This window comes from Protopterus annectens, chromosome 1.part0 (genome assembly GCF_019279795.1).
Source record: "Protopterus annectens isolate FY-2018-M chromosome 1.part0, PAN1.0, whole genome shotgun sequence".
Classification (NCBI taxonomy): domain Eukaryota; kingdom Metazoa; phylum Chordata; order Ceratodontiformes; family Protopteridae; genus Protopterus; species Protopterus annectens.
In genome coordinates, this window is record NC_056725.1 from 1659379873 (window position 1) to 1659451961 (window position 72089).

The 72089-nt window shown below is 38.8% G+C and overlaps 8 non-coding genes across 8 annotated transcripts; all 8 read left to right on the forward strand.

Moving 5' to 3' along the window:
• Positions 1-2673: 2673 nt before the first annotated feature.
• On the forward strand, positions 2674-2746 carry TRNAI-UAU. Its single transcript has one exon. It is a non-coding gene; the product is annotated as a tRNA-Ile (tRNA).
• An 18789-nt stretch (positions 2747-21535) lies between these two features.
• TRNAT-UGU lies at positions 21536-21608 on the forward strand. The gene has a single exon. It is a non-coding gene; the product is annotated as a tRNA-Thr (tRNA).
• Positions 21609-25132: 3524 nt separating this feature from the next.
• TRNAT-CGU lies at positions 25133-25205 on the forward strand. The gene has a single exon. It is a non-coding gene; the product is annotated as a tRNA-Thr (tRNA).
• Positions 25206-36829: 11624 nt separating this feature from the next.
• On the forward strand, positions 36830-36902 carry TRNAV-CAC. Its single transcript has one exon. It is a non-coding gene; the product is annotated as a tRNA-Val (tRNA).
• A 1733-nt stretch (positions 36903-38635) lies between these two features.
• On the forward strand, positions 38636-38708 carry TRNAT-CGU. Its single transcript has one exon. It is a non-coding gene; the product is annotated as a tRNA-Thr (tRNA).
• Positions 38709-53022: 14314 nt separating this feature from the next.
• Positions 53023-53095, forward strand: TRNAT-UGU. Its single transcript has one exon. It is a non-coding gene; the product is annotated as a tRNA-Thr (tRNA).
• A 1731-nt stretch (positions 53096-54826) lies between these two features.
• Positions 54827-54899, forward strand: TRNAI-UAU. Its single transcript has one exon. It is a non-coding gene; the product is annotated as a tRNA-Ile (tRNA).
• A 14276-nt stretch (positions 54900-69175) lies between these two features.
• Positions 69176-69248, forward strand: TRNAT-CGU. The gene has a single exon. It is a non-coding gene; the product is annotated as a tRNA-Thr (tRNA).
• The last annotated feature ends 2841 nt before the right edge of the window (positions 69249-72089 follow it).

The following is a 72089-nucleotide window of genomic DNA, read 5'->3' on the forward strand; positions in this document are numbered from 1 at the left end:
ATTTGTTCCACTACTTCAAAAGGGCCTTGCCAATTGCTAGCCCATGGTCCTTCCATTTGGAATGTTTTTACCAATACTTTGGTTCCACAGGGAAGGTTTTCTTCAGCTGGTATTATTGGCACCTTTTTCCATAGATGGAACGCTTGCTCCCTTGCATTATAGTCACATATACTAGTAAGTTGTTTTAGCCATTCCTGATGTTTGCTAATTTCTAGCATGGGCCTACCATTAGGTAAATCTGGATCAAATGGTAATTGTATGGGCATTTTGTGGCCTGTCATTATTTCATATGGGGAAATACCTGTTTTGCTGTTTTGTGTTGCTCGAATACCCATTAAAATACCAAGCAGATGATGTACCCATGTATTGCCCTTTTCCAAGCATGCCTTTTTTAGATGTTCTTTTAACGTCCGATTCATACGTTCTACAATGCCATTAGATTGTGGATGGTATGGTACATGAAACCTTTGCTGTATGCCTAACAAATTACACATTTGTTTAATGAGATCACTAACAAACTGTGGGCCATTGTCTGACTCTATGACCCGTGGCCATCCCCAATGACAGAAAATATTTTTCCATAAGGCTGCTGCTGTTGCCTTTGCTGTCATGGTTTTGGTAGGAATTGCTTCTACCCATTTTGAAAAGACGTCCACTACTACTAGTAGATATCTGTAACCTCCCTTTGTTGTTAGTAATGGACCTGCATAATCTATTTGAACTGCATACCATGGCCCATCCGCTGGCTGTACTCAATGTAACTGAGGCCTTTTGCTTTTAGCATTTATCTGAAGACAGATTAAACATTCTTCTATAATCAGTTTGCAGACCTTTTTTAAATTTGGGTTCCAATACTTTTCTTTTACAACTGCCCATAACTTATCAGTTCCTATATGGCCCAGTATTTGGTGATTAAACTTGACCAACTGGCGTGCCAACTGAAACGGTACATATGAAAACTGTAACCCTTTGGAGGTCGTGTATGACTGCGGATCAGAAGATTCTAGGTTCGACTCCTGGCTGGCTTGCCATTGAAAAAATTACATGGAGCTGCTTACTGCTTGGTGTGATGGATTTGAAGTGTTCTTAAGACACTCAGTCTTGCTGGCTGGATTCTGCTAAAATTCAAAGTCTGGTTATATTTGCATTCACATTCTGTTGCATACAGAAACTTGCAGAATATACACTGATGAGAGAATATACTTTGCAGCATCAACTTTAGAGAGCAGTAACAAATAACTTTTTATAATAAACCAAACGGAACCACGTTGCAGCTTAAAAGTACTGTTCCAACTTTACTTCTCATATAGTGCAGATGATGTGAGAGATATAACATTTACCTTAGGACAAATGAGTCCCTACCATACCTCTAACATAACTGGATTTATACAGCTCTTTATATACAGTTTTAGTCCTCTTGGTATTCTATTTTGGAGAATTGCTTATCCTGTAGAAACAATACTAAGCTTCCTTGTTTAACAATGTCTTGTAAGAGACCAGCTTTTCTGACAGTGTGAATATCCTGTAACAGTGTCCTGTTGTTCATGCAAAAAAACATATTTTTGAGGAAACACATTGTTCTGTATTCTGTTTGGATATGTGTATAAGAACATCTGTTCTTGTGCCAATACTGATAAGCATATCCTGTTTTCCATGCAGAAAAACATATTTTTGAGGAAACACATTGCCACAGTGTCATTGTCCAGTCTTTAAAAACAGATGTTGCATTTTCTGCTCTTGCATACATCCTGTTTTTAAGTCTGTAAGGGAAAAATGTCCATTCTTTAAAAGCAGATTTTGTATTTTTGCTCTTGCATACATCCTGTTTTTAAGTCTGTAAGGGAAAAATGTCCATTCAGCAGATTCCTTTTCCAAGCCATGGTAATTTAGTATGGATGCTGATTACATATTACTAAACTCTATTTCTACATTTAAGCAAGCTTTATCTTATACCTTATTTATGTTGCATAATTGCAGCAAAATTACTTTCAACCTTAGTGTATTGTTGAGCACACTCTAACACCTGCACTCTCAAGGAAATGTTCAATCCTTTTTCTAGTATAAAGACATACAGCTTGTTTTCCTGCTTAGACTCTTGCAGTCACTTGTCATCAGTGTGTAGGGACAGTGCAGCAACTTGGTCAGTATTGGATGCATCCCTGGCCAGACTTGGTCCAGTCTGGATGCTGACTTACTATTATAGCTGCAAGCAGGTTATAGTGATCAGAAAGCTACTTCTTCAAATCTATTTTCAATACTGCATGCAAAGGACTATGCACACGCATGCAGTTTGGCAAATGACATGACATACTCCTTTTAACCAGGAGAGGGCCTATTTAAAGTTTCCTTACTTCACCACTCCCATAGATGTTACTTGGGTGACTAGAATTCGAAAGATAAACCAAATGAAGATAATTTATTGAGGCAGCCAAATTTTGCAGATGCTACCGTGCAATCAGTTTTCAGTTCCCTTAGCACGTCACTGGATTGTCTGTTTGTCCGGCCGAATACTGGGCAATATGGCACAATTCGGCATAGCTACCCCTGCCCTTATGGAATGGCTTGGGTGTGATGTATGATCCAAAGATGCAAATTCCATCACCCTGTTGAAAGGCAGAGAACACCAATGAACAAAATTGTTTAAAAAAAGTGCATCAAAAGATTTACCTGAGTGGCTCTGGAGCTCAGGAGTTAGAGCACTGGTCTTATAAACCAGGGGTCATGAGTTCAAATCTCATCAGAGCCTGTGTTTCCCTTCTTCTTTTTTTTTTTTTTGTGGAAGGGCAGATATTTGTAGAAACTCTTTTCAGGATGCAGCATTCAGAAGGTAGTGTGTGCCTGCTCATTTCTACCTACCAATGAACTACAGTATTTTTTCTGCTCAGGCTCTTGTAGTTGCTTGCAATCAGCTCCACAGACGCTTTAGCATCTTGGTAGACTTCTCAACAACTCTGTTTCAGACTGGACACTTATCTGCATTCCAGTCCAGATTCTTGAACACTGCCAAAGCTTGGAGAAACTTTCTAGGAAATCCAAAAGCATCACCTTCCTGGCCAAAAGAAACAGAGCATCATGAAGGAATTTAAGTCACAGGTTCATAGAACTGAAAGTAATTTGGATCTGCATTCTCAGTGGAGAGTTGAGTAGTCAAACGTTTGACAGATAGCATCCGTCATCTGTCGAGGAGTATTGATACAGTAGCACTTCTTGAGCTGAGGCATAGCACCCTTTACATATAATTGCTCACACCATCATTGACATCAGTTCGCATGGTGATGGAGGTTGGATGGTAGTCTTACAGACCTCACATGTTAGCTAAGTTGGCTAAAGAGTGGTGCTAATAATGACAAGATTGTGGGTTTCATCCCTGTACGGGCCAGCTACCTTGTTTGTGGGTAATGTTCAAGCAATTAGTGCTACTTCCTGTGTCTCGCATTCAGTAAACAGGCTAAAAGGAAAGACAAATGAAGAAATTCTTTCTTGAAGAAAGCTTTGCTTGACATTTTCATCGTCAGCCTTCCTAGCACAGTGGTTAAGGTCCTGATTTGATAAATGAAAGATCATGAGTTTGAGTCTTTTGAGCTCTTGCCTAAGAAAGATGTGTAGTTAGCAAGCAAAAAGGAAAGCTAGAAAAAGAAGTTCTTTCTAGAAGAAAGTTGTGCTGAATGCTCCTCTCTTGAGGATTGCTGGTACAGTGGTTAAAGTGTTCGTGTTGTACACAAGAGGTTATGAGTTTGAATCTTCTGAGCTCTTGTTTGAGAAGAATGTACTTCAGCTGTCATAAACACCCACAGTCAGATGAGTTTTAGGCACTAGATTTTAGTCCTGCACTCTCAACGAAATGTTCAATCCTTTTTCTAGTATAAAGACATACAGCTTGTTTTCCTGCTTAGACTCTTGCAGTCACTTGTCATCAGTGTGTAAGGACAGTGCAGCAACTTGGTCAGTATTGGATGCATCCCTGGCCAGACTTGGTCCATTCTGGATGCTGACTTACTATTATAGCTGCAAGCAGGTTCTAGTGATCAGACAGTGACTTCTTCAAATCTATTTTCAATACTGCATGCAAAGGACTATGCAGATGCATGAAGTTTTGCAAATGACATGACATACTCCTTTTAACCAGGAGAGGGCCTATTTAAAGTTTCCTTACTTCACCGCTCCCATAGATGTTACTTGGGTGACTAGAATTCGAAAGATAAACCAAATGAAGATAATTTATTGAGGCAGCCAAATTTTGCAGATGCTACCATGCAATCAGTTTTCAGTTCCCTTAGCACGTCACTGGATTGTCTGTTTGTCCGGCCAAATACTGGGCAATATGGCACAATTCGGCATAGCTACCCATGCCCTTATGGAATGGCTTGGGTGTGATGAAAGATCCAAAGATGCAAATTCTATCACCCTGTTGAAAGGCAGAGAACACCAATGAACAAATATGTTTAAAAAAAGTTCATCAAAAAGATTGACTGAGTGGCTCTCTAGCTCAGCGGTTAGAGCCCTGGTCTTGTAAACCAGCGGTCATAAGTTCAAATCTCATCAGAACCTGTGTTTCCCTTCTTTTTTTTTTTTTTTGTGGAAGGGCAGGAATTTTTAGAAACTCTTTTCAGGATGCAGCATTCAGAAGGTAGTGTGTGCCTCCTCATTTCTACCTCCCAATGAACTACGACATTTTTTCTGCTCAGGCTCTTGTAGTTGCTTGCCAATCAGCTCCGCAGACACTTTAGCATCTTGGTAGACTTCTCACCAACTCTGTTTCAGACTGGACACTTATCTGCATTCCAGTCCAGATTCTTGAACACTGCCAAAGCTTGGAGAAACATTCTAGGAAATCCAAAAGCATCCCCTTCCTGGCCAAAAGAAACAGAGCATCATGAAGGAATTTAAGTCACAGTTTCATAGAACTGAAAGTAATTTGGGTCAGCATTCTCAGTGGAGAGTTGAGTAGTCAAACGTTTGACAGATAGCATCCGTCATCTGTCGAGGAGTATTGATACAGTAGCACCTCTTGAGCTGAGGCATAGCACCCTTTACATATAATTGCTCACACCATCATTGACATCAGTTCGCATGCTGATGGAGGTTGGATGGTAGTCTTAAAGACCTCACATGTTAGCTAAGTTGGCTAAAGAGTGGTGCTAATAATGACAAGATTGTGGGTTTCATCCCTGTACGGGCCAGCTACCTTGTTTGTGGGTAATGTTCAAGCAATTACTGCTACTTCCTGTGTCTCACACTCAGTAAACAGGCTAAAAGGAAAGACAAATGAAGAAATTCTTTCTTGAACAAAGCTTTGCTTGATATTTCCATCTTCAGCCTTGCTAGCGCAGTGGTCAATGTGCTGGTTTGATAAACAACAGATCAGGAGTTTGAGTCTTTTGAGCTCTTGCCTAAGAAAGATGTGTAGTTAGCAAGGAAGGAAAGCTAGAAAAAGAAGTTCATTCTAGGAGAAAGTTGTGCTGAACGCTGCTATCTTGAGGATTGCTGGTACAGTGGTTACAGTGCTCGTCTTGTACACAAGAGGTTATGAGTTTGAATCATCTGAGCTCTTGCTTGAGAAGAATGTGCTTCAGCTGTCATAAACACCCACAATCAGATGAGTTTTAGCACTAGATTTTAGTCCTGCACTCTCAACGAAATGTTCAATCCTTTTTCTAGTATAATGACATACAGCTTGTTTTCCTGCTTAGACTCTTGCAGTCACTTGTCATCAGTGTGTAGGGACAGTGCAGCAACTTGGCAGTATTGGATGCATCCCTGGTCAGACTTGGTCCAGTCTGGATGCTGACTTACTATTATAGCTGCAAGCAGGTTCTAGTGATCAGAAAGTGACTTCTTCAAATCTATTTTCAATACTGCATGCAAAGGACTATGTAGACGCATGCAGTTTTGCAAATGACATGACATACTCCTTTTAACCAGGAGAGGGCCTATTTAAAGTTTCCTTACTTCACCGCTCCCATAGATGTTACTTGGGTGACTAGAATTCGAAAGATAAACCAAATGAAGATAATTTATTGAGGCAGCCAAATTTTGCAGATGCTACCGTGCAATCAGTTTTCAGTTCCCTTAGCACGTCACCGGATTGTCTGTTTGTCCGGCCAAATACTGGGCAATATGGCACAATTGAGCATAGCTACCCATGCCCTTATGGAATGGCTTGGGTGTGATGAAAGATCCAAAGATGTAAATTCTATCACCCTGTTGAAAGGCAGAGAACACCAATGAACAAACATGTTTAAAAAAAGTGCATCAAAAGGCTTGAATGAGTGGCTCTGTAGCTCAGGGGTTTGAGCACCAATCTCGTACACCAGTGGTCATGAGTTCAAATCTCATCAGATCCTGTGTTTCCCGTCTTCTTTTTTTTTTTTTGAGGAAGGGCAGGTATTTTTAGAAACTCTTTTCAGGATGCAGCATTCAGAAGGTAGTGTGTGCCTGCTCATTTCTACCTACCAATGAACTACGGCATTTTTTCTGCTCAGGCTCTTGTAGTTGCTTGCCAATCAGCTCCACAGACACTTTAGCATCTTCGTAGACTTCTCACCAACTCTGTTTCAGACTGGACACTTATCTGCATTCCAGTCCAGATTCTTGAACACTGCCAAAGCTTGGAGAAAGTTTCTAGGAAATCCAAAAGCATCACCTTCCTGGCCAAAAGAAACAGAGCATCATGAAGGAATTTAAGTCACAGGTTCATAGAACTGAAAGTAATTTGGATAAGCATTCTCAGTGGAGAGTTGAGTAGTCAAACATTTGACAGATAGCATCCGTCATCTGTCGAGGAGTATTGATACAGTAGCACTTCTTAAGCTGAGGCATAGCACCCTTTACATATAATTGCTCACACCATCATTGACATCAGTTCGCATGCTGATGGAGGTTGGATGGTAGTCTTAAAGACCTCACATGTTAGCTAAGTTGGCTAAAGAGTGGTGCTAATAATGACATGATTGTGGGTTTCATCCCTGTACGGGCCAGCTACATTGTTTGTGGGTAATGTTCGAGCAATTAGTGCTACTTCCTGTGTCTCACACTCAGTAAACAGGCTAAAAGGAAAGACAAATGAAGAAATTCTTTCTTGAAGAAAGCTTTGCTTGACATTTCCATTTTCAGCCTTGCTAGCACAGTGGTTAAGGTGCTGGTTTGATAAATGACAGATCATGAGTTTGAGTCTTTTGAGCTCTTGCCTAAGAAAGATGTGTAGTTAGCAAGCAAAAAGGAAAGCTAGAAAAAGAAGTTCATTCTAGAAGAAAGTTGTGCTGAATGCTGCCATCTTGAGGATTGCTGGGACAGTGGTCAAAGTGCTTGTCTTGTACACAAGAGGCTATGAGTTTGAATCCGCTGAGCTCTTGCTTGAGAAAAATGTGCTTCAGCTGTCATAAACACCCACATTCAGATGAGTTTTAGGCACTAGATTTTAGTCCTGCACTCTCAACGAAATGTTCAATCACTTTTTCTAGTATAAAGACATACAGCTTGTTTTCCTGCTTAGACTCTTGCAGTCACTTGTCATCAGTGTGTAGGGACAGTGCAGCAACTTCGTCAGTATTGGATGCATCCCTGGCCAGACTTGGTCCAGTCTGGATGCTGACTTACTGTTATAGCTGCAAACTGGTTCTAGTGATCAGAAAGTGACTTCTTCAAATCTATTTTCAATACTGCATGCAAAGGACTATGCAGACGCATGCAGTTTTGCAAATGACATGACATACTCCTTTTAACCAGGAGAGGGCCTATTTAAAGTTTCCTCACTTCACTGCTCACATAGTTGTTACTTGGGTGACTAGAATTCGAAAGATAAACCAAATGAAGATAATTTATTGAGGCAGCCAAATTTTGCAGATGCTACCGTGCAATCAGTTTTCAGTTCCCTTAGCACGTCACTGGATTGTCTGTTTGTCCGGCCAAATACTGGGCAATATGGCCCAATTCTGCATAGCTACCCATGCCCTTATGGAATGGCTTGGGTGTGATGAAAGATCCAAAGATGCAAATTCTATCACCCTGTTGAAAGGCAGAGAACGCCAATGAACAAACATGTTTAAAAAAAGTGCATCAAAAGGCTAACAAGAGTGGCTCTGTAGCCAGGGGCTAGAGCACTGGTCTCGTAAACCACGGGTCATGAGTTCAAATCTCATGAAAGCCTGTGTTTCCCTTCTTCTTCTTTTTTTTTTTTTTTTGGAAGGGCAGGTATTTTTAGAAACTCTTTTCAGGATGCAGCATTCAGAAGGTAGTGTGTGCCTGCTCATTTCTACCTCCCAATGAACTACGGCATTTTTCCTGCTCAGGCTCTTGTAGTTGCTTGCCAATCAGCTCCACAGACACTTTAGCATCTTGGTAGACTTCTCACCAACTCTATTTCAGACTGGACACTTATCTGCACTCCAGTCCAGATTGTTGAACACTGCCAAAGCTTGGAGAAACTTTCTAGGAAATCCAAAAGCATCACCTTCCTGGCCAAAAGAAACAGAGCATCATGAAGGAATTTAAGTCACAGGTTGATAGAACTGAAAGTAATCTGGATCAGCATTCTCAGTGGAGAGCTGAGTAGTCAAACGTTTGACAGATAGCATCCGTCATCTGTCGAGGAGTATTGATACAGTAGCACCTCTTGAGCTGAGGCATAGCACCCTTTACATATAATTGCTCACACCATCATTGACATCAGTTTGCATGCTGATGGAGGTTGGATGGTAGTCCTTAATACCTCACATGTTAGCTAAGTTGGCTAAAGAGTGGTGCTAATAATGACAAGATTGTGGGTTTCATCCCTGTACGGGCCAGCTACCTTGTTTGTGGGTAATGTTCAAGCAATTAGTGCTACTTCCTGTGTCTCCCACTCAGTAAACAGGCTAAAAGGAAAGACAAATGAAGAAATTCTTTCTTGAAGAAAGCTTTGCTTGGCATTTCCATCTTCAGCCTTGCTAGCACTGTGGTTAAGGTGCTGGTTTGATAAACGCGAGGTCATGAGTTTGAGTCTTTTGAGCTCTTTCCTAAGAAAGATGTGTAGTTAGCAAGCAAAAAGGAAAGCTAGAAAAAGAAGTTCTTTCTAGAAGAAAGTTGTGCTGAATGCTGCCCTCTTGAGGATTGCTGGTACAGTGGTTAAAGTGCTCGTCTTGTACACAAGAGGTTATGAGTTTGAATCCTCTGAGCTCTTGCTTGAGAAGAATGTGCTTCAGCTGTCATAAACACCCACAGTCAGATGAGTTTTAGGCACTAGATTTTAGTCCTGCACTCTCAACGAAATGTTCAATCCTTTTTCTAGTATAAAGACATACAGCTTGTTTTCCTGCTTAGACTCTTGCAGTCACTTGTCATCCATGTGTAGGGACAGTGCAGCAACTTGGTCAGTATTGGATGCATCCCTGGCCAGACTTGGTCCAGTCTGGATACTGACTTACTATTATAGCTGCAAGCAGGTTCTAGTGATCAGAAAGTGACTTTTTCAAATCTATTTTCAATACTGCATGCAAAGGACTATGCAGACGCATGCAGTTTTGCAAATGACATGACATACTCCTTTTAACCAGGAGATGGCCTATTTAAAGTTTCCTTACTTCACCGCTCACATAGATGTTACTTGGGTGACTAGAATTCGGAAGATAAACCAAATGAAGATAATTTATTGAGGCAGCCAAATTTTGCAGATGCTACCATGCAATCAGTTTTCAGTTCCCTTAGCACATCACTGAATTGTCTGTTTGTCCGGCCAAATACTGGGCAATATCGCACAATTTGGCATAGCTACCCATTCCCTTATGGAATGGCTTGGGTGTGATGAAAGATCCAAAGATGCAAATTCTATCACCCTGTTGAAAGGCAGAGAACAGCAATGAACAAACATGTTTAAAAAAAGTGCATCAAAAGGCTTGCATGAGTGGCTCTGTGGCTCAGGGGTAATGAAAAAATTACATGGAGCTGCTTACTGCTTGGTGTGATGGATTTGAAGTGTTCTTAAGACACTCAGTCTTGCTGGCTGGATTCTGCTAAAATTCAAAGTCTTGTTATATTTGCATTCAAAGTCTGTTCCATACAGAAACTTGCAGAATATACACTGATGAGAGAATATACTTTGCAGCATCAACTTTAGAGAGCAGTAACAAATAACTTTTTATAATAAATCAAACGGAACAACATTGCAGCTTAAAGTACCGTTCCAACTTTACTTCTCATATAGTACAGATGATGTGAAAGATATAACACTTACCTTAGGACAAATGAGTCCCTACCATACATCTTACATAACTGGATTTATACAGCTCTTTATATACAGTTTTAGTCATGCATAAACATATACATTTCCTCTTGATATTCTATTTTGGAGAATTGCTCATCCTGTAGAAACAATATTAAGCTTCCTTGTTTAACAATGTGTTGTAAGAGACCATCTTTTCTGACATCCTGTAACAGTGTCCTGTTGTCCATGCAGAAAAACATGTTTTTGAGGAAACACATTGTCCTGTATTCTATTTGGATCTTTGTATAAGAACATCTGTTCTTGTGCCAATGCTGATAAGCATATCCTGTTTTCCATGCAGAAAAACATATGTTTGAGGAACACATTGTAAGAGATCAGCTTTTCTGACAGTGTGAACATCCTGTATTTTATTTGGATCTTTGTATAAAAACATCTGTCCTTGTGCCATGTCCTGTTTCCCATGCAGAAAAACATATTTTTGAGGAAACACATTGTCACAGTGTTATTGTCCATTCTTTAAAAGCAGATTTTACATTTTTGCTCTTTCATACATCCTGTTTTTAAGTCTGTAAGGGAAAAATGTCCATTCAGCAGATTCCTTTTCCAAGCCATGGTAATTTAGTATGGATGCTGATTACATATTACTAAACTCTATTTCTACATATAAGCAAGCTTTATCTTATACCTTATTTATGTTGCATAATTGCAGCAAAGTTACTTTCAACCTTAGTATATTGTTGAGCACACTCTAACAATTCCGTCTTTTTTATTTTAAACTAGAGAAATAAATTCAGCATTATTTGGTAATAGTTTTTCATTATGACAATTAACAACAGTAACTTGACTAGCTTTTGCTAAGCAGACTTTAATACGTGTAAATAATATGCAACCAAGCATTACAATAACAATAAAAGAAATTAAAAATACAGTTATTTTTCCTGTCCATCCTGTAAATAGATTACTAAACCATTCACTCCAGTCATCATTCCAGTTTTTCCTAGTATGTTGAGACACTTGTGCAATCACTTCTAAATGTGCTTTTACAGATTCTGTTTTGTCTGGAATAAATGTACAACATTGTTCTCCTATTGAAGCACATGTACCCCCTTGTGATACTAATATGTAATCTAATGCCATTCGATTTTGCAAAACCATAGTTCATATTGCTGTCATTTCGACAGTAATGTCAAGGACTGCATAGAAAGTGGCATTTGCCAATACCTCAACTAGTTTAGATAGTTTTCTCAGTTCCCAGATGGCTTTTGCAGCCCTGTACCAAGGGAAAATACCTGTTCCAGAGATTACATCATCTCCTAAATCCATATCTTTTAATTTAATATAATCAAGATTTTGATGATATATACGTGATGTATCTAAGGTGTCTACTGGATTTTCTGGACTTTCAATTACAGGTAATATATCCCTTTTCTTTTTTGTATTTGTAATGTTTCCTTTTGGTAACTCTTTTACATGATGCATTGCTGGTACCACTAATCCTATATAACAGGTGCCATTCCATCCCTTTGGTAACCATTTATAAGCATATTTACCACAGATGTAATATAACCCATCTGATAGAGCAACACTGCTATTTACCAGACTGCCATTTACTTGCCCCATAGTAGGAGTTTTATCATGTACAACTGTAAAGTTTTTATCTGTTTTACTTCTCCAACATGTAATATTAGTTTTACAGTCATTTTTGTCATTTTGTGAAAAATGAAATACTGCTGTCACTTAATATTAACGGACCCTTAATTGGTATTAAAATAGGAAAACCATGATAAAATACTCCACGTACTGGTATGTGGTTGTGAAAATGTATCATTTCAATTGTTTGAATACAATTGCTATTACCCACTGGAACAGTTCCATTTTGTTGAAAACATGTGATCCCCTGCACTATAGCAGATAACTGTACTCTTGCTTTACGTAATTGTACATTTATAACTTGATCTCCTGTTTCATTTATTAATACTCTCTAACTACTAAGAGAATTTAGTGGAATAGGTATTAGAGGCATTACCCCTGTTATTTTTGGTATTAAACTACATACCCAACAATTAGAAACATTCATGCTTTTTGCATACCAACATTGTTTTGCTAAAAAAGTGTTAAAAGATGGTGACCAGTCTTGTTCATTTTTCCACATTTCTTTACTCTCTCTCTTATGTAATGTTACAGTTTGATTAACAGGTTGTAAGTATAATTTAATACTAAGCAATACAATAATAGTTAGTATGATAGCTATTATCAATTTAAAAAAACATCCTTTAAATAGAAATTCCATTGTTGAATCATTTTGCCTTTGGTCATCCGAAACTGGATTTCCAAAAGGATGCACTTTAAACCATGTCAATTTCATTAGGGTTTTCTCTGTTGGAAACCTACAAAAGAATACATTTAATCAGATTTACATTGTTCACTATTTTTTATCATTCTTAGTTGATCTTTATGTACCAACATTGTTCTATTTTTCTTTTTTCCTTTGATTTTGTACACTAATGGTCCAATTTGTTCCACTACTTCAAAAGGGCCTTGCCAATTGCTAGCCCATGGTCCTTACATTTAGAATGTTTTTACCAATACTTTGGTTCCACAGGGAAGGTTTTCTTCAGCTGGTATTATTGGCACCTTTTTCCATAGATGGAACGCTTGCTCCCTTGCATTATAGTCACATATACTAGTAAGTTGTTTTAGCCATTCCTGATGTTTTCTAATTTCTAGCATGGGCCTACCATTAGGTAAATCTGGATCAAATGGTAATTGTATGGGCATTTTGCGGCCTGTCATTATTTCATATGGGGAAATACCTGTTTTGCTGTTTGGTGTTGCTCGAATACCCATTAAAATACCAGGCAGATGATGTACCCATGTATTGCCCTTTTCCAAGCATGCCTTTTTAGACGTTCTTTTAACGTCCGATTCATACGTTCTACAATGCCATTAGATTGTGGATGGTATGGTACATGAAACCTTTGCTGTATGCCTAACAAATTACACATTTGTTTAATGAGATCACTAACAAACTGTGGGCCATAGTCTGACTCTATGACCGTGGCCATCCCCAATGACAGAAAATATTTTTCCATAAGGCTTCTGCTGTTGCCTTTGCTGTCATGGTTTTGGTAGGAATTGCTTCTACCCATTTTGAAAAGACGTCCACTACTACTAGTAGATATCTGTAACCTCCCTTTGTTGTTGGTAATGGACCTGCATAATCTATTTGAACTGCATACCATGGCCCATCCGCTGGCTGTACTCGATGTAACTGAGGCCTTTTGCTTTTAGCATTTACCTGCAGACAGATTAAACATTCTTCTATAATCAGTTTGCAGACCTTTTTTAAATTTGGGTTCCAATACTTTTCTTTTACAACTGCCCATAACTTGTCAGTTCCTATATGGCCCAGTATTTGGTGATTTAACTTGACCAACTGGCGTGCCAACTGAAATGGTACATATGGCAACTGTAACCCTTTGGAGGTTGTGTATGCATAGTACTCCTTTGGTGGTATACCTGCCAATCTGCACTGATCGGTTTCTTCTTTTAAGCCCTGTTGTTTTTGTATATTTACAAGGTCTTTCTCTATTGACTCTTTATCTAGCTCTTTTAAGACACTAACTTCTACATTGGCATACTCATATTCTGGAAGTTCTTTTCCATTTTGTGCTGCTTGTTTGGCCAAGGTATCAGCTAACACATTTAATCTGTAAGTTTCACTGGTTGGCTTTTGATGTGCTTTTACTTTTAAGATGCTATACTGTCCTTGTTGTTTGGACATTGTTATAACTTTATATATGTCTTTTAATACTTCAGCATGCCATAATGGTTTACCTACACTATCCACAAATCCTCGTCTTACCCAGGTTTCCATATGTAGTCTTAAAGAATTTACTACATAAGCACTATCTGAAAAAATGTTAATAGGATTGTAATACTTTAGCACATACAATACTGCCTCCAGTTCAGCTCTTTGAGCTGACATATGCCCTGGTAACTTGATTAGTTCAGGAGAACCCAGTTGTGGATTCTCTGGAACTATGGCAAATCCTGTCCAGTATCTGCCTTGGTCCCAATATTGTGCTCCATCCACAAAGATGGATGGCTTAAAGTGATCAAAATTAGATGCTAAAAATTGCACCTCAGGTGACATTATCTTTTCTAAACAGTTATGCTGTTTTCCTTCATATCCCATATGGTTTGACAAATGGTATTTATCCCCTGTCTGTATAGTAACAGTTTTCATTCCAAAAAGTGCCATCCATTTTGCAAAGACTGCCTGACTAATACCATCTGTAATTTTATTAATTTCAAAACTGTCTATCAAAGCTTTTACAGCTTGATGTGGTGTTTGTACTATAATGCTGGAAAATACGGTCAAATATTCAGTTTGTTTAATACCCCAGTAAATGGCTAATAACTGCTGTATACATGGATGGTAGCCCAATTCCACTGGAGTCATCTTTCTGCTAAAGAAAGTGACTGGGCGTAATGTTTTTCCATTCTGTTGTCACTACCATGTGGCCATTCCTGTAGTAGTACCACAGACAGTGTTTTTTTTCCTGCTGCTGCTTGTAACACAAATGGTAACCTTGGAGTGGGCGCTATTAGTTCTGTAGCTTGTGCTAGTTTTATTTTTATCTGTGAAAATGCCTCCTCTTCATGAGATCCCCACTCTAAAAAGGTGGAGTTCTTTTGTTCATGTAACATTTTGTATAGGGGAGCAGCCACGGCTGCATAATCCTCTATAAATTCCCTATTGTAATTCATGATTCCCATGAATTTATGTAAGTCTGCTATAGTCAGTGGCTTTCCATTTGTAAAATGCCTTGTACACGTACAGGGCAAGGAGATCTTCCTGTTGGTTTTATAATAATACCTAGAAACTTAACTTTTTGTGTCATAAACTGAAATTTTTCACTTTTAACCTTAAACCCTGCTTGCTGTAGAGTATGAAAAACTCTCTTAAGAAGCCGTACATGCTCCTCTACTGTTTCTGACTGAATTAAAATATCATCAATGTAATGTATTACTGAATCATCCTTTTCCAAATGTTGTAGAATGGATCCTACTGTCTGATGAAAAATAACTGGACTGTTTTGAAACCCTTGTGGTAACCTTGTCATAACATGTTGCTGGTTTTTAAATGTAAAGGCAAATCTTGGCCAATCTTTTTTCCTGAGTGGCAATGCAAAAAAGCCATTTGCTAAATCTATTACTGTAAACCACTTACTTTATGGCTTAATATGTGCAGCCAACTCTGGGACTCCTGGAATCAAGTGTGCTCTAGGAGTGGTATATTGATTAACTTTTCGTAAATCAATAACAAGACGATAACTACCATCTTTTTTCTTAACTGGCCAGATTGGTGTATTTGGAGGACTGTTGCCTTTTGTATAATCCTTCTCTTTCCCATTCTGCAATACATTTTCCATATGTTCTTCTGCTTCCCTAGGAATAGGATATTGTTTTTGAAAAGGTGGTATATAGTCCTGATCACTTCCTATTCCTACTGGGCTTTCTAGTTTCCCGCAATCACTGGGACCCTTGGACCATAGATTTGGGAATTGCTGTTGTAAATGCTTCCATACATCTTCACTGTCTGTATTTATATAGCCTGTAGGTTTTCAGGTTTGTCAGGTAGAGATTGCATAGCAACCTGTATTTTGCTCTTCCTCTCTTTGTTGTTTGTCTCCCATCCACAGAATTTCATTAGGTAAATCAATTACTATGCCTAAAGGTCCTAGAATGTCCATACCAATAATGGTATTTGTGCAAGATGGATGCATTAAAAATGCACCCTTCCATATTTGTCCCTCTTGACTAAACTTTATGTCCACATTTTGGCTCCTCACTGCATAGCATCCTGTGCCATTAAATGCTGAAATGCAAACCTTTTTTATAGGATTTACTGGTAACTGTCTGTTTGTGACAGATACTGCTGCTCCTGTGTCTATTAAGACATTTTTCCACAGTGACCCCTCTACCCAAATATCAATCAGTGGTCGTCCATCTCAACCCTTTTTAAAGGTAGTCAGGAAAGATACCAGAGTAGGGGGGGGCACATCCCTATTGTAAGGAAATCCACTCATCCTCTCCTTTATTATCAAATGCAATATGACACACCTCATGTTTTTGTTTGTCATCTTCTTCTGTGTCTGAATGATCTACATATTTAGGTTTTTCAATCTCTTTTTTTAACTGTTGCCTAGCTATTCCTTCTGCCTGTTCTATCAAATGTTTCGGATTTACAGGTGAAACTGTTTGAAAATCTACTGGGCATACTTTCCCTTTTCCTGTATATTGATGGCTCTTATAACTGTTTTTACTAATATTGTAAGGTTTTTGTACATAATCCTGCTTTTCTGACTTTTCTTGTAAATTTGTTTGCTCTCTTTTTGGAAACACTCCCTGTTCTTCCTTCTTTTTGTGCCAGGCTTTGTAATGATCACAATTTTGCTTAACGTGTCCTATTTTTTTACAAAAGAAGCATGTTGGTGCCTTTTGCTCATTACCTGTGCTTGATCCTGGTACTACAAGCATAGAGGCAGGAGCTGGTGGTGCTGACACAGCTCTTTCTGCTGGTGGTTGGTCACACCATCTTTGCCTTCCCCTGTTTTTGACTTCACCAATTACTTCAAATGGCTCACTATTATCTTCACATACAAAGATATGGTGTGAGTATAAAGTCCCATCATCGGCCATAGTCCATCCCCTCATTAGTTTTTGTACCAAATCAGTGAGGGTATCAGAATTTTCTTCATAGATACATTTAATATCCCCTGGAACCCCTTTGACTTGTTCTAAGAAGCAATGTATTAACTGTTTTTGTATGTCTCTTTTTCCCATGTCTCTGTCTGTTTTTTTATATATGATTTGAAATGCAAGTCTAAAATGATCACTTTGTTCCATTAATTTATCTGTGATAGTAATTTTAAAATTATCTAATAATTTGGCTGTGAGAGGCTGCCCTTGTGTAAATGCCATTAAAATGGCTGTCATACGTCCTACTTTAGTGTTCAACTGATAATCATCTTGCTTTAATTGTATGAAAGTTTTAAAACATTTGGGAATGAAAATCCAGAAACATCTAAGTAATGCATCTGTCCATATTTCAGATCCTGCTGTATATGCCACCCATTCTTCAAATGTAAGCAAGTTATAAAATATGCCTTTTTTATCATTCCACTGTGGTAAACTCTGTAATAATCTAGACTGTGTATATAAATCTGTAGTAGTTCCCTGTCCCTGTTCTATAATCTGGACTGGTTTTGTGTTTTTTAACTCTTCCTTAAGCTGGGATATCAAAATAGTATTTTGGAGTTTAGTCTCTGTTAATTCATCTAATTCTTCTTCCTTTTCCATCAGACACTGTTTAAGGTCTGTCATTTCTACCTGTAAGTGTTTAAGGGATATATGATACCTGTTATTGGATTCCTCTGTTGACTGCAGAGCTCCTATGCACTTTTGACAGAGATCTTGGATGTCAGTTTTGAACATTTTAAATTCATTTTGTTTCTTTTAAAAACTTATTAAAGTCTTCTGTCAATGTATCATAAGCTTTGTTTCTGTCCTCATCTGTATGTGTAGCCGTGGCATCATTCCATGCTTGTACATAACTTTTAAAGGGAGTTACAAGATCTACAGGGGACTCTGTCAATAACAGATTTGATTGCTGTTGTAATTCAGAAATTAATGTACTGACAGGACATAACTGCTTTACATCTGGATATAATGAAAACTGTGTATCCTTAATTAATTCTTTATCATGAACAGATCTGTCTGCACAGTCTAGTTTTTTAGCAATATCATGCAATACTTGTTTATGGCATATTACACAAAATGCAGTTTCCTTTGAATCACACAATAAACATTTACTATGATATACTTCATTTTTTTGTTGCAAATACCAATCAAATGTTACAATCCACTTACATAATGCTGGTATGTCAACTTGCCCTAACAAGGTTTTACACTTACTAATGTGTTGTGTATACCAACACTGCAATTTACTCCATATTTTATCTGGTTGTTCTGCTACATTAAGAGTAAAACTTGGCTTACATTTGCTAGAATTCTGCCTGATAGCATCCATACTAAAAAAATGTGACGTAAAAAAAAAGTCTTACCAGTGAGCAAGAAAACAGGTGATCAGGCTGTTGTTGCAGATGGCTGAAAAATTTTCAAAGTCACTCGAGAAGCTGGGAAAGCACAACAGGCAGCGGACTGCTGTGCTAGTGGATATCCACCTTTTCGTAGTGAAGTTATGGCATTGCGACTGGAACTTCAGTCTCACTCCGTATGTAAACGTCTAAAAAAACTGTACTACTGCAAGCTGCATAAACTGGAATACTTCTGTTTAGGATTTACACATACGTACAAATGTTAGTTACTGCAATTTAACTGAAGTGACCCTCTGCAGGGCTTACCATCACTCCTCCTGTGTTTGAATGCAGATTGTAGGTTCAAATGCAGGCTAGCTCACCACTGAAAAAATTACATGGAGCTGCTTACTGCTTGGTGTGATGGATTTGAAGTGTTCTTAAGACACTCAGTCTTGCTGGCTGGATTCTGCTAAAATTCAAAGTCTGGTTATATTTGCATTCACAGTCTGTTGCATACAGAAACTTGCAGAATATACACTGATGAGAGAATATACTTTGCAGCATCAACTTTAGAGAGCAGTAACAAATACCTTTTTATAATAAACCAAATGGAACAACGTTGCAGCTTAAAGTACTGTTCCAACTTTACTTCTCATATAGTACAGATGATGTGAGAGATATAACACTTACCTTAGGACAAATGAGTCCCTACCATACCTCTAACATAACTGGATTTATACAGCTCTTTATATACAGTTTTAGTCATGCATAAACATATACATTTCCTCTTGATATTCTATTTTGGAGAATTGCTCATCCTGTAGAAACAATACTAAGCTTTCTTGTTAACAATGTCTTGTAAGAGACCATCTTTTCTGACAGTGTGAACATCCTGTAACAGTGTCCTGTTGTCCATGCAGAAAAACATGTTTTTGAGGAAACACATTGTCCTGTATTCTATTTGGATCTTTGTATAAGAACATCTGTTCTTGTGCCAGTGCTGATAAGCATATCCTGTTTTCCATGCAGAAAAACATATTTTTGAGGAAACACATTGTAAGAGATCAGCTTTTCTGACAGTGTGAACATCCTGTATTTTATTTGGATCTTTGTATAAAAACATCTGTTCTTGTGCCATGTCCTATTTTCCATGCAGAAAAACATATTTTTGAGGAAACACATTGTCACAGTGTTATTGTCCATTCTTTAAAAGCAGATTTTACATTTTTGCTCTTCCATACATCCTGTTTTTAAGTCTGTAAGGGAAAAATGTCCATTCAGCAGATTCCTTTTCCAAGCCATGGTAATTTAGTATGGATGCTGATTACATATTACTAAACTCTATTTCTACATTTAAGCAAGCTTTATCTTATACCTTATTTATGTTGCATAATTGCAGCAAAGTTACTTTCAACCTTAGTATATTGTTGAGCACACTCTAACAGGTAAGAGCACTGGTCTCGTAAACCAGGGGTCATGAGTTCAAATCTCATCAGAACCTGTGTTTTCCTTCTTTTTTTTTTTTTTTGTGGAAGGGCAGGTACTTTTAGAAACTCTTTTCAGGGTGCTGCATTCAGAAGGTAGTGTGTGCCTGCTCATTTCTACCTCCCAATGAACTACAGCATTTTTTCTGCTCAGGCTCTTGTAGTTGCTTGCCAATCAGCTCCACAGACACTTTAGCATCTTGGTAGACTTCTCACGAGCTCTGTTTCAGACTGGATACTTATCTGCATTCCAGTCCAGATTCTTGCACACTGCCATAGCTTGGAGAAACTTTCTAGGAAATCCAAAAGCATCACCTTGCTGGCCAAAGGAAACAGAGCATCATGAAGGAATTTAAGTCACAGGTTCATAGAACTGAAAGTAATTTAGATCAGCATTCTCAGTGGAGAGTTGAGTAGTCAAACGTTTGACAGATAGCATCCGTCATCTGTCGAGGAGTATTGATACAGTAGCACCTCTTGAGCTGAGGCATAGCACCCTTTACATATAATTGCTCACACCATCATTGACATCAGTTCACATGCTGATGGAGGTTGGATGGTAGTCTTAAAGACCTCACATGTTAGCTAAGTTGGTTAAAGAGTGGTGCTAATAATGACAAGATTGTGGGTTTCATCCCTGTATGGGCCAGCTACCTTGTTTGTGGGTAATGTTCAAACAATTAGTGCTACTTCCTGTGTCTCACACTCAGTAAACAGGCTAAAAGGAAAAACAAATGAAGAAATTCTTTCTTGAATAAAGCTTTGCTTGGGGTTGCCATCTTCAGCCTTGCTAGCACAGTGGTTAAGGTGCTGGTTTGATAAATGAAAGATCATGAGTTTGAGTCTTTTGAGCTCTTGCCTAAGAAAGATGAGTAGTTAGCAAGCAAAAAGGAAAGCTAGAAAAAGAAGTTCTTTCTAGAAGAAAGTTGTGCTGAATGCTACCATCTTGAGGATTGCTGGTACAGTGGTTAAATCGCTCGTCTTGTAAACAAGAGGTTATGAGTTTGACTCCTCTAAGCTCTTACTTGAAAAGCATGTGCTTCAGCTGTCATAAACACCCACAGTCAGATGAGTTTTAGGCACTAGATTTTAGTCCTGCACTCTCAACGAAATGTTCAATCCTTTTTCTAGTATAAAGACATACATCTTGTTTTCCTGCTTAGAGTCTTGCAGTCAGTTGTCATCAGTGTGTAGGGACAGTGCAGCAACTTGGTCAGTATTGGATGCATCCCTGGCCAGACATGGTCCAGTCTGGATGCTGACTTACTATTATAGCTGCAAGCAGGTTCTAGTGATCAGAAAGTGACTTCTTCAAATCAATTTTCAATACTGCATGCAAAGGACTATGCAGACGCATGCAGTTTTGCAAATGACATGACATACTCCTTTTAACCAGGAGATGGCCTATTTAAAGTTTCCTTACTTCACCGCTCACATAGATGTTACTTGGGTGACTAGAATTCAAAAGATAAACCAAATGAAGATAATTTATTGAGGCAGCCAAATTTTGCAGATGCTACCGTGCAATCAGATTTCAGTTCCCTTAGCACGTCACTGGATTGTCTGTTTGTCCGGCCAAATACTGGGCAATATGGCACAATTTGGCATAGCTACCCATGTCCTTATGGAATGGCTTGGGTGTAATGAATGATCCAAAGATGCAAATTCTATCACCCTGTTGAAAGGCAGAGAACAGCAATGAACAAACATGTTAAAAAAAAGTGCATCAAAATGCTTGCATGAGTGGCTCTGTAGCTCAGGGGTAAGAGCACTGGTCTTGTAAACCAGGGGTCATGATTTCAAATCTCATCAGAACCTGTATTTTCCTTCTTTTTTTTTTTTGTTGTGGAAGGGCAGGTACTTTTAGAAACTCTTTTCAGGATGAAGCTTTCAGAAGGTAGTCTGTGCCTGCTCAATTCTACCTCCCAATGAACTAAGGCATTTTTTCTGCTCAGGCTCTTGTAGTTGCTTGCCATCAGCTCCACAGACACTTTAGCATCTTGGTGGACTTCTCACCAGCTCTGTTTCAGACTGGACACTTATCTACATTCCAGTCCAGATTCTTGCACATTGCCATAGCTTGGAGAAACTTTCTAGGAAATCCAAAAGCATCACCTTCCTGGCCAAAAGAAACAGAGCATCATGAAGGAATTTAAGTCACAGGTTCATAGAACTGAAAGTAATTTGGATCAGCATTCTCAGTGGAGAGTTGAGTAGTCAAACATTTGACAGACAGCATCCGTCATCTGTCGAGGAGTATTGATACAGTAGCACCTCTTGAGCTGAGGCATAGCACCCTTTACATATAATTGCTCACACCATCATTGACATCAGTTCGCATGCTGATGGAGGTTGGATGGTAGATTAAAGACCTCACGTGTTAGCTAAGTTGGCTAAAGAGTGGTGCTAATAATGACAAGATTGTGGGTTTCATCCCTGTACGGGCCAGCTACCTTGTTTGTGGGTAATGTTCAAGCAATTAGTGCTACTTCCTGTGTCTCACACTCAGTAAACAGGCTAAAAGGAAAGACAAACGAAGAAATTCTTTCTTGAAGAAAGCTTTGCTTGGCATTTCCATCTTCAGCCTTGCTAGCACAGTGGTTAAGGTGCTGGTTTGATAAATGAGAGTTCATGAGTTTGAGTGTTTTGAGCTCTTGCCTAAGAAAGATGTGTAGTTAGCAAGCAAAAAGGAAAGCTAGAAAAAGAAGTTCTTTCTAGATGAAAGTTGTGCTGAACGCTGCTATGTTGAGAATTGCTGGTACAGTGGTTAAAGTGCTCGTTTTGTAAACAAGAGGTTATGAGTTTGAATTCTCTGAGCTCTTGCTTGAGAAGAATGTGCTTCAGCTGTTATAAACACCCACAGGCAGATGAGTTTTAGGCACTAGATTTTAGTCCTGCACTCTCAATGAAATGTTCAATCCTTTTTCTAGTATAAAGACATACAGCTTGTTTTCCTGCTTAGACTCTTTCAGTCACTTGTCATCAGTGTGTAGGGACAGTGCAGCAACTTGGTCATTGTTGGGTGCATCCCTGTCCAGACTTGGTCCAGTCTGGATGCTGACTTACTATTATAGCTGCAAGCAGGTTCTAGTGATCAGAAAGTGACTTCTTCAAATCTATTTTCAATACTGCATGCAAAGGACTATGCAGACACATGCAGTTTTGCAAATGACATGACATACTCCTTTTAATCAAGAGATGGCCTATTTAAAGTTTCCTTACTTCACCGCTCACATAGATGTTACTTGGGTGAATAGAATTCAAAAGATAAACCAAATGAAGATAATTTATTGAGGCAGCCAAATTTTGCAGATGCTACCGTGCAATCAGATTTCAGTTCCCTTAGCACGTCACTGGATTGTCTGTTTGTCCGGCCAAATACTGGGCAATATGGCACAATTTGGCATAGCTACCCATGTCCTTATGGAATGCCTTGGGTGTAATGAATGATCCAAAGATGCAAATTCTATCACCCTGTTGAAAGGCAGAGAACAGCAATGAACAAACATGTTTAAAAAAAGTGCATCAAAACTCTTGCATGAGCGGCTCTGTAGCGCAGGGATAAAAGCACTGGTCTCGTAAACCAGGGGTCATGAGTTCAAATCTCATTAGAACCTGTATTTTCCTTCTTTTTTTTTTTTTTTTTGTGGAAGGGCAGGTACTTTTAGAAACTCTTTTCAGGATGAAGCTTTCATAAGGTAGTCTGTGCCTGCTCAATTCTACCTCCCAATGAACTACGGCATTTTTTCTGCTCAGGCTCTTGTAGTTGCTTGCCAATCAGCTCCACAGACACTTTAGCATCTTGGTGGACTTCTCACCAGCTCTGTTTCAGACTGGACACTTATCTACATTACAGTCCAGATTCTTGCACATTGCCATAGCTTGGAGAAACTTTCTAGGAAATCCAAAAGCATCACCTTCCTGGCCAAAAGAAACAGAGCATCATGAAGGAATTTAAGTCACAGGTTCATAGAACTGAAAGTAATTTGGATCAGCATTCTCAGTGGAGAGGTGAGTAGTCAAACATTTGACAGACAGCATCCGTCATCTGTCGAGGAGTATTGATACAGTAGCACCTCTTTAGCTGAGGCATAGCACCCTTTACATATAATTGCTCACACCATCATTGACATCAGTTTGCATGCTGAAGGAGGTTGGATGGTAGATTAAAGACCTCACGTGTTAGCTAAGTTGGCTAAAGAGTGGTGCTAATAATGACAAGATTGTGGGTTTCATCCCTGTACGGGCCAGCTACCTTGTTTGTGGGTAATGTTCAAGTAATTAGTGCTACTTCCTGTGTCTCACACTCAGTAAACAGGCTAAAAGGAAAGACAAAGAAATTCTTTCTTGAAGAAAGCTTTGCTTGGCATTTCCATATTCAGCCTTGCTAGCACAGTGGTTAAGGTGCTGGTTTGATAAATGAGAGTTCATGAGTTTGAGTGTTTTGAGCTCTTGCCTAAGAAAGATGTGTAGTTAGCAAGCAAAAAGGAAAGCTAGAAAAAGAAGTTCTTTCTAGATGAAAGTTGTGCTGAATACTGCTATGTTGAGAATTGCTGGTACAGTGGTTAAAGTGCTCGTTTTGTAAACAAGAGGTTATGAGTTTGAATTCTCTGAGCTCTTGCTTGAGAAGAATGTGCTTCAGCTGTCATAAACACCCACAGGCAGATGAGTTTTAGGCACTAGATTTTAGTCCTGCACTCTCAACGAAATGTTCAATCCTTTTTCTAGTATAAAGACATACAGCTTGTTTTCCTGCTTAGACTCTTTCAGTCACTTGTCATCAGTGTGTAGGGACAGTGCAGCAACTTGGTCATTGTTGGATGCATCCCTGTCCAGACTTGGTCCAGTCTGGATGCTGACTTACTATTATAGCTGCAAGCAGGTTCTAGTGATCAGAAAGTGACTTCTTCAAATCTATTTTCAATACTGCATGCAAAGGACTATGCAGACGCATGCAGTTTTGCAAATGACATGACATACTCCTTTTAACCAGGAGTGGACCTATTTAAAGTTTCCTTACTTCACCGCTCACATAGATGTTACTTGGGTGACTAGAATTCGAAAGATAAACCAAATGAAGATAATTTATGGAGGCAGCCAAATTTTGCAGATGCTATCGTGCAATCAGTTTTCAGTTCCCTTAGCACGTCACTGGATTGTCTGTTTGTCCGGCCAAATACTGGGCAATATGGCACAATTCGGCATAGCTGCCCATGCCCTTATGGAATGGCTTGGGTGTGATGAAAGATCCAAAGATGCAAATTCTATCACCCTGTTGAAAGGCAGAGAACACCAATGAACAAACATGTTTAAAAAAAGTGCATCAAAAGGCGTGCCCGAATGGCTCTGTAGCTTAGGGGTTAGAGCACTGGTCTCGTAAACCAGGGGTCATGAGTTCAAATCTCATCAGAGCCTGTGTTTCCCTTCTTCTTTTTTTTTTTTTTTGTGGAAGGGCAGGTATTTTTAGAAACTCTTTTCAGGATGAAGCATTCAGAAGGTAGTGTGTGCCTGCTCATTTCTACCTCCCAATGAACTACGGCATTTTTTCTGCTCAGGCTCTTGTAGTTGCTTGCCAATCAGCTCCACAGACACTTTAGCATCTTGGTAGACTTCTCACCAACTCTGTTTCAGACTGGATACTTATCTGCATTCCAGTCCAGATTTTTGAACACTGCCAAAGCTTGCAGAAACTTTCTAGGAAATCCAAAAGCATCACCTTCCTGGCCAAAAGAAACAGAGCATCATGAAGGAATTTAAGTCACAGGTTCATAGAACTGAAAGTAATTTGGATCAGCATTCTCAGTGGAGAGTTGAGTAGTCAAACATTTGACAGATAGCATCCATCATCTGTTGAGGAGTATTGATACAGTAGCACCTCTTGAGCTGAGGCATAGCACCCTTTACATATAATTGCTCACACCATCTTTGACATCAGTTCGCATGCTGATGGAGGTTGGATGGTAGTCTTAAAGACCTCACATGTTAGCTAAGTTGGTTAAAGAGTGGTGCTAATAATGACAAGATTGTGGGTTTCATCCCTGTACGGGCCAGCTACCTTGTTTGTGGGTAATGTTCAAGCAATTAGTGCTACTTCCTGTGTCTCACACTCAGTAAACAGGCTAAGAGGAAAGACAAACAAAGAAATTCTTTCTTTAAGAAAGCTTTGCTTGGTATTTCCATCTTCAGCCTTGCTAGCACAGTGGTTAAGGTGCTGGTTTGATAAACAAATGATCATGAGTTTGAGTCTTTTGAGCTCTTGCCTAAGAAAGATGTGTTGTTAACAAGCAAAAAGGAAAGCTAGAAAAAGAAGTTCTTCTAGAAGAAAGTTGTGCTGAATGCTTCCATATTGAGGATTGCTGGTACAGTGGCTAAAGCGCTCGTCTTGTAAACAAGAGGTTATGAATTTGACTCCTCTGAGCTCTTGCTTGAAAAGAATGTGCTTCAGCTGTCATAAACACTCACAGTCTGATGAGTTTTAGGCACTAGATTTTAGTCCTGCACTTTCAACGAAATGTTCAATCCTTTTTCTAGTATAAAGACATACAGCTTGTTTTCCTGCTTAGACTCTTGCAGTCACTTGTCATCAGCATGTAGGGACAGTGCAGCAACTTGGTCAGTATTGGATGCATCCCTGGCCAGACTTAGTCCAGTCTGGATGCTGACTTACTATTATAGCTGCAAGCAGGTTCTAGTGATCAGAAAGTGACTTCTTCAAATCTATTTTCAATACTGCATGCAAAGGACTATGCAGATGCATGCAGTTTTGCAAATGACATGACATACTCCTTTTAACCAGGAGGGGGCCTATTTAAAGTTTCCTTACTTCACCGCTCACATAGATGTTACTTGGGTGACTAGAATTCGAAAGATAAACCAAATGAAGATAATTTATTGAGGCAGCCAAATTTTGCAGATGCTACCATGCAATCAGTTTTCAGTTCCCTTAGCACGTCACTGGATTGTCTGTTTGTCCGGCCAAATACTGGGCAATATCGCACAATTCGGCATAGCTACCCATGCCCTTATGGAATGGCTTGGGTGTGATGAAAGATCCAAAGATGCAAATTCTATCACCCTGTTGAAAGGCAGAGAACAGCAATGAACAAACATGTTTAAAAAAAGTGCATCAAAAGGTTTGCATGAGTGGCTCTGTAGCTCAGGATTAAGAGCACTGGCCTTGTAAACCAGCGGTCATCAGTTCAAATCTCATCAGAACCTGTGTTTTCCTTCTTTTTTTTTTTTTGTGGAAGGGCAGGTACTTTTAGAAACTCTTTTCAGGATGCTGCCTTCAGAAGGTAGTGTGTGCCTGCTCATTTCTACCTCCCAATGAACTATGGCATTTTTTCTGCTCAGGCTCTTGTAGTTGCTTGCCAATCAGCTCCACAGACACTTTAGCATCTTGGTAGACTTCTCACCAGCTCTGTTTCAGACTGGACACTTATCTGCATTCCAGTCCAGATTCTTACACACTGCCATAGCTTGGAGAAACTTTCTAGGAAATCCAAAAGCATCACCTTGTTGGCCAAAAGAAACAGAGCATCATGAAGGAATTTAAGTCACAGGTTCATAGAACTGAAAGTAATTTGGATCAGCACTCTCAGTGGAGAGTTGAGTAGTCAAATGTTTGACAGATAGCATCTGTCATCTGTTGAGGAGTATTGATACAGTAGCACCTCTTGAGCTGAGGCATAGCACCCTTTACATATAATTGCTCACACCATCATTGACATCAGTTTGCATGCTGATGGAGGTTGGATGGTAGTCTTAAAGACCTCACATGTTAGCTAAGTTGGCTAAAGAGTGGTGCTAATAATGATTAGATTGTGGGTTTCATCGCTGTATGGGCCAGCTACCTTGTTTGTGGGTAATATTCAAGCAATTAGTGCTACTTCCTGTGTCTCACACTCAGTAAACAGGCTAAAAGGAAAGACAAATGAAGAAATTCTTTCTTGAAGAAAGCTTTGCTTGGTGTTAGAAAAATATGTACTTATACATATATGAAGTGCTAGTTTAAAAGCAAATAGTATGTAATGCATTTTATTCTATTTTACAATATTGCAGTAAGAATGATCTTACATGTAATTGCTTGTAGCTTTGGAGCTGCAGTGTGATTGAACTCTGACCCTAGCAGCAGCCAGCTCAGCAAGCTTATGTTTTTCACTAATGATTATCTGCTGGGTCAGGAAAATGAATGTATAAGGCATTGAATCTTTTCTTCCTTCCTCTGAGATAGTTGGCCTTGTGAATATTATCAGCACAGCTGCTAAAATTAATGTTGCGAGAAGAACAAAGAAGCATATTAAGAACTGAACTGACTATTGTATTCGAGCAGGACTGAAACCTTGAAAGAATAACATTTACAGAAAGACATTATAACTGACCAGGTGCTTTGCAAGGCTATATTATTCTCATGGGAAAACTTTTAAAAAGTATAACCTCAGCACTTTCTTATGAATAGAATATTGTAGACTATAGTGATGTAGGTGTCCTGTGACTGACCACGTCAGTAAGGTGGGCACAGCTTGAATGTATAGTGTATATAATGAAGTTTATTTCCTGTATCATGTTAGGCAAAATTCTATACTTGTATTGTATGGTCTTTTGCCTCCTGGTGTACACTAGTAAACTTTTGCATCTGAATCTCCTGTGTGTTGACTGTCATTTTAAAAAGCCTAATGATTTTACAGTCTGATTCTTAATAATTTATTTGACAGTTTGGTCCTTTCGTGACGGAATTCCCTTGGTAAGCTACAGGTCAGAGTGTATGGGTGGTAATAGATCTGCGCAGGAGAAGTTGCCAAAATGGTTCTTCTTGAGTGAAAAGACCTCTGACTGAATTGTTGTGTCTAAAGAGGCTGTCCACTTTCTGATCTGTGGCTGAAGAGCGGAATTTGAAAACTTTCATCACCAGGAGGCTCAGGTAGGAAGGTTTTTGCCTTTTTTCTGTTTTAGATCAGGAACTAGGTTACAGTAAATATTATTGTCATAGATTTGTTGTACAGATCAGGGACATAATTGTCATAGATTTGTTGTACAGATCAGGGACATAATTGTCATAGATTTGTTGTACAGATCAGGGACATAAGAAATTACTGTATATTTTGTCATAGATCAGGGAAACAGAATAAGGTAGGCAGTTATTCTAGATAAACTGTGTAAGGAACCAAGATACCACGTGGTAAGAAAAGGGTTACGTAACATTTTCTTTGACATGGGTAATCAGTGCACTAAAACCTTGCAAGATCCGCTAACCAAAGAGGCAAAATACATGCAATTACAGCATGCTGATATGTTAGGTATTATACAAAATGTGTTAACAAATATGAATTTGATGGTAAACTAGATAAACTTACACTAGTTAAACTCCTTAAACAGCTTAAATCTGATGCAGGAGATCAGGCAAAAAAGCAGCACCAACTAGGCATACCTCAAGCACACAGGTGGATTGAGGAAGCAAATTGTAGAAAAACAGAAGCTTAGAAATTCAAAAACATTTTTAGACAACAGAGTGAAAGGTATGACAGACAGAATCTCTGAGAAATGGAAACTTAGAGCAGACTGGACTTGCATTAATCAATGCATACAACAGGAAAATGAGACAATAGATGGATATTATGCTAGATTATTAGAATGCTTTAATAATCACAGCGGTATGTTGGTTCCTGAGAACCAAACACATGATTCCCCATATGAACAACAATTAAAAAATGCATTTTTCAAAGGTTGCATTGCCCCTATCAGTAGCTTTATTACAAAGCATATGATAGATCACCAAACAAGCAGGCTACAAGCCTTACTTGAGTATGCTAGACATGCTGAAAGACACTTTAATAGTAAAAAGAAAAAGAAGGCGCAAGTCTTCACTGCTGAAGACGGAGCTGAAGTATTTGTATTACAGTCAGGTAAAAAGGCCATCTAGCTAGGGACCGTAAACAAAATAAGAAAGCAATGACAGAAGATAAAGGAGATGAGGAGTGACTATATGATAGTGAGGATACATCATATGAAAGTCAGAAATCACCAGTAACAGCTAGAATAGAAAAGACAAATACCAATGTAGTAGAAGGAGTAGAGGAAGTACAAATTGACTTAGATAAAAATGGAAATGAAATTTTAGATTTAGCATTGTTGAGCCTGGAGCTCTACCCAGCAGATACAAAACCAGAAGTGACACTTCTGGTGGAGGGAAGGGAAGTCAAATTCCTGTGTGACTCAGGAGCGTCACGGACTTTGATACAGCCCTCCAAGTTACCAGAACATTCTGAATCACCTGATTATGTATTAGTAAAAGCAGCAAATGGAGAGCTATACAGGGAACCACTCTCCCATGATATAGCAATAACTGACCCTGTTTCAGGTATGACCCAGAGAAGTAAAATAGTGGTTTCTGCAAAGTGTCCAGTAAACCTATTGGGCAGTGACCTTATGCAGATATTTGGCATAGCAGTAGTTCCAACTGTACAAGGTATGGAGGCACAGAGACAAATGGATACTTTTGTAGTGCGATCAGAGGGTGAAACCTTTTATTGGTACAGCCAGGACCTAGTCACGACTGATCCAGGGGCAGTGACCAAGGAGCTGATGAACGTAGCCATCAGTAAAACCCCCTCCCTTGACACTAATCAACAGCATTTGTTACACTGTACTCTATATTACTGTACCACACCAGGACCTGATAGAGAGTATGAGCAAGAACTGTTTAGAAATCGTGCAACTAGATTGGTTTTGCGTACTTTGTACTGGGATACTGAGGGGAACAGTGTAGTTAGCTGTTCATTTCCTCAAGAATTTCTTGCATTGTATGGATCAAATCGGTTGCCACATGTTAGCTTTACAAAGAATAAAAGTGTTAAATGGGCAGACTTAGGAGAAAAAGTAACAAGATGGGAGAAACAGACTGATTTAGAGCTGTCAGGACAAGGGATACAAAAACAAAAACTGAATTGGTTGACACAGACACATACAGCTGTACACTTGCAATCTAGCGAGGACAGCTGATTAGCATTTTTATTAGAAGAAAAAGAAAAGGCCTTGTGTGAAATTCCAACAACTCTGTGGTCAACAGGCAAGTCAGATGTAGGGCTTATTCAAACAGCAGGACCAGTTACAATTACCCCAAAGTCAGCTTTTAGACCACAGAAAAGACAATACCCTTTGAGAAAGGATGAAGAAGTAGGAATTAAGCCTATAATAGCAGCATTACTCAAAGAAGGAGTACTGGTAGAATCTCTTGATTCACCATGTGATACACCCCTATTTCCTGTTAAAAAAGTAAATGGGGAATGGCGGATGGTACAAGATTTACAAGCTGTAAATAATGCAGTAATACCTAGAGCACCTACGGTGCCAGACCCACATACTTTGTTAAATGATTTAGAACCGCAAGAGAAGTATTTCTCTGTGGTAGATATTAGCAATGGTTTCTTTTCAATACCTATACATCCTGATAGTCAATATTGGTTTGCATTTACATTTCAGGGTAAAAGGTATACATATACTCGACTACCACAGGGATATTGTGAGAGCCCAACAATATTTGCACAAAAAAATGGCTAGCAACCTGGCAGGATTTACCCCACCTGGAGGTAGTCAAATTCTACTTTATGTAGATGACATCTTGCTAGCAGCCCCCACCCAGCAGCAGTGCAGGGCGGATACTGTAGCATTATTAAAATTTTTAGCAATACAAGGACACAAAGTAAACAAAAGTAAGTTACAACTTTTGAGAAAACAAGTTAGATACTTGGGATATGTGATATCCAATGAAGGTAGAATACTAGATGAAGAAAGAAAAACAGCAATCTTGCAAACACCCAAACCAACAACTAAGAAAGAAAGAATGTCTTTCTTAGGTACAACTAATTTTTGTTGGAGCTGGGTACCAAATTATGCTTTGGAATCTGCTCCACTGACTGATTTGATATATAAGACACCAATGGCAGTACAAGATATTTTACAATGGACAACAGAAGCAGAAATGGCTTTCTGCAGGTTGAAGCAGTTGATAGCTTCTTCATTAGTTTTAAGACTTCCAAATTATCACAAACGGTTCTTTCAGACCGTAGATTGTAAGCAAGGGTACATGACATCAGACATCAGTATTGACGCAACAACATGGGGATAAGCAATGCCCCATAGCTTACTATTCATCACAGTTAGACCCAGTGGTGCAATATTTGCCTCACTGTGTACAAGCAGTAGTTGCAGCAGCAATGGCAGTGCAGGCTTCGGCCTCAGTGGTGTTATTCCACCCTCTCACATTGAGAGTGCCTCATGCAGTTGCAATAATTTTACTGCAAGAGAAAATGGCATACCTTTCTCCTGCTAGACATCTTTCATGTATAACTATACTGCTGAGCCAACCTCATATGACAATTGAACGATGTACGACATTACTTCCAACTCCTGCAGTGGGCACACCACACAGCTGCCTGCAGGAAATTGAACAGTTAGCTTACCTAGACAAGATCTTATAGATATGCCCTTGGATAATGCTGAGGTGACATATTACGTGGACGGCTCATGCAGAAGGGGTCCTACAGGGAAGAATCTGGTGGGATATGCAGTAGTTACAGACACTGAAATTTTAGAAGCTCAATCCTTACCACACAACTTATCTGCACAAGCAGCAGAGTTGATAGCTTTGACGAGAGCATGTACTTTAGCAAAAAACAAGTGTGTAAACATATATACTGACAGTCAGTATGCTTTTTCTACAGTACATGTATTTGCACAACAATGGAAAATTAGAGGAATGATTACATCCAGTGGAAAACCTATTAATCATGCGCAATTTATTTGGGAGCTATTAGAATCTATTCAGTTACCTACCAAAGTAGCTATTTGTAAATGTGTAGCTCATACAAAACAACAGGATAAGATTTCAAAAGGTAATACACGAGCTGATGCAGCTGCAAAGCAAGCAGCCTCAGACTCAGAAACTTTATTTTTGAATGAGGAATTACAACCCTCTGAGATTTTAGATTTAGACATGTTAAAAACAATGCAGATGCTTACTACAAAAGCAGAAAAACAAAAATGGGTAAAACGAGGTGCAATTCTTGAGAATGGACTGTACATTTCCAAAGAAAGAAAACCGATATTGCCGTCTAATTTATTTAGATATGCGGCTTTGTTGAGCCATGGGCAGTGCCATGTCTCAACAGGGGGGATGGTACAGTTAGTTCCAAACATATGGATACATAAATTATACAAAAAATTTTGTGCAGCTTGTCATACTTGTAACAAGCACCATGCACAAGCAGCATTTAAAACCAAGCAAGGAAGTTTTCCTATACCACCATACCCGTTCCATACTATTTGTATGGATTTCATAGAATTAAATAAATGTTAAAGGTTTGACTCCCTCTAAAATGTTTTTTGGGAGAGCATATTGTGTGCCTCAGTGGAAAGCTCTCATGCCTGCAGAGCAGGAGGCTGACAGTTCATTAGCTAATTATATAAAGAAACTGTTAATGAATAAATCTGTTTTGCAGTTTAACTCTTTTTCAAATGAAAGACAGAACAAACCGGTAGAAGCAGTTTTGGAACCATGTACCTGGATCTGGTTGAAGGTGACGAAAAGGGTGAGTCCAAAGTGGGAAGGTCCGTACCAGGTCCTGTTGGCAAGGCCTACTGCAGTCAGAGTAGCTGAGAGGACGTCCTGGGTTCATTTGACGCATTGTAAACCGGTAAAGAACTTTCAACTTGATAAGAACTTTGTGACTGATACACAAGGGCAAAATGGCCAAAAGTAAAGCAAACAGAAAAGCAGAGCAACCCCAGAACTGTTGCATAATTATTTTGTTAGCTGTGCATTTGTTGACTATAAGTGTGACAATTTTTCTCTTATTGTGGTTTTTCCTGCACTCAACCACACGAGTGAAAGTGAGAAGACGTGATGAACTGTCTATAGACTGGCATCCAAATTTTAACACATACCTGGCCATGAAACGTGTGTATGCAGAGACTATGAACATTTCAAATTGCTGGGTTTGTACAGCTATACCAACAGCATATGGAGGACTGTTAATGTCCGCTGTCCCTCTGGGGATAAATGAGACTTGGGAAAATTTGCTTTTTGATACAGGAACTGTGAGATCACAGGACAAAATAGCTTTTATTTTTACCTGTCACACAAAAAGGAGTTGTATGTTTTTACAAAAATGATACCCTCCAGGTGGACTGGAGTAATTGTAATATAACAATGTCTTATAAATGTTACATTAAAGTCAGAAGTGAGGGTACTGTTTGTAATACTAACTATGATTCATATCTGAGTTCAATGAAAACTACATTAAATGCAGTACGTGACAATCCAGTCTTAACTAAACAATTGTCTATTAAAGATAGGAAAATGTTTCATGCAGGGATAACACGTATTAGTACCAAAGTAAAAAACTGTTATTTTATTTGTGGGAAAAAGGCATATAAATGGTTACCTGAGAATTGGTCCGGCAGTTGTTTTTTGGGTTATCTGGTTCCAGCAATAAGACATACTGCAGAATTACCTTTGGCTAAGATACGAAATGTAAGGGAAACAGCTCGAAAATCTGAAGGTCCAGTTAAGAAACCTGTGAATCCAGTTGGGAAGATCAAAGCTGGTTGGAAAGACCATAATTCAGTAAAAGACAAAAGTGAATTGACTCATATGGACTTGGGTAACAGTGTTATATCCTGGGCAGGAATACTACCAGCCTATGGAGCAGTCAAATCAATCTGGGAGCTGAGAAAGCTGTCGAAACTTCTTGAAGTAATAAGTAATGCAACTTTTTCCGCCCTAGAATTGGTGACTGATGAACTGAATGTAATGAGAACTGTTGTGCTACAAAATCGAATGGCTCTTTACTTCACCCTAGCGGCAAGAGGTGGTACACGAAGAAGAATGCTGTGCTTTTATCCCTGAGAATCGTTACGAGATAAATAATCACCTAGAGGTAATTCAGCAAGTATCAGCAATGACTAAACCAGGCCCAAACCCACTGACGGACTTTTTCCAGAATCTGTTTGGGGGGTGGGGTTCCATCCTATTGAACATTTTAATTGCTATTTGTGTGGGTATACTCCTAATAGGAGCATGTGTTTGCTGTGGAATTCCCTGAATGAAAAGATTAATCAAAGATTTTGTTGATTTATCTGTTACTGAAACTTTTTACCAAGATATTGAAATTGAAAGATTGATTTCAGATGATGCTTTTTCTGAAGTATAGATTAAATGACTTGCCTAGTTAAAGTCCTTAAAAGGAGAAGGCTAGGGAATGATATAATGTTGTTTATGTTTCTGAATAGAATAAAAAGTATTAAAAGGAGGGAGAATGTTAGAAAAACATGTACTTAAACATATATGAAGTGCTAGTTTAAAAGCAAATAGTATGTAATGCATTTTATTCTATTTTACAATATGGCAGTAAGAATGATCTTACATGTAATTGCTTGAAGCTTTAGAGCTGCAGTGTGATTGAACTCTGACCCTGGCAGTAGCCAGCTCAGCAAGCTTATGTTTTTCACTAATGATTATCTGCTGGGTCAGGAAAATGAATGTATAAGGCATTGAATCTTTTCTTCCTTCCTCTGAGATAGTTGGCCTTGTGAATATTATCAGCACAGCTGCTAAAATTAATGTTGCGAGAAGAACAAAGAAGCGTATTAAGAACTGAACTGACTATTGTATTCGAGCAGGACTGAAACCTTGAAAGAATAACATTTACAGAAAGACATTATAACTGACCAGGTGCTTTGCAAGGCTGTATTATTCTCATGGGAAAACTTTTAAAAAGTATAACCTCAGCACTTTCTTATGAATAGAATATTGTAGACTATAGTGATGTAGGTGTCCTGTGACTGACCACGTCAGTAAGGTGGGCACAGCTTGAATGTATAGTGTATATAATGAAGTTTATTTCCTGTATCATGTTAGGCAAAATTCTATACTTGTATTGTATGGTCTTTTGCCTCCTGGTGTACACTAGTAAACTTTTGCATCTGAATCTCCTGTGTGTTGACTGTCATTTTAAAAAGCCTAATGATTTTACAGTCTGATTCTTAATAATTTATTTGACACTTGGCATTTCCATTTTCAGCCTTGCTAGCACAGTGGTTAAGGTGCTGGTTTGATAAACGAAAAATCATGAGTTTGAGTCTTTTGAGCTCTTGCCTAAGAAAGATGTGTAGTTAACAAGCAAAAAGGAAAGCTAGAAAAAGAAGTTCTTTCTAGAAGAAAGTTGTGCTGAATGCTGCTATCTCGATGATTGCTGGTACACTGGTTAAAGCGCTTGTCTTGTAAACAAGAGGTTATGAGTTTGACTCCTCTGAGCTCTTGCTAGAAAAGAACGTGCTTCAGCTGTCATAAACACCCACAGTCAGATGAGTTTTTGGCACTAGATTTTAGTCCTGCACTCTCAACGAAATGTTCAATCCTTTTTCTAGTATAAAGACATACAGCTTGCTTTCCTGCTTAGACTCTTGCAGTCACTTGTCATCAGTGTGTAGGGACAGTGCAGCAACTTGGTCAGTATTGGATGCATCCCTGGCCAGACTTGGTCCAGTCTGGATGATGACTTACTATTATAGCTGCAAGCAGGTTCTAGTGATCAGAAAGTGACTTCTTCAAATCTATTTTCAATACTTCATGCAAAGGACTATGCAGATGCATGCAGTTTTGCAAATGACATGACATACTCCTTTTAACCAGGAGAGGGCCTATTTAAAGTTTCCTTACTTCACCGCTCACATAGATGTTACTTGGGTGACTAGAATTCGAAAGATAAACCAAATGAAGATAATTTATGGAGGCAGCCAAATTTTGCAGATGCTATCGTGCAATCAGTTTTCAGTTCCCTTAGCACGTCACTGGATTGTCTGTTTGTCCGGCCAAATACTGGGCAATATGGCACAATTCGGCATAGCTGCCCATGCCCTTATGGAATGTCTTGGGTGTGATGAAAGATCCAAAGATGCAAATTCTATCACCCTGTTGAAAGGCAGAGAACACCAATGAACAAACATGTTTAAAAAAAGTGCATCAAAAGACTTGCACGAGTGGCTCTGTAGCTTAGGGGTTAAAGCACTAGTCTCACAAACCAGAGGTCATGAGTTCAAATCTCATCCGAGCCTGTGTTTCCCTTCTTCTTTTTTTTTTTTTTTTTGCGGAAGGGAAGGTATTTTTAGAAACTATATTCAGGATGAAGCATTCAGAAGGTAGTGTGTGCCTGCTCATTTCTACCTCCCAATGAACTACGGCATTTTTTCTGCTCAGGCTCTTGTAGTTGCTTGACAATCAGCTCCACAGACACTTTAGCATCTTGGTAGACTTCTCACCAACTCTGTTTCAGACTGGACACTTATCTGCATTCCAGTCCAGATTTTTGAACACTGCCAAAGCTTGGAGAAACTTTCTAGGAAATCCAAAAGCATCACCTTCCTGGCCAAAAGAAACAGAGCATCATGAAGGAATTTAAGTCACAGGTTCATAGAACTGAAAGTAATTTGGATCAGCATTCTCAGTGGAGAGTTGAGTAGTCAAACATTTGACAGATAGCATCCGTCATCTGTCGAGTAGTATTGATACAGTAGCACCTCTTGAGCTGAGGCATAGCACCCTTTACATAAAATTGCTCACACCATCATTGACATCAGTTTGCATGCTGATGGAGGTTGAATGGTAGTCTTAAAGAACTCACATGTTAGCTAAGTTGGTTAAAGAGTGGTGCTAATAATGACAAGATTGTGGGTTTCATCCCTGTACGAGCCAGTTACCTTGTTTGTGGGTAATGTTCAAGCAATTAGTGCTACTTCCTGTGTCTCACACTCAGTAAACAGGTGAAAAGGAAAGACAAATGAAGAAATTCTTTCTTGAAGAAAGCTTTGCTTGGCATTTCCATCTTCAGCCTTGCTAGCACAGTGGTTAAAGTACTGGTTTGATAAACGAAAGATCATGAGTTTCAATCTTTTGAGCTCTTGCCTAAGAAAGATTTGCAGTTAGCAAGCAAAAAGGAAAGCTAGAAAAAGAAGTTCTTTGTAGAAGAAAGTTGTGCTGAACGCTACCATCTCAAGGATTGCTGGTACAGTGGTTAAAGTGCTCGTCTTGTAAACAAGACGTTATGAGTTTGACTCCTCTGAGCTCTTGCTTGAAAAGAATGTGCTTCAGCTGTCATAAACACCCACAGTCAGATGAGTTCTAGGCACTAGATTTTAGTCCTGCACACTCAACGAAATGTTCAATCCTTTTTCTAGTATAAAGACATACAGCTTGTTTTCCTGCTTAGACTCTTGCAGTCACTTGTCATCAGTGTGTAGGGACAGTGCAGCAACTTGGTCAGTATTGGATGCATCCCTGGCCAGACTTGGTCCAGTCTGGATGCTGACTTACTATTATAGCTGCAAGCAGGTTCTAGTGATCAGAAAGTGACTTCTTCAAATATATTTTCAATACTGCATGCAAAGGACTATGCAGATGCATGCAGTTTTGCAAATGACATGACATACTCCTTTTAACCAGGAGAGGGCCTATTTAAAGTTTCCCTACTTCACCGCTCACATAGATGTTACTTGGATGACTAGAATTTGAAAGATAAACCAAATGAAGATAATTTATGGAGGCAGCCAAATTTTGCAGATGCTATCGTGCAATCAGTTTTCAGTTCCCATAGCACGTCACTGGATTGTCTGTTTGTCCGGCCAAATACTGGGCAATATGGCACAATTCGGCATAGCTGCCCATGCCCTTATGGAATGGCTTGGGTGTGATGAAAGATCCAAAGATGCAAATTCTATCACCCTGTTGAAAGGCAGAGAACACCAATGAACAAACATGTTTAAAAAAAGTGCATCAAAAGGCTTGTAGGAGTGGTTCTGTAGCTTAGGGGTTAGAGCACTGGTCTCGTAAACCAGGGGTCATGAGTTCAAATCTCATCAGAGCCTGTGTTCCCCGTCTTCTTTTTTTTTTTTTTGCGGAAGGGCAGCTATTTTTAGAAACTCTTTTCAGGATGAAGCATTCAGAAGGTAGTGTGTGCCTGCTCATTTCTACCTCCCAATGAACTACGGCATTTTTTCTGCTCAGGCTCTTGTAGTTGCTTGCCAATCAACTCCACAGACACTTTAGCATCTTGGTAGACTTCTCACCAACTCTGTTTCAGACTGGACACTTATCTGCATTCCAGTCCAGATTTTTGAACACTGCCAAAGCTTGGAGAAACTTTCTAGGAAATCCAAAAGCATCACCTTCCTGGCCAAAAGAAACAGAGCATCATGAAGGAATTTAAGTCACAGGTTCATAGAACTGAAAGTAATTTGGATCAGCATTCTCAGTGGAGAGTTGAGTAGTCAAACATTTGACAGATAGCATCCGTCATCTGTCGAGGAGTATTGATACAGTAGCACCTCTTGAGCTGAGGCATAGCACCCTTTACATATAATTGCTCACACCATCATTGACATCAGTTCGCATGCTGATGGAGGTTGGATGGTAGTCTTAAAGACCTCACATGTTAGCTAAGTTGGTTAAAGAGTGGTGCTAATAATGACAAGATTGTGGGTTTCATCCCTGTACGTGCCAGCTACCTTGTTTGTGGGTAATGTTCCAGCAATTAGTGCTACCTCCTGTGTCTCACACTCAGTAAACAGGCTAAAAGGAAAGACAAATGAAGAAATTCTTTCATTAAGAAAGCTTTGCTTGGCGTTTTCATCTTCAGCCTTGCTAGTACAGTGGTTAAGGTGCTGGTTTAATAAATGAAAGATCATGAGTTTGAGTCTTTCGAGCTCTTGCCTAAGAAAGATGTGTAGTTAGCAAGCAAAAAGGAAAGCTAGAAAAAGAAGTTCTTTCTAGAAGAAAGTTGTGCTGAATGCTACCATCTTGAGGATTGCTGGTACAGTGGTTAAAGCGCTGGTCTTGTAAACAAGAGGTTATGAGTTTGACTCTTTTGAGCTCTTGCTTGAAAAGAATGTGCTTCAGCTGTCATAAACACCCACAGGCAGATGAGTTTTAGGCACTAGATTTTAGTCCTGCACTCTCAACGAAATGTTCAATCCTTTTTCTAGTATAAAGACATACAGCTTGTTTTCATGCTTAGACTCTTGCAGTCACTTGTCATCAGTGTGTTGGGACAGTGCAGCAACTTGGACAGTATTGGATGCATCCCTGGCCAGACTTGGTCCAGTCTGGATGCTGACTTACTATTATAGCTGCAAGCAGGTTCTAGTGATCAGAAAGTGACTTCTTCAAATCTATTTTCAATACTGCATGCAAAGGACTATGCAGATGCATGCAGTTTTGCAAATGACATGACATACTTCTTTTAACCAGGAAATGGCCTATTTAAAGTTTCCTTATTTCACCGCTCACATAGATGTTACTTGGGTGACTAGAATTCGAAAGATAAACCAAATGAAGATAATTTATGGAGGCAGCCAAATTTTGCAGATGCTACCGTGCAATCAGTTTTCAGTTCCCTTAGCACATCACTGGATTTTCTGTTTGTCCGGCCAAATACTGGGCAATATGGCACAATTCAGCATAGCTACCCATGCCCTTATGGAATGGCTTGGGTGTGATGAAAGATCCAAAGATGCAAATTCTATCACCCTGTTAAAAGGCAGAGAACAGCAATGAACAAACATGTTTAAAAAAAGTGCATCAAAAGGCTTGCACGAGTGGCTCTTTATCTCAGGGGTAAGAGCACTGATCTCGTAAACCAGGGGTCATGAGTTCAAATCTCGTCAGCACCTGTGTTTTCCTTCTTTTTTTTTTGTGGAAGGGCAGGTACTTTTAGAAACTCTTTTCAGGATGAAGCATTCAGAAGGTAGTGTGTGCCTGCTCATTTCTACCTCCCAATGAACTATGGCATTTTTTCTTCTCAGGCTCTTGTAGTTGCTTGCCAATCAGCTCCACAGACACTTTAGCATCTTGGTGGACTTCTCACCAGCTCTGTTTCAGACTGGACACTTATCTGCATTCCAGTCCAGATTCTTGCACATTGCCATAGCTTGGAGAAACTTTCTAGGAAATCCAAAAGCATCACCTTCCTGGCCAAAAGAAACAGAGCATCATGAAGGAATTGAAGTCACAGGTTCATAGAACTGAAAGTAATTTGGATCAGCATTCTCAGTGGAGAGTTGAGTAGTCAAACATTTGACAGATAGTATCCGTCATCTGTCGAGGAGTATTGATACAGTAGCACCTCTTGAGCTGAGGCATAGCACCCTATACATATAATTGCTCACACCATCATTGACATCAGTTCGCATGCTGATGGAGGTTGGATGGTAGTCTTAAAGACCTCACATGTTAGCTAAGTTGGCTAAAGAGTGGTGCTAATAATGACAAGATTGTGGGTTTCATCCCTGTACGGGCCAGCTACCTTGTTTGTGGGTAATGTTCAAGCAAGTAGTGCTACTTCCTGTGTCTCACACTCAGTAAACAGGCTAAAAGGAAAGACAAATGAAGAAATTCTTTCTTGAAGAAAGCTTTGCGTGGCGTTTCCTTCTTTAGCCTTGCTAGCACAGTGGTTAAGTTGCTGGTTTGATAAACAAAAGATCATGAGTTTGAGTCTTTTGAGCTCTTGCCTAAGAAAGTTGTGTAGTTAGCAAGCAAAAAGGAAAGCTAGAAAAAGAAGTTCTTTCTAGAAGAAAGTTGTGCTGAACACTGCCACCTTGAGGATTGCTGGTATAGTGGTAAAAGTGCTCGTCTTGTAAACAAGAGGTTATGAGTTTGAATCTTCAGAGCTCTTGCTTGAGAAGAATGTGCTTCAGGTGTCATAAACACCCACAGTCAGATGAGTTTTAGGCACTAGATTTTAGTCCTGCACTCTCAAAGAAATGTTTGATCCTTTTTCTAGTATAAAGAAATACAGCTTGTTTTCCTGCTTAGACTCTTGCAGTCATTTGTCATCAGTGTGTAGGGACAGTGCAGCAACTTGGTCAGTGTTGGATGCATCCCTGGCCAGACTTGGTCCAGTCTGGATGCTGACTTACTATTAGAGCTGCAAGCAGGTTCTAGTGATCAGAAAGTGACTTCTTCAAATCTATTTTCAATACTGCATGCAAAGGACTATGCAGACGCATGCACTTTTGCAAATGACATGACATACTCCTTTTAACCATGAGAGGGCCTATTTAAAGTTTCCTTACTTCACAGCTCCTATCAGACCTCCCAACCATCCTGAATTACTCGTTTTTTACCGAGTTTTGGGGTCAAAATGAAGGGGTGCCACGATTCCCGAGTGGCACCCCTTCAGTTCTGATTTTTTTGCTTTCTTTTTTTTATGTTTTGAATTTTCGTGCTGTTGGAGCTGACGTCATCACGTGCGCAATGACATCAGCTCCGTCAACGCTACCAGCCAGTCGGAATTGAGCTCAAGGAGCTCGCGTCATTATTTCCGTCTGGCTATGAGTAGGCGGGAAATGAAAATTAAACAGTAGCAGGTAGCAGCACTAATGCTGCCGAGAATGGGCTGGTTACTTTTTTAAACTACTGCAAGAGCTATGTAAGTAACAGAACCTATTTACTTATGGCTGCTATGTATTCTTAATGGCAGGTACATTTTAATTTTAACAGTGAGCTGAGCTATTTTGTATGAGAAAGGAGCCTCAGGGAGGCATTGCATTTTACTTTTATGTGCTTTTTTATTCTTTTAACAGCTGAACTGCTTTCTTTTACTTTATACGGTTGTGTAGGTGAGCTGTTTAAACAGTTTAATGGAATGTATTTACTGACGGCTGCTATATACTCTTTATGGCAGGAGAAATAACTTGCAGCCAGGCATTACATTTTACTTTTCACGGCTGAGCTGCTTTGTATGAGAGGGATTCATTTTACTAACTGCTTTGAGTTTGATTTACTTTTAACAGCTGAGCTGGTGTGTGTCTGTATGATCAAGTTTTGCAGATAGTCTGCTCACATGTCTCAGGCTGATGCTGGGAAGAAAAAAAAATACTGGGCTCATAGGCTGCATACTGGCATAGATTTTTACCCTTCTGTCAGTTGTGATAGTTTTTTATCTGCTGTGCTGCACGTCTAAGCGAGAGAACTGTGTGAAAGTTTGATTTTATCTGCTGTGCCATGTGCCATTCTATTTTATCTACTGTCGCTGTAAGTCCGAGTCTCCGAGAATCTATTTCTGCTATAAGTCCCTTCAAGCAAGCTGTACTTAGCGATTTTATTTGGTGTGCCGTGCTGTAAATGAAAGTATGCTGCTGGGGCCAATCGCCAATGTGTGCGTGTGTTTGTATTTTATTTTAGTTTCATTAAGCAATAAAGCAAGGTATATGTAATGTGTGTGTGCCAGTGTATTATATCTGCCATTGCTATAAGTACAAGAGAACAAAAGTATGGTCGAGCGAATCAGAGAACGTATTTATTTCTGTTGTGAAACTAAACTTATTTCTGCTGTGAAAAGTAAGCTGCAAGTCCGAGTACTTGAAAGTCCAATTTTTATCTGCTGTGCCAGTGTTCTCACTGTATGTCCAAGCCAATTAGTATATTCAAGCAATTAGAAGATTTTCTGCATTTATTTTATAGCCAATTTTCTGCATTTATTTTACAACCGGCTGCAAGTTCAAGAACTGCTCTCACTGTAAGTCGGAGAACTTAGTCCATTCAAGAAATTAGCCAATGGTCCATTTATTTCTATATACAACCAGCTGAAAAAAAATGTGCATAATCATCATTTGCAGGGCTGTATGGGTCATTCAAGCAATTAGCAAGCTGCTCTGCATTTTATTTTACAAGGTCCTAAGCAATCCTTACAATTTAAGTGTGTGTGTGGGTGCAAATGCCCCAGTTAGGTATAACTGCTAGTTAGAATTATGCAGACTCGAACCTTGTGCCTTGCATACAAGGAGCAAGACCCTAAAGTCTCTACCTATTCCACCACCACTTGTGATGATTCATGGAGTTAACCATAGTTCTCTACTGTCCAAAGTTTTACAAAATGTCTGGAATGTTCCTCTTAACATTTGTGGTTTTCTGGCAAATCAGTGAGAACTGAATTCACTAAATAATGATAGTTATTTAAGTTTCAGTCTTCCTGTCTTTCAGGAAACTCATAGTAACACAAAACATTTTATTCTAGCAGATTTTCTAATATTATGCAAGCAATGTTTAAAATGTGTCCCTGGTTTTGGGCCTTTGTCATCCCCCCACCCCTAACAAATTTTGGCTTTTTCCAGATTTTTTGTCCTGCATAGTTCTTCAAGGTTAGAAAAGTTTTGTGTTGCTTATGTCAAGTCTGTGTTAGTAGCACAACAAGTAGAATACTTGCTTTTTGATGCAGAAGGCTGTGGGTTTTACTCCCATGGTATGTAGATGGATTACTGATACTGTGCTGTGTTGTATTTTTAAAGGGGGTGGATGCTGCAGTCCTGCGAATGTCCTCTTTGGCAGACATAACTAGTAACTATGAACCTGTTATGTTTGCCATCCATTCCCTCTTGCAATGTTACTAGCTTATCATTTTTTTAATATAACATAAGTAGGTTATTCATCAAGGGCAATAGGCACTTTATTTGTAGAAGAAATAATGAAATATAAAGTTGTTTTCTAGCAGCAACCTCTTCATTAGTTACAGATCTCTTTAATGTGGAATTATTTAGATGACTTTTACTTCTGCAGAGATTGTGAATATTTACTGATACTGGTGGGTTGTAGACATCTGAGTGGACTTTTATGATAGAAATATTCTGAATTGAGCAGTTTTGTCATTATTTGTTCATGCATTTTCTTTCATTGCTTACTGGAAAAATGTTCAAAACAAATTTAAAAGCTCTAACAAGTGTGTTATATTATACAAGGAATGTAATTTAATACAATCAGGAAGGTGTATCAAAAAACACATGTATGTTTTGTGTGTAAAGTGCCTATGATTTGAAAACGGCTCAAAGGTAATCTTTATCCACCACTGGCCAGATGGCATGCATTTTGAGTTTCAAGGCAGAGAAGTTTTAATCCTAAGTATATTTTAATTGTGAGACTATTGTTTTGTTTAGCAGATATGTATTAGTGTTTGTGCTGTAAAATAAGTTTTAAATGAAATCCAAATCATCATAGAAGTAAAGCAGTGCACACATTACGGTGTTTACAGTAAATAGGGTGAAATAGCCAAGTAATGGGATATTGGAATGGCTGCAGGGGGAGGGCTGTGTTTGGGGGCCCCAATCATCTATGATTTTGTGAGTGGGAAAGTGGCAAACTCAGACAGTTCCGGGTGGCACAAACTCAAGCTATGCCACTGATCAGTAGGCCATGGAGAATGACTTTTGGAGGTTCTAGCAAATTATAACTTTCTTTTGCTAAAGTTAGAGCATGCAGTAGGTGGATTGGACACTCCATATTGGCCCTAGGTGTGAGTGTGTGTGCACCTTCTAGGAAGGTTGGGCACTGGGCTGGCAACTCGACACAGTAAAACTCCACTGCCAACCATGAGAGGACAGATGATCTGCTGTGGTGACCCCTAACCGGGAAAAGACAAAAGAAGATTATTGCTTACCATTAAATGCAACATTAAATGCTCTACTTTTACCTCAAAACCCAGATACTGCAAATCACCAAAATAAAATCATAATATTCATTATCTTTTCCCTTCCCAGTGAACATCATGTGTTACACGTTTCAAAAAAAAAATGGTTACCATTTACTACAGGGTCTAGACTCTAGAGCCATATTTTGGTTCTGTTTTTCAGTTTGCGTTTGAAAGTTGGTATCCCACAATTCCATCGGAGTGGGTGGGGTTACGTAATTATGTATGCAAATTAGATGTTAATCAGCGTACAGATTTGTACCTATTTTTCATGAGCCTTGTCCAGATTTTTGATGTTTCCAGGTTGAGAGGTATGGCTCCTATAGATGTTACTTGGGTGACTAGAATTCGAAAGATGAAGATAATTTATTGAGGCAGCCAAATTTTGCAGATGCTGCTGTGCAATCAGTTTTCAGTTCCCTTAGCACGTCACTGGATTGTCTGTTTGTCCAGCCAAATACTGGGCAATATGGCACAATTCGGCATAGCTACCCATGTCCTTATGGAAATGGCTTGGGTGTGATGAAAGATCCAAAGATGCAACTTCTATCACCCTGTTGAAAGGCAGAGAACACCAATGAACAAACATGTTTAAAAAAAAAGTGCATCAAAAGGCTTGCATGAGTGGCTCTGTAGCTCAGGGTTTAAAGTACTGGTCTTGTAGACCAGAGGTCATGAGTTCAAATCTCCTCAGAACCTGTGTTTTCCTTCTTTTTTTTTTTTTTTTTTTTGTGGAAGGGCAGGTACTTTTAGAAACTCTTTTCAGGATGCAGCATTCAGAAGGTAGTGTGTGCCTGCTCATTTCTACCTCCCAATGAACTACGGCATTTTTTCTGCTCAGGCTCTTGTAGTTGCTTGCCAATCAGCTCCACAGACACTTTAGCATCTTGGTAGACTTCTCACCAGCTCTGTTTCAGACTGGACACTTATCTGCATTCCAGTCCAGATTCTTGCACACTGCCATAGCTTGGAGAAACTTTCTAGGAAATCCAAAAGCATCACCTTCCTGGCCAAAAGAAACAGAGCATCATGAAGGAATTTAAGTCACAGGTTCATAGAACTGAAAGTAATTTGGATCAGCATTCTCAGTGGAGAGTTGAGTAGTCATACGTTTGACAGATAGCGTCCGTCATCTGTCGAGGAGTATTGATACAGTTGCACCTCATGAGCTGAGGCATAGCACCCTTTACATATAATTGCTCACACCATCATTGACATCAGTTTGCATGCTGATGGAGGTTGGATGGTAGTCTTAATGACCTCACATGTTAGCTAAGTTGGCTAAAGAGTGGTGCTAATAATGACAAGATTGTGGGTTTCATCCCTGTACGGGCCAGCTACCCTGTTTGTGGGTAATGTGCAAGCAATTAGTGCTACTTCCTGTGTCTCACACTCAGTAAACAGGCTAAAAGGAAAGACAAACGAAGAAATTCTTTCTTGACATTTCCATCTTCAGCCTTGCTAGCACAGTGGTTAAGGTCCAGGTTTGATAAATGAAAGATCATGAGTTTGAGTCTTTTGAGCTCTTGCCTAAGAAAGATGTGTAGTTAGCAAGCAAAAAGGAAAGCTAGAAAAAGAAGTTCTTTCTAGAAGAAAGTTGTGCTGAACGCTGCCATCTTGAGGATTGCTGGTACAGTGGTTAAAGTGCTTGCCTTATAAACAAGAGGTTATGAGTTTGAATCATCTGAGCTCTTGCTTGAAAAGAATCTGCTTCAGCTGTCGTAACAACCACATTCAGATGAGTTTTAGGCACTAGATTTTAGTCCTGCACTCTCAAAGAAATGTTCAATCCTTTTTCTAGTATAAAGAAATACAGCTTGTTTTCCTGCTTAGACTCTTGCAGTCCCTTGTCATCAGTGTGTAGGGACAATGCAGCAACTTGGTCAGTGTCGGATGCATCCCTGGCCAGACTTGGTCCAGTCTGGATGCTGACTTACTATTATAGCTGCAAGCAGGTTCTAGTGATCAGAAAGTGACTTCCTCAAATCTATTTTCAATACTGCATGCAAAGGACTATGCAGACGCATGCACTTTTGCAAATGACGTGACATACTCCTTTTAACCAGGAGAGGGCCTATTTAAAGTTTCCTTACTTCACCACTCCCATAGATGTTACTTGGCTGACTAGAATTCGAAAGATAAACCAAATGAAGATAATTTATTGAGGCAGCTAAATTTTGCAGATGCTACCATGCAATCAGTTTTCATTTCCCTTAGCACGTCACTGGATTGTCTGTTTATCCGGCCAAATACTGGGCAATATGGCACAATTCAGCATAGCTACCCATGCCCTTATGGAATGGCTTGGGTGTGATGAAAGATCCAAAGATGCAAATTCTATCACCCTGTTGAAAAGCAGAGAACACCAATAAACAAACATGTTTAAAAAAAGTGCATCAAAAAGCTTGCGTGTGTGGCTCTGCAGCTCAGGGGTTAGAGCAGTGGTCTTATAAACCAGCAGTCATGAGTTCGAATCTCATCAGAGCCTCTATTTCCCTTCTTCTTTTTTTTTTTTTGTGGAAGGGCAGGTACTTTTAGAAACTCTTTTCAGGATGCAGCATTCAGAAGGTAGTATGTGCCTGCTCATTTCTACCTCCCAATGAACTACGGCATTTTTTCTGCTCAGGCTCTTGTAGTTGCTTGCCAATCAGCTCCACAGACACTTTAGCATCTTGGTAGACTTCTCACCAGCTCTGTTTCAGAATGGACACTTATCTGCATTCCAGTCCAGATTCTTGCACACTGCCATAGCATGGAGAAACTTTCTAGGAAATCCAAAAGCATCACCTTCCTGGCCAAAAGAAACAGGGCATCATGAAGGAATTTAAGTCACAGGTTCACAGAAATGAAAGTAATTTGGATCAGCATTCTCAGTGGAGAGTTGAGTAGTCAAACGTTTGAGAGATAGCATCCGTCATCTGTCGGGGAGTATTGATACAGTAGCACCTCTTGAGCTGAGGCATAGCATCCTTTACATATAATTGCTCACACCATCATTGACATCAGTTCGCATGCTGATGGAGGTTGGATGGTAGTCTTAAAGACCTCACACGTTAGCTAAGCTGGCTAAAGAGTGGTGCTAATAATGACAAGATTGTGAGTTTCATCCCTGTATGGGCCAGCTACCTTGTTTGTGAGTAATGTGCAAGCAATTAGTGCTACTTCCTGTGTCTCACACTCAGTAAACAGGCTAAAAGGAAAGACAAATGAAGAAATGCTTTCTTGAAGAAAGCTTTGCTTGGCATTTCCATCTTCAGCCTTGCAAAGCACAGTGGTTAAGGTGCTGTTTTAATAAATGAGAGGTCATGAGTTTGAGTCTTTGAGCTCTTGCCTAAGAAAGATGTGTAGTTAGCAAGCAAAAGGAAAGCTAGAAAAAGAAGTTCTTTCTAGAAGAAAGTTGTGCTGAATGATGCCATGTTGAGGATTGCTGGTACAGTGGTTAAAGTGCTTGTCTTGTAAACAAGAGGATATGAGTTTAAATCCTCTGAGCTCTTGCATGAGAAAAATGTGCTTTAGCTGTCATAACACCCACAGTCAGATGAGTTTTAGGCACTAGATTTTAGTCCTGCACTCTCAACGAAATGTTCAATCCTTTTTCTAGTATAAAGACATACAGCTTGTTTTCCTGCTTAGACTCTTGCAGTCACTTGTCATCAGTGTGTAGGAACAGTGCAGCAACTTGGTCAGTGTTGGATGCATCCCTGGCCAGACTTGGTCCAGTCTGGATGCTGACTTACTATTATAGCTGCAAGCAGGTTCTAGTGATCAGAAAGTGACTTCTTCAAATCTATTTTCAATACTGCATGCAAAGGACTATGCAGACGCATGCACTTTTGCAAATGACATGACATACTCCTTTTAACCAGGAGAGGGCCTATTTAAAGTTTCCTTACTTCACCGCTCCCATAGATGTTACTTGGGTGACTAGAATTCGAAAGATGAAGATAATTTAATGAGACAGCCAAATTTTGCAGATGCTACTGTGCAATCAGTTTTCACTTCCCTTAGCACATCACTGGATTGTCTGTTTGTCCGGCCAAATACTGGGCAATATGGCACAATTCGGCATAGCTACCCATGTCCTTATGGAATGGCTTGGGTGTGATGAAAGATCCAAAGATGCAAATTCTATCACCCTGTTGAAAGGCAGAGAACACCAATGAACAAACATGTTTAAAAAAAGTCTCATAGACATAAACCATACGCTAGTACCTGATGGCAAAAAAGTTGTCCCAAATAGATAGAGTAGTCAGCAATCTGTATAACTATCCTTATAGTGATAATCCATTAGCAAGAACGCAAAATCAAAGCGTAAAAACAGGTTCTTTTTATTAACAAAGTAAGCGCTTTCACCCGAAGGCTTCTTCAGACTTTATAACGCATACAACACTTTCTAAATTAAATAACCCCCATCACATTTCTATTGGTCAAGCATCCTTCCATACACATTTCATTATCAATTAAGGGTAACAAAGCTCATTACATAAAAAGTCATTACATAGAAGAGACACATTCAAATATAACAGTATAAATACACTAAATTGAGAAATAAAAATCTGAAATAAAGGCAGCAAAGATATTAGTACGACTCTATGTCATGTGCAGAAGTGTATATAAATATTTAATATATGTATTTAACCTATATTAACCCAGTCAATAACCTAATAATATATATATATATATATATATATATATACAGATTCAAGACAAGTATTTAATACATATGAGTATATATTAAAATATATAAAAAATGATTATATTATATTAAATAAATAAATAGATATATTGAAATATAAATCTAAATCTAAAAACTATGATTAAATAGCATATAAAACCATGTGTAATATCTATATGTAAAGCATATAAAAATTATTATAGGATCTAGCTTATAATCATGACAGGAATATCTGTTTATGACTTGGGTTTAAGTAAAGTGGGAAAACAAGAGATTTTTTGTTTTATTACAGAGATAAGGAAAAACACAGTAAATGCTATAAATGCTGTAAATCGCTAGCGACTTTAGTGTGTAGCCTACAGAAACAATTTGCAACAATTAGTAACTTAAAGTGCAATAAACAGTGTAAAATGCAGAAATCACTTAAAGTAGCAGTAAAACAGGCGAAATGCAGTCGCTAGCTTAATAACAGTGGGAAAGCCACAAAAATACTTATATCTGGTGAAAGTCACTCTTTAGCTCTCTGCTGCTTGGATCACTCTGCAGGCCACCACGAGGATCTGTGCAGAGTTGGTACAAGCTGGAAAACACGTGTTTAGCGTGTTTTATAGCAGGGGCTGAAAGGAGCTAGGAATTGGCCCAAAACGACCAATAGACTACTAGTTTCTGGCTGCAACTTCACCAAGTCGGACAAAAGGCTGCTCAGTGCTTCCCACTCCCACTGGTAAGCAAAGAAACTTCCTCCTTCCTAATAAGGCAATGGATCAGTAACAGGAACTAAAACAAAGCCCAGGGATCAGCAACGCTGAAACTGGACTACTCTAGTTCAGTAAGGTGGGAAAACAAGAGATTTTTTTTTTTTTTTTTTTACAGAGACAAGGAAAAAAAACAGACAGTAAATGCTATAAATGCTTTTAAGTGGCTAGCACACTTGAGTGTGTTAGCCTACAGGTAAAATTAAGCAACAAATAACTTTAAGAGTGCAAAACAGTTAATCAACACAAAAACAGTTTAAATAGAATGCAGAGCTGTATAAACAGGCTAAGATGCAGTCGCTAAGCAGTAAATATTCAAAACCCAGAAAAAAATACTTAAATCAGTTATAGCAAATAGTTATAACAAATGCTCTGAAATATACTGTATATTTCCAATATGTTTGAGAAGGACAGTCAGAACACAAGAAGATTCAGGCGAAGAAGAAAAAAAAAGTTTTGTTTTACTTTTTGAAAAGGTAAAAGGAGGAACAGAAGGCCTTATCAAATGTTCTCTCTGTATTAAGAAGAATGAGCTAATGACACTAGACTGGGAGGTGTGTCACAGTAGGGGCGGGCAACTGCAAAGCCACCAAGTATAAGAGCAAGACACCAACAGGGAGGGAGGGTGGGACAAAATAGCCTAAGACAACAAGCTATGAAAGTTTTTAAACAGAAAAAGATTTCTGAAGATTCTGAATAGACAAAGTGCTTTATATGTATTAAATTATAAAAACAGTAATCTGTTAAAATAATCAAAAAATACTTGTGAATATTTACTGATACTGGTGGGTTGTAGACATCTGAGTGGACTTTTATGATAGAAATATTCTGAATTGAGCAGTTTTGTCATTATTTGTTCATGCATTTTCTTTCATTGCTTACTGGAAAAATGTTCAAAACAAATTTAAAACGCGCTCTAACAAGTGTGTTATATTATACAAGGAATGTAATTTAATACAATCAGGAAGGTGTATCAAAAAACACATGTATGTTTTGTGTGTAAAGTGCCTATGATTTGAAAACGGCTCAAAGGTAATCTTTATCCACCACTGGCCAGATGGCATGCATTTTGAGTTTCAAGGCAGAGAAGTTTTAATCCTAAGTATATTTTAATTGTGAGACTATTGTTTTGTTTAGCAGATATGTATTAGTGTTTGTGCTGTAAAATAAGTTTTAAATGAAATCCAAATCATCATAGAAGTAAAGCAGTGCACACATTACGGTGTTTACAGTAAATAGGGTGAAATAGCCAAGTAATGGGCTATTGGAATGGCTGCAGGGGGGAGGGCTGTGTATGGGGGGCCCTATTCGTCCATGATTTTGTGAGGAGGGGAAAGTGGCAAACTCAGACAGTTCCGGGTGGCACAAACTCAAGCTATGCCACTGATCAGTAGGCCATGGAGAATGACTTTTGGAGGTTCTAGCAAATTATAACTTTCTTTTGCTAAAGTTAGAGCATGCAGTAGGTGGATTGGACACTCCATATTGGCCCTAGGTGTGAGTGTGTGTGCACCTTCTGCGGAAGGTTGGGCACTGGGCTGGCAACTCGACACAGTAAAACTCCACTGCCAACCATGAGAGGACAGATGATCTGCTGTGGTGACCCCTAACCGGGAAAAGACAAAAGAAGATTATTGCTTACCATTAAATGCAACATTAAATGCTCTACTTTTACCTCAAAACCCAGATACTGCAAATCACCAAAATAAAATCATAATATTCATTATCTTTTCCCTTCCCAGTGAACATCATGTGTTACACGTTTCAAAAAAAAAATGGTTACCATTTACTACAGGGTCTAGACTCTAGAGCCATATTTTGGTTCTGTTTTTCAGTTTGCGTTTGAAAGTTGGTATCCCACAATTCCATCGGAGTGGGTGGGGTTACGTAATTGTGTATGCAAATTAGATGTTAATCAGCGTACAGATTTGTACCTATTTTTCATGAGCCTTGTCCAGATTTTGATGTTTCCAGGTTGAGAGGTATGGCTCCTATAGATGTTACTTGGGTGACTAGAATTCGAAAGATGAAGATAATTTATTGAGGCAGCCAAATTTTGCAGATGCTACCGTGCAATCAGTTTTCAGTTCCCTTAGCACGTCACTGGATTGTCTGTTTGTCCGGCCAAATACTGGGCAATATGGCACAATTCGGCATAGCTACCCATGCCCTTATGGAATGGCTTGGGTGTGATGAAAGATCCAAAGATGCAAATTCTATCACCCTGTTGAAAGGCAGAGAACACCAATGAACAAACATGTTTAAAAAAAGTGCATCAAAAGGCTTGCATAAGTGGCTCTGTAGCTCAGGGGTTAGAGCACTGGTCTTGTAAACCAGGGGTCATGAGTTCAAATCTCATCAGAACCTGTGTTTCCCTTCTTTTTTTTTTTTTTTTTTTGTGGAAGGGCAGGTATTTTTAGAAACTCTTTTCAGGATGCAGCATTCAGAAGGTAGTGTGTGCCTGCTCATTTCTACCTCCCAATGAACTACGGCATTTTTTCTGCTCAGGCTCTTGTAGTTGCTTGCCAATCAGCTCCACAGACACTTTAGCATCTTGGTAGACTTCTCACCAGCTCTGTTTCAGAATGGACACTTATCTGCATTCCAGTCCAGATTCTTGCACACTGCCATAGCTTGGAGAAACTTTCTAGGAAATCCAAAAGCATCACCTTCCTGGCCAAAAGAAACAGAGCATCATGAAGGAATTTAAGTCACAGGTTCATAGAACTGAAAGTAATTTGGATCAGCATTCTCAGTGGAGAGTTGAGTAGTCATACGTTTGACAGATAGCGTCCGTCATCTGTCGAGGAGTATTGATACAGTTGCACCTCATGAGCTGAGGCATAGCACCCTTTACATATAATTGCTCACACCATCATTGACATCAGTTTGCATGCTGATGGAGGTTGGATGGTAGTCTTAATGACCTCACATGTTAGCTAAGTTGGCTAAAGAGTGGTGCTAATAATGACAAGATTGTGGGTTTCATCCCTGTACGGGCCAGCTACCCTGTTTGTGGGTAATGTGCAAGCAATTAGTACTACTTCCTGTGTCTCACACTCAGTAAACAGGCTAAAAGGAAAGACAAACGAAGAAATTCTTTCTTGAAGAAAGCTTTGCTTGGCATTTCCATCTTCAGCCTTGCTAGCACAGTGGTTAAGGTGCTGGTTTAATAAATGAGAGATCATGAGTGTGAGTCTTTTGAGCTCTTGCCTAAGAAAGATGTGTAGTTAGCAAGCAAAAAGGAAAGCTAGAAAAATAAGTTCTTTCTAGAAGAAAGTTGTGCTGAATGCTGCCATCTTGAGGATTGCTGGTACAGTGGTTAAAGTGCTTGCCTTATAAACAAGAGGTTATGAGTTTGAATCATCTGAGCTCTTGCTTGAAAAGAATCTGCTTCAGCTGTCGTAACAACCACATTCAGATGAGTTTTAGGCACTAGATTTTAGTCCTGCACTCTCAAAGAAATGTTCAATCCTTTTTCTAGTATAAAGAAATACAGCTTGTTTTCCTGCTTAGACTCTTGCAGTCCCTTGTCATCAGTGTGTAGGGACAATGCAGCGACTTGGTCAGTGTCGGATGCATCCCTGGCCAGACTTGGTCCAGTCTGGATGCTGACTTACTATTATAGCTGCAAGCAGGTTCTAGTGATCAGAAAGTGACTTCCTCAAATCTATTTTCAATACTGCATGCAAAGGACTATGCAGACGCATGCACTTTTGCAAATGACGTGACATACTCCTTTTAACCAGGAGAGGGCCTATTTAAAGTTTCCTTACTTCACCACTCCCATAGATGTTACTTGGCTGACTAGAATTCGAAAGATAAACCAAATGAAGATAATTTATTGAGGCAGCTAAATTTTGCAGATGCTACCATGCAATCAGTTTTCATTTCCCTTAGCACGTCACTGGATTGTCTGTTTATCCGGCCAAATACTGGGCAATATGGCACAATTCAGCATAGCTACCCATGCCCTTATGGAATGGCTTGGGTGTGATGAAAGATCCAAAGATGCAAATTCTATCACCCTGTTGAAAAGCAGAGAACACCAATAAACAAACATGTTTAAAAAAAGTGCATCAAAAAGCTTGCGTGCGTGGCTCTGCAGCTCAGCGGTTAGAGCAGTGGTCTTATAAACCAGCAGTCATGAGTTCGAATCTCATCAGAGCCTCTGTTTCCCTTCTTCTTTTTTTTTTTTTTGTGGAAGGGCAGGTACTTTTAGAAACTCTTTTCAGGATGCAGCATTCAGAAGGTAGTATGTGCCTGCTCATTTCTACCTCCCAATGAACTACGGCATTTTTTCTGCTCAGGCTCTTGTAGTTGCTTACCAATCAGCTCCACAGACACTTTAGCATCTTGGTAGACTTCTCACCAGCTCTGTTTCAGAATGGACACTTATCTGCATTCCAGTCCAGATTCTTGCACACTGCCATAGCATGGAGAAACTTTCTAGGAAATCCAAAGCATCACCTTCCTGGCCAAAAGAAACAGGGCATCATGAAGGAATTTAAGTCACAGGTTCACAGAAATGAAAGTAATTTGGATCAGCATTCTCAGTGGAGAGTTGAGTAGTCAAACGTTTGAGAGATAGCATCCGTCATCTGTCGGGAGTATTGATACAGTAGCACCTCTTGAGCTGAGGCATAGCATCCTTTACATATAATTGCTCACACCATCATTGACATCAGTTCGCATGCTGATGGAGGTTGGATGGTAGTCTTAAAGACCTCACACGTTAGCTAAGCTGGCTAAAGAGTGGTGCTAATAATGACAAGATTGTGAGTTTCATCCCTGTATGGGCCAGCTACCTTGTTTGTGAGTAATGTGCAAGCAATTAGTGCTACTTCCTGTGTCTCACACTCAGTAAACAGGCTAAAAGGAAAGACAAATGAAGAAATGCTTTCTTGAAGAAAGCTTTGCTTGGCATTTCCATCTTCAGCCTTGCGAGCACAGTGGTTAAGGTGCTGTTTTAATAAATGAGAGGTCATGAGTTTGAGTCTTTTGAGCTCTTGCCTAAGAAAGATGTGTAGTTAGCAAGCAAAAAGGAAAGCTAGAAAAAGAAGTTCTTTCTAGAAGAAAGTTGTGCTGAATGATGCCATGTTGAGGATTGCTGGTACAGTGGTTAAAGTGCTTGTCTTGTAAACAAGAGGATATGAGTTTAAATCCTCTGAGCTCTTGCATGAGAAAAATGTGCTTTAGCTGTCATAACACCCACAGTCAGATGAGTTTTAGGCACTAGATTTTAGTCCTGCACTCTCAACGAAATGTTCAATCCTTTTTCTAGTATAAAGACATACAGCTTGTTTTCCTGCTTAGACTCTTGCAGTCACTTGTCATAAGTGTGTAGGAACAGTGCAGCAACTTGGTCAGTGTTGGATGCATCCCTGGCCAGACTTGGTCCAGTCTGGATGCTGACTTACTATTATAGCTGCAAGCAGGTTCTAGTGATCAGAAAGTGACTTCTTCAAATCTATTTTCAATACTGCATGCAAAGGACTATGCAGACGCATGCACTTTTGCAAATGACATGACATACTCCTTTTAACCAGGAGAGGGCCTATTTAAAGTTTCCTTACTTCACCGCTCCCATAGATGTTACTTGGGTGACTAGAATTGAAGATGAAGATAATTTAATGAGACAGCCAAATTTTGCAGATGCTACTGTGCAATCAGTTTTCACTTCCCTTAGCACATCACTGGATTGTCTGTTTGTCCGGCCAAATACTGGGCAATATGGCACAATTCGGCATAGCTACCCATGTCCTTATGGAATGGCTTGGGTGTGATGAAAGATCCAAAGATGCAAATTCTATCACCCTGTTGAAAGGCAGAGAACACCAATGAACAAACATGTTTAAAAAAAGTCTTATAGACATAAACCATACGCTAGTACCTGATGGCAAAAAAGTTGTCCCAAATAGATAGAGTAGTCAGCAATCTGTATAACTATCCTTATAGTGATAATCCATTAGCAAGAACGCAAAATCAAAGCGTAAAAACAGGTTCTTTTTATTAACAAAGTAAGCGCTTTCACCCGAAGGCTTCTTCAGACTTTATAACGCATACAACACTTTCTAAATTAAATAACCCCCATCACATTTCTATTGGTCAAGCATCCTTCCATACACATTTCATTATCAATTAAGGGTAACAAAGCTCATTACATAAAAAGTCATTACATAGAAGAGACACATTCAAATATAACAGTATAAATACACTAAATTGAGAAATAAAAATCTGAAATAAAGGCAGCAAAGATATTAGTACGACTCTATGTCATGTGCAGAAGTGTATATAAATATTTAATATATGTATTTAACCTATATTAACCCAGTCAATAACCTAATAATATATATATATATATATATACAGATTCAAGACAAGTATTTAATACATATGAGTATATATTAAAATATATAAAAAATGATTATATTATATTAAATAAATAAATAGATATATTGAAATATAAATCTAAATCTAAAAACTATGATTAAATAGCATATAAAACCATGTGTAATATCTATATGTAAAGCATATAAAAATTATTATAGGATCTAGCTTATAATCATGACAGGAATATCTGTTTATGACTTGGGTTTATTTATCCTTCTACGTTTTAAAACGGGTTTCACTTGTACCTTGTCATTTAGGCCTGGTGGTTTGTCAGCCCTACATCTAATTATCCATCTCAGTTCACATTCTAAAGTGTAATTAACTAGATCACCTCCCCTTATATTAGTTTCCAACTTTTGTAGCACACTAAATCTAAAAGTGTGTGTGGAACCCAAATTACTATTATGTTTCGCTAGGGCATTAAACTCGGAGCCTATTCTAATGTGGTATACATGTTCCCTTATACGTTCTTTCAAGAACCTATTGGTCTTCCCAATATAGAACGCAGGGCATGATATGCATCTTGCTAGGTATATAACATTCTTGCTATTGCAATTTGTTGCTGTAGAAAAATGAAATACCTGCTTTGTAATCGGATGAATGAAATCGATGTTTGTTTCAATAAACATGCATTGATTACATTTACCACATGGTGTGGTGTTGAATTCACAGTCATTCATTCCCCTCGAAGAAGTAACCTTTTTAGGTTTACACAGCAACCTTCTGAGGTTGGGTTTGTTCTTAAATAGCACCTTAGGTCTTGGACCTACTACTTTACTAATATCATTGTCCAAAAGAAGAATGTCCCAGTGTTTTACCATGAGTTGTTTCAAATGTACAGCATCCTTTGTGAAAAACAGAGGGGTTCTAATTTCTACTGTTGAAGTTGGTGGATCTATATCTGGTAAACCTAGGGGTTCTGAAAAATAGGGTTTTGCTTTTGTACTTCTTAAATTGTTAACCTCGAGTGTTGTTTGTTCAAACATTTCTGCCTTATAACCTCTTTGAACAAATTTGGCCTTCAAATCAGTCAGCTCCTTACTATAGCCTTCATCAGTCGGATTTAACCTAGATGCCCTCATTTTTTTATACATTTTTTTTATATATTTTAATATATACCCATATGTACTAAATACTTGTCTTGAATCTGTATATATATATATATATATATATATATATATATATATATATATATATATATATATATATTATTAGGTTATTGACTGGGTTAATATAGGTTAAATACATATATTAAATATTTATATACACTTCTGCACATGACATAGAGTCGTACTAATATCTTTGCTGCCTATATTTCAGATTTTTATTTCTCAATTTAGTGTATTTATACTGTTATATTTGAATGTGTCTCTTCTATGTAATGACTTTTTATGTAATGAGCTTTGTTACCCTTAATTGATAATGAAATGTGTATGGAAGGATGCTTGACCAATAGAAATGTGATGGGGGTTATTTAATTTAGAAAGTGTTGTATGCGTTATAAAGTCTGAAGAAGCCTTCGGGTGAAAGCGCTTACTTTGTTAATAAAAAGAACCTGTTTTTATGCTTTGATTTTGCGTTCTTGCTAATGGATTATCACTATAAGGATTGCAGATTGCTGACTACTCTGTCTATTTGGGACAACTTTTTTGCCATCAGGTACTAGCGTATGGTTTATGTCTATGAGATTTCTATTTATTTTTTATTCGCTAGTGCTGTGCTCTGTTGGCTGTGTGCGATTTGGTTTATATGTTTAAAAAAAGTGCATCAAAAAGCTTGCATGAGTGGCTCTGTAGCTCAGAGGTTAGAGCACTGGCCCTGTAAACCAGGAGTCATGACTTCAAATCTCATAAAAGCCTGTGTTTCCTTTCTTCTTTTTCCTTTGTGGAAGGGCAGGTACTTTTAGAAACTCTTTTCAGGATGCAGCATTCAGAAGGAAGTGTGTGCCTGCTCATTTCTACCTCCCAATGAACTACGGCATTTTTTCTGCTCAGGCTCTTGTAGTTGCTTGCCAATCAGCTCCACAGACACTTTAGCATCTTGGTAGACTTCTCACCAGCTCTGTTTCAGAATGGACACTTATCTGCATTCCAGTCCAGATTCTTGCACACTGCCATAGCTTGGAGAAACTTTCTAGGAAATCCAAAAGCATCACCTTCCTGGCCAAAAGAAACAGAGCATCATGAAGGAATTTAAGTCACAGGTTCATAGAACTGAAAGTAATTTGGATCAGCATTCTCAGTGGAGAGTTGAGTAGTCATATGTTTGACAGATAGCTTCCGTCATCTGTCGAGGAGTATTAATACAGTTGCACCTCATGAGCTGAGGCATAGCACCCTTTACATATAATTGCTCACACCATCATTGACATCAGTTCGCATGCTGATGGAGGTTGGATGGTAGTCTTAAAGACCTCACATGTTAGCTAAGTTGGCTAAAGAGTGGTGCTAATAATGACAAGATTGTGGGTTTCATCCCTGTACGGGCCAGCTACCCTGTTTGTGGGTAATGTGCAAGCAATTAGTACTACTTCCTGTGTCTCACACTCAGTAAACAGGCTAAAAGGAAAGAAAAACAAAGAAATTCTTTCTTGAAGAAAGCTTTGCTTGGCATTTCCATCTTCAGCCTTGCTAGCACAGTGGTTAAGGTGCTGGTTTAATAAATGAGAGATCATGAGTGTGAGTCTTTTGAGCTCTTGCCTAAGAAAGATGTGTAGTTAGCAAGCAAAAAGGAAAGCTAGAAAAATAAGTTCTTTCTAGAAGAAAGTTGTGCTGAATGCTGTCATCTTGAGGATTGCTGGTACAGTGGTTAAAGTGCTTGCCTTATAAACAAGAGGTTATGAGTTTTAATCATCTGAGCTCTTGCTTGAAAAGAATCTGCTTCAGCTGTTGTAACAACCACATTTAGATGAGTTTTAGGCACTAGATTTTAGTCCTGCACTCTCAAAGAAATGTTCAATCCTTTTTCTAGTATAAAGAAATACAGCTTGTTTTCCTGCTTAGACTCTTGCAGTCCCTTGTCATCAGTGTGTAGGGACAATGCAGCAACTTGGTCAGTGTTGGATGCATCCCTGGCCAGACTTGGTCAGGTCTGGATGCTGACTTACTATTATAGCTGCAAGCAGGTTCTAGTGATCAGAAAGTGACTTCCTCAAATCTATTTTCAATACTGCATGCAAAGGACTATGCAGACGCATGCACTTTTGCAAATGACGTGACATACTCCTTTTAACCAGGAGAGGGCCTATTTAAAGTTTCCTTACTTCACCACTCCCATAGATGTTACTTGGCTGACTAGAATTCGAAAGATAAACCAAATGAAGATAATTTATTGAGGCAGCTAAATTTTGCAGATGCTACCGTGCAATCAGTTTTCATTTCCCTTAGCACGTCACTGGATTGTCTGTTTATCCGGCCAAATACTGGGCAATATGGCACAATTCAGCATAGCTACCCATGCCCTTATGGAATGGCTTGGGTGTGATGAAAGATCCAAAGATGCAAATTCTATCACCCTGTTGAAAAGCAGAGAACACCAATAAACAAACATGTTTAAAAAAAGTGCATCAAAAGGCTTGCATGAGTGGCTCTGCAGCTCAGGGGTTAGAGCAGTGGTCTTGTAAGCCAGCGGTCATGAGTTCGAATCTCCTCAGAGTCTCTGTTTCCCTTCTTCTTTTTTTTTTTGTGGAAGGGCAGGTACTTTTAGAAACTCTTTTCAGGATGCAGCATTCAGAAGGTAGTATGTGCCTGCTCATTTCTACCTCCCAATGAACTACGGCATTTTTTCTGCTCAGGCTCTTGTAGTTGCTTACCAATCAGCTCCACAGACACTTTAGCATCTTGGTAGACTTCTCACCAGCTCTGTTTCAGAATGGACACTTATCTGCATTCCAGTCCAGATTCTTGCACACTGCCATAGCATGGAGAAACTTTCTAGGAAATCCAAAAGCATCACCTTCCTGGCCAAAAGAAACAGGGCATCATGAAGGAATTTAAGTCACAGGTTCACAGAAATGAAAGTAATTTGGATCAGCATTCTCAGTGGAGAGTTGAGTAGTCAAACGTTTGACAGATAGCATCCGTCATCTGTCGGGGAGTATTGATACAGTAGCACCTCTTGAGCTGAGGCATAGCATCCTTTACATATAATTGCTCACACCATCATTGACATCAGTTCGCATGCTGATGGAGGTTGGATGGTAGTCTTAAAGACCTCACACATTAGCTAAGCTGGCTAAAGAGTGGTGCTAATAATGACAAGATTGTGAGTTTCATCCCTGTATGGGCCAGCTACCTTGTTTGTGAGTAATGTGCAAGCAATTAGTGCTACTTCCTGTGTCTCACACTCAGTAAACAGGCTAAAAGGAAAGACAAATGAAGAAATGCTTTCTTGAAGAAAGCTTTGCTTGGCATTTCCATCTTCAGCCTTGTGAGCACAGTGGTTAAGGTGCTTGTTTGATAAACGAGCAATCATGAGTTTGAGTCTTTTGAGCTCTTGCCTAAGAAAGATGTGTAGTTAGCAAGCAAAAAGGAAAGCTAGAAAAAGAAGTTCTTTCTAGAAGAAAGTTGTGCTGAGCGCTGCCATCTTGAGGATTGCTGGTACAGTGGTTAAAGTGCTTGTCTTGTAAACAAGAGGTTATGAGTTTGAATTCTCTGAGCTCTTGCTTGAGTTGAAGGTGCTTCAGCTGTCATAACACCCACAGTCAGATGAGTTTTAGGCACTAGATTTAGTCCTGCACTCTCAACGAAATGTTTAATCCTTTTTCTAGTATAAAGACATACAGCTTGTTTTCCTGCTTAGACTCTTGCAGTCACTTGTCATCAGTGTGTAGGTACAGTGCAGCAACTTGGTCAGTGTTGGATGCATCCCTGGCCAGACTTGGTCCAGTCTGGATGCTGACTTACTGTTATAGCTGCAAGCAGATTCTAGTGATCAGAAATTGACTTCTTCAAATCTATTTTCAATACTGCATGCAAATGACTGCAGACGCATGCAATTTTGCAAATGACATGACATACTCCTGTTAACCAGGAGAGGGCCTATTTAATGTTTCCTTACTTCACCGCTCCCATAGATGTTACTTGGGTGACTAGAATTTGAAAGATGAAGATAATTTATTGAGGCAGCCAAATTTTGCAGATGCTGCCGTGCAATCAGTTTTCAGCTCCCTTAGCATGTCACTGGATTGTCTGTTTGTCCGGCCAAATACTGGGTAATATGGTACAATTCGGCATAGCTACCCATGTCCTTATGGAATGGCTTGGGTGTGATGAAAGATCCAAAGATGCAACTTCTATCACCCTGTTGAAAGGCAGAGAACACCAATGAACAAACATGTTTAAAAAAAGTGCATCAAAAGGCTTGCATGAGTGGCTCTGTAGCTCAGGGGTTAGAGTACTGGTCTTGTAGACCGGAGGTCATAAGTTCAAATCTTCTCAGAGTCTGTGTTTCCCTTTGTTAGATATTATGAATATGAGGCTGAAATTAATTCTGTTGTAAATATGCTGAAAGAAAAAGCTTGCTTAAATACAGAAACAGAGTTTAGTAATATGTGATCAGCAACCATACTAAATGACTGTGGCTTAAAAAATAAGGAACTTGCTTATGAGTGTATTACACACACACATCAAGAAAGCTGAACTTCTTACAGACGTGACAAGAATGTAATCTGCTTTCACTGGACAACAGAACATGCTTTTCTAAGAAAGTTTAAAAATGTGCTTTTCTAATCCACAAGGCGTTTTCTTGAAGACAGTTTACTTATCAGCATTTGCACAAGAACAGATGTGTTAGCATTTGCGTCATCAAAGCAGTATCTTTCCAAAACCTAAGGGTGTGAGTTTAACTAAAATATGTATAAAAATTCTGTATTAAATCTAGTTGTTAGGGGTATGGTAGGGACTCATTTGGTGTCCTGAGGTAAATGTTATATCTCTCACATCATCTGTACTATATGAGAAGTAAAGTGGAACAGTACTTTAAACTGCAACGTTTGTCCAGTTTGGTTTATTATAAAAAGTTATTGGTTACTGCTCTCTAAAGTTCATGCTGCAAAGTATATTCTCTCATCAGTGTATATTCTGCAAGTTTCTGTATGCGACAGACTAGGGGAGTGATGGCAAGCCCTGCAGAGGGTTACTTCAGTTAAATTGCAGTAACTAACATTTGTACGTATGTGTCAATTCTGAACAGAAGTATTCCAGTTTATGCAGCTTGCAGTAGTAAAGTTTTTTAGACGTCTACATCCGGAGTGAGACAGAAGTTCCAGTCGCAGTGCCATAATTTCACTAAAGAAAAGGGGGATATCCACTAGCCCATCAGTCCACTGCCTGTTGTGCTTTCCCAGCTTCTCAAGTGACTTTGAAAAATTTCCAGCCATCTGCAACAACAGCCTGATCACCTGTTTTTTTGCTCACTGGTAAGACTTTTTTCTACGTCACATTTTTTAGTATGGTTGCTATTCGATAGTTTGGATGTTTAATTAGACAGTATGGATAGTAAATTGCAATGTTGGTATACACAGCATATTAGTAAATGTAAAACCTTAGTAGGGCAGGTTGATAGTAAGGCATTATGCAAATGTATTACAATATTTGACTGGTATCTCAAAGAAAACCATGTGAAATATGACAAATGTTTATTGTGTGATTCAACAAAAACTGCATTTTGTGTATTATGTCATAAAAAAGTATTACATGATGTTGCTAAAACAATAGACTGTGAAGACAGATCTGTTCATGATAAAGAATTAACTAAGGCTAAAGTGTTTCTATTATATTCAGATGTTAAACAGTTTTGTCCTGTCACCACATGTGAGTCAAATCAGTTACTGATAGAACCCTTAGTACATTTTGTTACAAAAAAATGTAGTAAACTTCTAAAAAAGAGACACAATGAGTTCAGGAAGTTTAGACAAGTTATACAAACATTTTTTCAAAAGTGCATAGGAGTTTCAGATTCAGCAGAACAGGTTCCTGAGACACATCAGGCAGACCATGAGGAGACTCTTAAACAACAGTTACAAGATGAAGAAAATAGATTAGCTGAACTGACAGAGACTGACTTCCTTCATACATTGGGAAAGAGTAGGAAACTACAGCTGATCTGTACAAAAGAAATATATTTTATAATATGTTTGTGTTTTGAAAATGGTTAAGTTTACATGGTAGGATGGTGAAATACAAATCATTCTCAAATGTTTAAAACTTCCATTCAATTAAAGCAATATATTTATCAGTACTAAAATAAAGTAGAGCATATGACTGACATTCTCATAGCATAGTCAAAAGGTAAACAAAACAGTTCTTGTATATAAAAATTAAATAAAAATAGTTAATAAGAATAATGATTTAAAGTCACAAGACTGACATGCATGTATTTTCTTTTTATACAACGCACAAGAATAACAGGCAGACAACAGCAAATATAAATAATGTAAATATATAAATGTGTTTGTTAAGCTAATATCTATTTATTTATTTACATTTTTTTATAATTGTATAGTAACACCACAACAAACAGTTAAAGTTCTGAATTTTAAAAAGAAATAAAATCACGGATGGTATTAGTCAAACAGTCTTTATAAAATTAATGTCAGAACAGTTAAATAAATAAAAAAATACTGAAATCAAAAGTTAAAAAATATATATGATTAAAGGAAAAATGCTAAAAAGGGTTAACTGAAATGTGAGCTCAGACCTTCCTAAACTGGATGAATAGTTACAGGAAATGTTGAAAAGGTAAGATAAGAAACAAGACTGCCAGACAAGTGGCTTGAGTTTTTCTAAAAATTTGTTGTTATTAAAACATAATTGTTAAAATGTTCACATGCAACACTATTTGGTAATTATAATAAAACATCACAATTGTGCATATATGTCACTGATAAAAAATAAAAAAAAACCTTAGTTACAGCAAGTATAGCCAGATGGGTTATAGTATACATACAGTTCAAATAAAGTATACAGGAGGGTACAAATAACTACTACTAGTAGAAATTGACAGCAAAGGCAACAGAAAAGATGATCATATCAAACAAAGGTCTACAGTTTAATAACCTAATAAAGCAACTGTATAACCAAAGTGTTGGGCTGACATATATTATAAAAGATAAACAGTGCTGCAGTACTACAAGGGGAAGGGTACTTTATCAGTTTTACATACTGTGTGAGCAGTATGTGTTGCAAAAGGGTCTGAAATAAAGCTACAGAGCAGAAATAATATATCATTCCTTCTTAACAATACTGTTTCAGGGGGAGGGAAAAACAGGTATTAGTGCATTAGAAATATTGGTAAACAGATTAAACCTGATAGGATAAAATATTTTATAGCTGTCATTCTAGTTATTAAACACAGATTAAACCTGACAGGATAAGATATTTTACAAGTTGTTAATAGCTATCATAATGGTTATTGTATTGTTTAGTATTACATTGTATTTACAACCTGTTAAACTGTAAAGCTATACAAGAGATGGATTAAAAAACAAGAGATGGCTTAAAATTGATTAAAGCTATACAAGAGAAAGTAAAGATATGTATAAATTGAGCAAGAATGGTCACTATTTTTTAATATGTTTTTGACAAAACAATGTTGATATAAAAAAGAAAATAACAGGACATATGGATTTGGTATCAATTCCACTAGATATTTCTAAAGAGACATAAACATTTTCCAAGATTTTGATTAATATTAATGCTATTAAATTTGTAAGATTAGACTAAATTTACTTTATAGTCTTTGTATGTACAAATACAGAAGAATTCAGTACAAATTAAATTAATGTCTAGCAATGAATATGTGTGAAAAACCATGTTTTAAAAAATAGGGTTCAGGATAGCTGCTAAATTGAAATGCATGAATAGCAAACAGTCTGTGTAAATACATACTGAACAGAATACATTGTAATAAGTTTAAAAGTAATTTGTCAAGTTGTAATATCACTGGTTTTACCCCAGTAAAAGAATTGCTTTCAAATATTTATTATCTAAGCCCAGTTCAGTACTTTACCAAGATGTTAATGGGCAGTTCAAAGACATGACCACAATGTTATGGTTAAAATGAAATTGAAACTGTATATTTTCAGCAGTGTATAAAAGCTTGCAGTAGCACATTTTTTTTGTCTCTTATAGATATTAGTCTATCTCTAATCTTTTGATATAAAATAATCAATAAAAGTAAAGATTTAATTCAACAAGTTGCAAAGAGTTAATGAAACAGTTCTAAGTCATAAATTAAATTCTGTAATTGCAAAGGAATAAATTAATCAAGTTAAACTAAAGCAGACACAGCTCATAACTGATAAAATAATTTCACAGAATGGTCTACAAAAGAAAAAGTTGTTAAATACATTCAGTTTGGTAGTAATACTTTAATATCATTGCATTAACTATGTAAAATTGCATTTTGATTTGTTGTATCAAAAGACTATATAATGTGATAAAAAAAATACATATCAGTATAAAATGTTTTGAGTATGTCTAAAAACAGAGGGAATTGTTAGATATTATGAATATGAGGCTGAAATTAATTCTGTTGTAAATATGCTGAAAGAAAAAGCTTGCTTAAATACAGAAACAGAGTTTAGTAATATGTGATCAGCAACCATACTAAATGACTGTGGCTTAAAAAAATAAGGAACTTGCTTATGAGTGTATTACACACACACATCAAGAAAGCTGAACTTCTTACAGACGTGACAAGAATGTAATCTGCTTTCACTGGACAACAGGACATGCTTTTCTAAGAAAGTTTAAAAATGTGCTTTTCTAATCCACAAGGCGTTTTCTTGAAGACAGTTTACTTATCAGCATTTGCACAAGAAAAGATGTGTTAGCATTTGCGTCATCAAAGCAGTATCTTTCCAAAACCTAGAGGGTGTGAGTTTAAGTAAAATATGTATAAAAAGTCTGTATTAAATCTAGTTGTTAGGGGTATGGTAGGGACTCATTTGGTGTCCTGAGGTAAATGTTATATCTCTCACATCATCTGTACTATATGAGAAGTAAAGTGGAACAGTACTTTAAACTACAACGTTTGTCCAGTTTGGTTTATTATAAAAAGTTATTGGTTACTGCTCTCTAAAGTTGATGCTGCAAAGCATATTCTCTCATCAGTCTATATTCTGCAAGTTTCTATATGCGACAGACTGTGAATGCAAATATAACCAGACTTTGAATTTTAGCAGAATCCAGCCAGCAAGACCGAGTGTCTTAAGAACACTTCAAATCCCACAGCAAGAAGCAGCAAGCAGTAAGAGAAAGAGATCAATATATAATTATTTTTTCAATGGCGAGGCAGCTGAGTGTCTAGCACCATATAATAATTTTTCACCCTTCTTCTTTTCTTTTTTTTTGTGGAAGGGCAGGTACTTTTAGAAACTCTTTTCAGGATGCAGCATTCAGAAGGTAGTGTGTGCCTGCTCATTTCTACCTCCCAATGAACTATGGCATTTTTTCTGCTCAGGCTCTTGTAGTTGCTTGCCAATCAGCTCCACAGACAGTTTAGCATCTTGGTAGACTTCTCACCAGCTCTGTTTCAGAATGGACACTTATCTGCATTCCAGTCCAGATTCTTGCACACTGCCATAGCTTGGAGAAACTTTCTAGGAAATCCAAAAGCATCACCTTCCTGGCCAACAGAAACAGAGCATCATGAAGGAATTTAAGTCACAGGTTCATAGAACTGAAAGTAATTTGGATCAGCATTCTCAGTGGAGAGTTGAGTAGTCATACGTTTGACAGATAGCTTCCATCATCTGTCGAGGAGTATTGATACAGTAGCACCTCATGAGCTGAGGCATAGCAGCCTTTACATATAATTGCTCACACCATCATTGACATCAGTTTGCATGCTGATGGAGGTTGGATGGTAGTCTTAAAGACCTCACATGTTAGCTAAGTTGGCTAAAGAGTGGTGCTAATAATGACAAGATTGTGGGTTTCATCCCTGTACGGGCCAGCTACCTTGTTTGTGGGTAATGTGCAAGCAATTAGTATTACTTCCTCTGTCTCACACTCAGTAAACAGGCTAAAAGGAAAGACAAACGAAGAAATTCTTTCTTGAAGAAAGCTTTGCTTAGCCTTTCCAGTTTCAGCCTTGCTAGCACAGTGGTTAAGGTGCTGGTTTGATAAATGAGAGATCATGAGTTTGAGTCTTTTGAGCTCTTGCCTAAGAAAGATGTGTAGTTAGCAAGCAAAAAGGAAAGCTAGAAAAAGAAGTTCTTTCTAGAAGAAAGTTGTGCTGAATTTTGCCATCTTAAGGATTTCTGGTACAGTGGTTAAAGTGCTCGTCTTATAAACAAGAGGCTATGAGTTTGAATCTTCTGAGCTGTTGCTTGAGAAGAATCTGCTTCAGCTGTCATAACACCCACATTCAGATGAGTTTTAGGCACTAGATTTTAGTCCTGCACTCTCAAAGAAATGTTCAATCCTTTTTCTAGTATAAAGACATACAGCTTGTTTTCCTGCTTAGACTCTTGCAGTCTCTTGTCATCAGTGTGTAGGGACAATGCAGCAACTTGGTCAGTGTTGGATGCATACCTGGCCAGACTTGGTCCAGTCTGGATGCTGACTTACTATTATAGCTGCAAGCAGGTTCTAGTGATCAGAAAGTGACTTCTTCAAATCTATTTTCAATACTGCATGCAAAGGACTATGCAGACGCATGCACTTTTGCAAATGACATGACATACTCCTTTTAACCAGGAGAGGGCCTATTTAAAGTTTCCTTACTTCACCGCTCCCATAGATGTTACTTGGGTGACTAGAATTCGAAAGATAAACCAAATGAAGATAATTTATTGAGGCAGCCAAATTTTGCAGATGCTACCGTGCAATCAGTTTTCAGTTCCCTTAGCACGTCACTGGATTGTCTGTTTATCCGGCCAAATACTGGGCAATATGGCACAATTCAGCATAGCTACCCATGCCCTTATGGAATGGCTTGGGTGTGATGAAAGATCCAAAGATGCAAATTCTATCACCCTGTTGAAAAGCAGAGAACACCATTAAACAAACATGTTTAAAAAAAGTGCATCAAAAAGTTTGCATGAGCGGCTCTGTAGCTCAAGGGTTAGAGCACTGGTCTCGTAAACCAGGGGTCATGAGTTGAAATCTCATCAGAGCCTGTGTTTCCCTTCCTCTTTTTTTTTTTGTGGAAGGGCAGGTACTTTTAGAAACTCTTTTCAGGATGCAGCATTCAGAAGGAAGTGTGTGCCTGCTCATTTCTACCTCCCAATGAACTACGGCATTTTTTCTGCTTAGGCTCTTGTAGTTGCTTGCCAATCAGCTCCACAGACACTTTAGCATCTTGGTAGACTTCTCACCAGCTCTGTTTCAGAATGAGCACTTATCTGCATTCCAGTCCAGATTCTTGCACACTGCCATAGTTTGGAGAAACTTTCTAGGAAATCCAAAAGCATCACCTTCCTGGCCAAAAGAAACAGAGCATCATGAAGGAATTTAAGTCACAGGTTCATAGAACTGAAAATAATTTGGATCAGCATTCTCAGTGGAGAGTTGAGTAGTCATACGTTTGGCAGATAGCTTCCGTCATCTGTCGAGGAGTATTGATACAGTAGCACCTCATGAGCTGAGGCATAGCAGCCTTTACATATAATGGCTCACACCATCATTGACATCAGTTCGCATGCTGATGGAGGTTGGATGGTAGTCTTAAAGACCTCACATGTTAGCTAAGTTGGCTAAAGAGTGGTGCTAATAATGACAAGATTGTGGGTTTCATCCCTGTACGGGCCAGCTACCTTGTTTGTGGGTAATGTGCAAGCAATTAGTACTACTTCCTGTGTCTCACACTCAGTAAACAGGCTAAAAGGAAAGACAAACGAAAAAATTCTTTCTTGAAGAAAGCTTTGCTGGGCATTTCCATCTTCCGCCTTGCTAGCGCAGTGGTTATGGTGCTGGTTTGATAAACGAGAGATCATGAATTTGAGTCTTTTGAGCTCTTGCCTAAGAAAGATGTGTAGTTAGCAAGCAAAAAGGAAAGCTAGAAAAAGAAGTTCTTTCTAGAAGAAAGTTGTGCTGAATGCTGCCATCTTGAGGATTGCTGGTTCAGTGGTTAAAGTGCTTGTCTTGTAAACAAGAGGTTATGAGTTTGAATTCTCTGAGCTCTTGCTTGAGAAGAATGTGCTTTAGCTGTCATAACACCCAGTCAGATGAGTTTTAGGCACTAGAGTTTAGTCCTGCACTCCCAAAGAAATGTTCAATCCTTTTTCTAGTATAAAGACATACAGCTTGTTTTCCTGCTTATACTCTTGCAGTCACTTGTCATCAGTGTATAGGGACAGTGCAGCAACTTGGTCAGTGTTGGATGCATCCCTGGCCAGACTTGGTCCAGTCTGGATGCTGACTTACTATTATAGCTGCAAGCAGGTTCTAGTGATCAGAAAGTGTCTTCTTCAAATCTACTTTCAATACTGCATGCAAAGGACTATGCAGAAGCATGCACTTTTGCAAATGACATGACATACTCCTGTTAACCAGGAGAGGGCCTATTTAAAGTTTCCTTACTTCACCGCTCCCATAGATGTTACTTGGGTGACTAGAATTCGAAAGATGAAGATAATTTATTGAGGCAGCCAAATTTTGCAGATGCTACCGTGCAATCAGTTTTCAGTTCCCTTAGCACGTCACCGGATTGTCTGTTTGTCCGGCCAAATACTGGGCAATATGGCACAATTCGGCATAGCTACCCATGCCCTTATGGAATGGCTTGGGTGTGATGAAAGATCCAAAGATGCAAATTCTATCACCCTGTTGAAAGGCAGAGAACACCAATGAACAAACATGTTTAATAAAAGTGCATCAAAAAGGGTACATGAGTGGCTCTGTAGCTCAGGGGTTAGAGCACTGGTCTCGTAAACCAGCAGTCACGTGTTCACATCTCATCACAGCCTGTGTTTCCCTTCTTCTTTTTTTTTTTTTTGGTGGAAGGGCAGGTACTTTTAGAAACTCTTTTCAGGATGCAGCATTCAGAAGGTAGTGTGTGCCTGCTCATTTCTACCTCCCATTGAACTACGGCATTTTTTCTGCTCAGGCTCTTGTAGTTGCTTGCCAATCAGCTCCACAGACACTTTAGCATCTTGGTAGACTTCTCACCAGCTGTTTCAGACTGGACACTTATCTGCATTCCAGTCCAGATTCTTGCACACTGCCAAAGCTTGGAGAAACTTTCTAGGAAATCCAAAAGCATCACCTTCCTGGCCAAAAGAAACAGAGCATCATGAAGGAATTTAAGTCACAGGTTCATAGAACTGAAAGTAATTTGGATCAGCATTCTCAGTGGAGAGTTGAGTAGTCAAACGTTTGACAGATAGCATCCGTCATCTGTCGAGGAGTATTGATACAGTAGCACCTCTTGAGCTGAGGCATAGCACCCTTTACATATAATTGCTCACACCATCATTGACATCAGTTTGCATGCTGATGGAGGTTGGATGGTAGTCTTAATGACCTCACATGTTAGCTAAGTTGGCTAAAGAGTGGTGCTAATAATGACAAGCTTGTGGGTTTCATCCCTGTACGGGCCAGCTACCTTGTCTGTGGGTAATGTGCAAGCAATTAGTGCTACTTCCTGTGTCTCACACTCAGTAAACAGGCTAAAAGGAAAGACAAACGAAGAAATTCTTTCTTGAAGAAAGCTTTGCTTGGCATTTCCATCTTCAGCCTTGCTAGCACTGTGGTGAAGGTGCTGGTTTGATAAACGAGCAATCATGAGTTTGAGTCTTTTGAGCTCTTGCCTAAGAAAGATGTGTAGTTAGCAAGCAAAAAGGAAAGCTAGAAAAAGAAGTTCTTTCTAGAAGAAAGTTGTGCTGAATGATGCCATGTTGAGGATTGCTGGTACAGTGGCTAAAGTGCTTGTCTTGTAAACAAGAGGTTACGAGTTTAAATCCTCAGAGCTCTTGCATGAGAAAAATGTGCTTTAGCTGTCATAACACCCACAGTCAGAT